Raw genomic sequence first — 70,200 nt, forward strand, 5'->3', positions numbered from 1 at the left:
CTACCTCATAGAGCAACTGTCTGATTGCTTCCTCCTCCAAACTCCCTGGCTAAGGGAACTGTCCATTCTCCAAGGGCATGAAATAAATTCCATTTCCCTTCTTTGAGGAGGCCTGAAGGTTCTCCCTCCTAAGCATCTGTCCTGTCCATTCCTTCCACCAAGCTCTGGCCAAGGTGCTGGTCACTTGCTTGAGCCACTGCAGAAGCCTTGGAATCCTTCCCCAGCCTTCTAGCATGAGCCTCCAACCAGCACCCTACTTTCTCTCTGAAGCACTGCATCAAGCTCTGAGGCCTCCAATGACCAGACTCCCTCAACTTGGCTGATGGTGTGATTGTCAGGGCACAGGGCAGGGGTGGGGTACAACCGCAGGACATCTCTTCCACATTACCTATTTCTATTTTGACGGACATTTCCACAGTGGACATGAATTGCATTTGGCATCAGAAAAAGGTTAACACTTAAAAGCAACCCTAAGACACACACTTGTATAGCACAGACCAGTTCAGAAAGGACACCCAAGAAACTGAACAGTCATGTCACTTCCGGGGAGAACTAGAAAGCTGGGGGTCAGAGGTGGGAAAGAGATTAAGATTTGCACTGTTTGAATTCACAGTGCATGAACTGCACGCATGCTCAGTTGCTTCAGTCATGTCTGACTCTTTGCAACCCTATAAACTGTAGCCTGCCAGACTCCTCTGTCCATGGGATTCTCCAGGCAAGAATACTGGAGTGGGCTGCCATTCCCTTCTCCAGGGTGATCTTCCTGACCCAGGGATTGTACTCCCGTCTCTTAGGTCTCCTGCATTGACAGGCAGGTTCTTTACCACTAGCACCACCTGGGAAGCCCCTTCACCATGGGTTATTTTAAAATAAAAACTTATTTTTAGAGAGAAGGTATAAATTAGGGATTTGGGATTAACAGATAACACAACTATTGTTGTATACAAGGACTGACTGTAAAGCACAGGGAACTATATTCAATATCTTGTAATAATCTTGTTATTGTTCAGTCACTAAGTCATGTCTGACTCTTTTGTGACCCTATGCTCCTTTGTCCATGGGATTTCCCAGGCAGGAATACTGGAGTGGGTTGTCATTTCCTTCTCCAGAGGATCTTCCCAACCCAGGGATCAAAACTACATCTCCTGCTTGATAGGCAGATTCTTTACCACTGAGCCACCAGGGAAGCCCAGTAGCCTATAGTGGAAAAGTATATATAATGGAATCACTTTGCTGTGTTCCTGAAACATGTAAATGAATTATACTTCAACGTTTTTAATTTTAAAAAAAAACTATCTCCTCAGGACACATATGAAAAACCCTTGAATGACTCCAACTAAATAAAGTCCAACTCTCCTTAACCACAGAAAATGGGTTTTGCAATCTGATCCCCTCCACATCACCCATACCAGCCAACCTGGTTCTCAGTCCCACCTATGCCTTGACAGTTCCATCTCTTGACCTGGAGAATGTCTCTACCTATTGGAAACCTCCTCCCCCTCCAAGGCCCAGCTTAAATGGCATCTGCTAGCAGGCTTCTTGGCTTCCCCATGGCTCAGTTGGTAAGGAATCTGCCTGCAATGCACGAAACCCAGGTTTGATCCTTGGGTTGGGAAGATAGCTTCGAGAAGGAAATGGCAATCCACTCCTGTATTCTTGCCTGGAGAATCCCATGGACAGAGGAGCCTGGCAGACTACAGTCCATGGGGTCTCAAGAGTCGGACACAACTTAACGACTAAAGCACAACCAGCAGGCTTCTCAGTTTCAGCACCGCTGGTATTGGGGTCAAGTCTTTGTTGGAGGCCGGGATGTCTTGTAGGATGTCTAGGATCACTCCTGGCCCCGACCCACTACTGCCAGCAGCATTCCAACCCCCTTCCCAGGTTGTGACCACCTCAAATCCCTTTAGACATTGCCAAATAGCCCTTGGGGGGCAAAAATCACCTAGAAAAACTAAGCTCTCCACAGTTCTTACAGCCATTGTGACATTTATCATCCTGGGTTCACAGTGAACTGGATTTTGTTTTTTTTTCTGTCCCCATCCATGACTACAGGGTACCTAGGAGGTGGGGGTGGGGCAGGGACCAGATTTCTACTGAAATCATATTCAAATCCCCATCCTTAGCACTTACTTCTATGACTTCAGGTCAATTACTTGGCCTCTCCAAGCCTACATTTCCTCACCTATAAAAAGGCAATGCTAGTCCCCACCCCAGAAGACTGCATGCTGAGTGCCTGACATGCATGATGGCCAGCCCACAGCAGGGGTGGACAGAGGCTGGCACTTATTAATAAATGGGCTTCCCTGGTGGCTCAGGCAGTAAAGAATCTGCCTGCAATGCAGGAGACCCAGATTCAATCCCTGGGTCAAGAAGATCCCCTGGAGAAGGGAATGGCTACCCACTCCAGCATTCTTGCCCGGAGAATCCCATGGAGAGAGGCTCCAGTCCGTGGGGTCAAAAAAAGTCAGACACAACCAAGCAACTAACACTTCATAACATTAACAAATGCCTTGACATGTTATGGATGCTACAAATCTGCCCAGGGTGTGGCAGGACCACCAGAAGTTCTCTGTTCCCTGATGTTCATATGTACAAGAAGGGTCAGCAAAGGCTTCAGAGGAGAGTGACACCTGGTTTGGATCTTGGGAGATGACACCATGCGCCCCAGGTAGCAGGGCCTGGCTCATATGGAGGGTTTATGAAATGTACAAATGAGACAGAGACCCAAGTCACCCAATCTGCTGACACAGCCAGCCTTCCTCGCTATTAAAACCTCTCCTGCAGACACCCGCCCTGAAACGTGCACACCCGCCTACCCCAGCATCTCCCACTCAGTGGTTTGAATGACCTTTAATAGGAACGCTGTTTCTGTCTGTCCCTCTCTCCAGAGGCATCCAGGACAGGATGACGCAGTGCAGTGTGCAGATACACCACTCCCTGCTCTGCCCCACCCCCAGCAAAGGTCAAGCAGAGGATGGAGCTGTGACATCCATGCACTTCCTGTCTCCCAGGAGGTTTTCCGAGTCACCATCTCCAAGGGACAGCGTTCTGCTCCCATGATAGGAGCCAGGGAGGATGGGGCTGCTGCAGTCCCACGGTCATGTGGGGACTTGAGTCTGACCCAGGTCTCAGTGTCAACCCTGGAGCAGAAGGCCCCAAGGCTGCAGCTCTGCTGGGGAGAAGCTCTGGGGTGTGACTTCTCACCCCTAGAGTCTCTCTGGGCAGCTGGGTCAGCCCCTGTTGTGCTCAAGCACTGCCCCCTGGAAGAAGCAGAAGAAGTGGGACTGGGTTTTTCAGGAAGATGGGTGAGAAAAGACCAGTTGCTACAAAGCAGTGAAAGTGAACAGTTTTTCCCGGGAAGACATCCAGAGCACCAGGAAGGTCCCAGCCAAGAAGCTGTGCTCTGCCTCTGGCCTGCGGCCCCATCTCTCCGAAGGTGGCTCAAAAGCAGTAAGAGGTCAAGAGCCTGGAGGCTGGATCCTCGTTCCCTGGGCCCCGAGGCGCCGGAGGCTGCTGGGCAGTGGTTGTTGACCAAGAGGAAAAGGTCCGTGGTGGCCACTCCCGGCCAGTTAGGGATCGACGAAGGAGACTGCGATGTAGCGAGTGCCTTTGGTGGTGGGGAGCCCCTCGTGGTAGTGTGTGAGTCGCCCGGGGTGCATCAGGGTCCAGCCCTTCCGTGGGGCTCGGATGGAGCAGTTGTAGCGCAGGAACCGACAGCCCCCACCCTGCGAGACAGGAAGTGTCAGTTACCCAACAGGAAGTGCCAGTTCCCCAACGGGACACCGGGCCTTTCCCCCACCCCCACCCCCACCCCCATTCTCCCATCTGAGCCATCACGGCCAAGGGGCCCCTCAGTACAGCCTGCCTGGGGATGCCCTGTGAGTGACAGCCATGAGCTGCCTAAGGGAGACACTCTGCAAAGAGCAGGGAATCAGAAGCACTGGCCTTGGAGGCAGGCACCACTGGGCAGTGACTCTGTGACCAACCTGAACCTCAGTTTGCCCTTCTGGAAAATAGGCGTTAAACTGTACAGGGTTGTGAGAATTAAACGAGAAGATACAAGTAAGAGCTAGCTTAGGGCTGGGTTTCTCAACCTTAGCACTATGGACATGTTGGGTCAGATAATTATTTTTTAACTGTGGCAAATACACATAACATAAACTTTATCATCATAATCATTTTCAAGTATACAATGATAATAAGTACATTTACACTGCTGTACAGTTATCATCACATGAGCCAGGTAATTCTTTCCTATGGGGGAGCTGTCCTGGGTACCCCTGGCCTCTACCCAAGAGATGCCAATAGTACCCTCATAGTTGGGACAACTGAAAATATCTTCAGTTATCGCCAATGTCTGCTGAGAGGGGAACACTGTCCCCTATGAAAACCCCTGATATATTGTAAACTCTCAAAAAAATGATAGGTGTTTTATGGGTGTCCTTCACAATGCCTGCCCAGGGCTGAGTCCCCAGAAGCTTTTATAAATAGTAACTTGGGACTTTCCCTGCAGTCTAGCGGTTAAGACTTTGCTGTCCAACGCAGAGGATGTGAGTTAGATCCCTGGTTAGGGAACTAAGATCCCACATACCTCATGGCCAAAAAAACAAAAACATAGAGTAAAAACAATATTGTAACAAATTCCACAACGACTTTTAAAAGAAAATAGCAGCTTAAGGAGTAAATGGTGAATAAACGGTCATCTCCCTAGCTGATCACACCTAGAGGCCCTTCCTTGGGGCCCTAAGGCCCCCAACTACTCCCTCCGCACCCTCCTGTCTTCCTGGTTTCCCCATCCTCCCCTCTGATCACAAGCCTGTGCCCCACACCTGCTCTGATCTTGTCCTGCCATTCCCAAAGCTGCCCTCTTATTTCAAGAGTGATGAAAACCCTAAACTTTTTATTACTAAAATAGCTATTATTTTCCTTGATTACTTATTATGGATTCACATAAGCAATTACCTGGATGAGCTCATTTAATTCTCACAATTCTACAGCGGGGTCCTCTAGGTTTTCCCATCTAAGATATGAGGGAAATGTTAAGAAACGTACCTGGTTACACGTTACCAGAGCTGGTGAGAGGAAGGCAGGACCCAAGCCCAGCCAGTCTGGCCCCCAGACATCCCGAATCCTTGCTCTGTTGTATCTAAAGCTTTCTCCCCCTAAACAAATTGTGCTCTGAGCCCACCTCTTCCAATAAGCCGTCTCCACGCACCAGGCACCTTCTCTCTAGGGTTCTCTGGCACTGGCATACCCTGACTGGCCACCCTGTGAGCTGCTTACTCCCCAGTCAGCCCCTGCCCCTGGCCCGCCCCTGGCCCAAGGTGCCCCCTGCTCACCTCATAATCCACTCCAACCCGGTTCAGGGCGATGTTGATGGTGAAGGTGGAGGCGTCATGGTGTGGCACCAGCGAGGGCTGCTCATCGGGCTTGTAGCGGACGACAAAGGCCAGGTCGAATTGGGCCTGCGCCAAGGAAGCAGGACAAGAGAACTGGAATTAGAGAGAGGCCCCCAAATGCTGGGAAAGGCAGGGGTGCACAGAAGGGACCCCTCATCCAATCGCTGCAAAGTCGACCAAGACGGCAGATCTGCTTATGCTGTGTTCTCCAGTGCCTGGCACAGACAAGGTTCTCAATTAAAACATGGGATGGAAGGGAAGGAAGAGAAGGAAAAGTAAAGAAAGGGAGGATGTGGAGGGAGGAAGGGAAGAGCAGGAGAAGGAGATGGAGAGTGGGGGTGGGAGGAAGAGAAGAAAGGAAATGAATGTAACCCTCACGACTCTTTCTGGCTGGTGATTCCTTGGGAGCAAGGCCCTGGCACACTCAGAGCAGGTGTTTGGAGAAAACCGGGGTAAACAAGGAGGAGGTGACTGAGTGAAGGAGGGCAAAAGTCAAAAAAGGCAGCCAGACACACGAGGGAAGGAGCTAAAGGAATGGGCATGCAAGCCAGCTAACGGGCTTGTTCGGTGGACTAGCATAGGAGCCTCTGGAGCAGGATTTAAGTACACAGAAAAGGATGCAAAGAAGTGAGTCCCGGCTGGAGGCAGAATGGCCTCCCCTTACCAACTAGATGACTCCCGGGACCCCGCCTCCCGAGGCCCCACCGTCCGGGGGCCTAGCCTCACCCCTGAAGGGAGGAGACGCCACTCCTGGAGACTAAATATTCAGTAGATTCTCCCCCAAGCCGGGAACGCCTTCCTCCCCCGCAAACCCCAACCACTCCATCCCACGCCCTCATCCCGGCTGCACCCCAGGCGTGCCCACCCTGGTGTAGTAGCCCGGGTAGAGTTTCTCCGTCATGGGGGCGATGTACTCCACCAGGAACTTGTGCCACTCCCGCTCAAAGTTGATCTGGTTCATGTGGATGTCGATGGTTGGCACGTTTTCGTAGCCACCCTGGATGCGGTTGTCCTAGATGTGACCAAGGAGAATTTGGTAAGCAGAATTCTAAGATCCAACCCCCCAACACACACCATGAAATTCCAGCTCCCTGGTGTAGTGCCTGTTCAGTTGTTTCAGTCGTGTCTGACTGTGCAACCCCATGGACTGTAGCCTGCCAGGCTCCTCTGTCCATGGGATTTTCCAGGCAAGAATACTGAAGTGGGTTGCATGCCCTCCTCCGAGGGATCTTCCCGACCCAGGGATAGAACCCTTGACGTCTCCTGTGTCTTCAGCATGGCAGGTGGATTCTTTACCCCTGAGCCACCCAGGAAGCCCCCACTGGTGTACATGCTCTGTCTAAATCCCCTCCCTTTGACCTGTGAACCTGATGGGATAAGGTTAGGTTACAGGACAAAAGTGAAGGGATTCAGGAGATGTAATTAATGTAATGTCTACCGCCTTTGGGTTCATCCAAAGGGAGATCATCTCAGGTGGGCCTTCAAGGAGGGTCTGGAAGACAGAGATTTTGTGTCCTGCTGGCCCAGATAAAGCAAGCTGCCTGAAATGATGCCGCTGCAAGGATGTGAGTTCTGTCACATGAGCTTGGAAAAGGACCCCAAGCTTCAGATGGGATCCCAGTCCCGGCTGACACCAGGACTGCAGCCTTGTGAGACGCTGAGCCGGACTCACAACCCACAGAGACTGGGAGATAATAAATGGGCATTGTTTTAAGCTGATAAGCTTTGTGGTGATTTGTTACACGGCACAGAAAACCAACACAGAGGCCACAGGTTAGTTGGGGTACTAGAGCCCCAGTGCTGGCCAGGTCGCTGGAGCACAAGGGTTCATCAGACCCCCCATGTGGGCTATTTGAGTTACTGGGTTCTGGAGATGAGCTCTGGCACCAAGTATATCAATTGGGCAGAACCATGAACCGTGCTTAGTCCAGCTGCTAGCCCAGATGTTAGCTTGTCCCGGCGGCATATAGGCCCAGGGGTTCACGTGCCTTTAAAAATGGTGCCTGAACTTTCTAAGAGGCTTGCAGGTATGAATTCCTCCTTCAGGGAATGCACAGCCTGTCACATGCACCATGCCCTTTGCTTCTTAACACTGGTGTCTGGTGATCTTAACACTGCTGTCACTTCCAAATCCTTCTGCATCCCACATTATCTCATTCCTCCCCCATCTCCATGCCCAATCTGGGGAAGGAAGCAAAATCATTCTAATGACAAACCAGGAACTGGAAACCTAAGCAATTCAAGACGAAGGCAGCTCTAAGTCACCCAGCAGCAATGGCAACTTGAAGACCAACACTCCATCCCATTTCTCACTCCCTCTACTCCTAAGTGTCTGCAGGCACCCCTGCCAATGCCTCCATCTCCAGGAGTTCCAGAGAGGTTGGCTAGCTTGTCAAGAAAAGAGCCCCGAGGGCAGGCATGGGGGAGGGGCAGCACCCTGCCATCGCAGTCAGGCATCTGGACCCCCACCTTGTTATCTCCCAGGGACCACTGGCCGTAGTGCTCCATCTCCTCCACCAGCTCATCACAGGCCGTCTCCGTGAAGATGGGGAACCAGTAGACGTCCGGGCAAGGCTGAGGAGGGCGGAGATTCGGTCACAGGGTCCAGAGAAGCATCACTTCGTCCTCCCGCTGCCCCCATGGCCCTCTGCAGACCCTGCTGCAGGCAAGGTCCCTCATGTGGCCTATGTCCAGTCCCAAACCCCAGTCTGTGAGCCCTCTGTCTCCCCACAAGTGTCCCCAGGGAGCAGGAGGTCAGCAGGCTGCTGAAGGGAGGAGGAAGCAGAGCTCAGAGCTGGCCCTTCTCAGCCAAGGTCACAGAGCTGCCAAAGCCTGGAAAGGAATATGCAAATCCAGGAAGCAGAGGCCACAGGCTCCAGGAGAAGCAGAGAAGGAAGCATCTGTTTCTCACTCTAGGCCCACAGTCCACAGCTGAGACCACAGCTGGGGACATTTTCTTCTCTCCTGCTCTGGCCAGGGAAGATGCCTCAGGCCCCTCCGCCCCGAAGACTCCAGCTACAAAGTGCCAGCAAGATGCAGGGGCACCCCACTGTGCATTCCCTCGCCCCAAGCAGCACCAGAGCATAGGAAGGGGGCTCCTGCTCCTCCCCCAGGTCAGCTGGCCCTGTTGCTCTGCCGTCTGTTCCCCACAGCCGCTGCAGGGTGTAAATCCAGCAGCTTTGTTCGCAGAGGGTGCTGGGGCCTTACCATCTCCACCATCTTCCCCGCCAAGGCCTTGGTGTAGTTCTCGTGGATGTATTTCTCCTTCCAGTCCTGTGGGGAGAGAGGGAGCTCGGGTCCTCGGGCCAGCCTGGGCCAGCTGGGACTCACCTGCATGGGCTGTTCCAGGAGGGAGTTCTGCCCCCCAGGCCCGGTGGGGTGCAGGAGCGGTGGGGGTGAGAGTAAGGGAGCCTGTATGTGCCTATGCCCGCTGGGTCAAGTGAGCTGTTTGGGCACACAAGTATGTCCATGGGAGTCCATGTTTGCATGTGAGTGTACATGTGTGTGCTGTGTGTATAGGTCTGCCTGCAGGTATGTGCCTGTGCCCACATCAGCCACAGGCTTGCAACATCTAGTGATGCTGTCAAGACTTCCTCCTGCTCTGATCAGCACAGCACCCGCAGAGGTGAGGCAGGCTGGGACAGCACACCCATTTTAGAGCTGAGATAACTGAGGCCCCACGGATTCTGGCCAAAAGATAACAGAAGGACTAAACAACCTTCACTGCCACTTCTCAAGAACCAAGAGCAAAATCAGGGTGCTGGGAGCAAAAGCGGCGTACTGAGCATGCCCTCTGCACTCAGCACCAGAGGGCAAAATACCTAAGCTACTGCTCTGGCCGGACCCCTGGACACAACCCAACTCTCACCCTATAGAAGGAACAAGCTCACCCCTCCTCAGGGGTGAGCAAGGGAACCTGATGTTAGTTCTCACTCCCCACTGCTGCAGAGGGGGCCCCAATAAAGCCTTGCCTGAAAAAAAAAAGATAACCGAGGCCACAAAGGTGGACAGGCTTAACTGTCACAGCTGGACCACAAACCTCAGCCTGTAACTCCCGGTCCCTCCTCCACCAGATGGCGCTGCCTCTAGAGACACTCCCTCTCCACACTGGACGCCTGCCTGACAAGCCCTCTGGGGTGGAGGGAGCCAGGGGGGCCCACGGGGTCCCAGCCCAGCTAAGGTCAGGCTCTGGGAGGGAGGTGCCTCAGGTCACAGGATCACAGAGGTCCCTTTTGTTCCCATGCCTGCCCACCCACCCGGGGCCTCACCTCGGGGTTGCTGAACACCTCCCAGAGGTCGTTGTGGAGGTGAGTGGTCTGGTAGCTGTCCAGGGAGAGCAGGTGGCCAAAGGAGTGCCGGTTGGTCAGGAACATGAACACATCCTGGGGAGAAGAGGCCGGATGGAAGAGGGCCTCCCTTCTCCTGCACACCCCACCCCTGTGGTGGGCAAGACTGAGGCCTCCTCTACCCACCATATTTAAATTCACAACCCAGTGTGGGTCACTCCATTTCCCAAGTGCCCAAGGCCTGAGCCAATCAAGGAAGACTTCCTGGAGGACTGAATAGGAGTGAAAGAATGAACACGCAAAAGAAAAGGATGGAGTTCTGATCCTGGAGTGAGTTGTGGGCACAAGGAAAACATCATCCCGCTGTCACATTAAAAAAAATAATAACCACAAAATAGTATCGGGTGGGGCACAGGGAAACAGTAAGGGCGTCTCTTGGGCACATTACTTGGAGTAAAGGTGGAAAGTTCAGTTTTCTTTAGGTTCTGTTGAAATGTACATAAAAGAGATTGTGTAGGGCTTCCCTGGTGGCTCAGTGGTAAAGCATCCACCTGCCAATGCAGGAGATGTGGGTTCAATCGCTGGTCCAGGAAAATCCCACAGGCCATGGAGCAACGAAGCCTGTGCGCCACAACTATTGAGCCTGTGCTCCAGAGCCCGGGAGCCACAAGAAGAGAAGCCATTGCAATGAGAAGACCAGGCACTGCAGCTAGAGAGTGACCCCTGTTCACTGCACCTAGAGGAAAGCCTGCATCGCAATGAAGACCCAGCACAGGCACAAATAAGTAAACAAAAATTTAAAAAAAGAGAAAGACAGTGTGATAACTGGGTCTACTAAAATGATCCTACAGACCCCGAGGGGCAGCCCTCATACCTGGGCCCCCAAGTGCCCCGACCAGGGCCTGGCAGCCTGTAAGCAGTCCTGCTGGGATCTCAGAAGCCACAGGGCCCATGGGAACAAGGTAACTCGTCTTCCCCATCAACGGGGCCTCTTCTGACTGCCCAGCCCAGCTAACCTGCTGCCGGATATTGGCACAGAAGGCCATGTCGGGGTCCAGCTTGCTGTGGTGGAACAGGTCTGTCTCCTGCAACTCAGCCCGCAGGGCGCTTCCCTTGATCAGGTAGATGTTTGAGATGTAGGGTACATTCCAGACACCCCTAAGGGAGAGAGGGGAAGATGGAGGGGGTCACAGGCAATGGTGTAGAGTCAAAGATGGGGGTCAGGGGTCAGACAAGGGGGAAGTCACAGGCTGGGAGGGCAGGATGGTGCTGATTTGATTCCCCTACTCTGGGCACATGGCCCCAGGATAACTGTCAGGAAGTCCTTCTGGTGTCTGACTGCAGTCTTCCTTGCTTCAGTTCAGCAGGAATTTGAGCACAAGAAGGACAGGAATACTGAGGGAGGCGAGGCCAGGCGGAAGACAGAGGAGGGTGTCCCCCCATCCTGCAGGTACTCACACACGCCGCCCCTGAACGATGTCCACGTAGTCCTCAGAGCGGGCGTAGTAGCCATCTGCACTCAGTGCACCCCAGAAGTTCGACCACAGCCTCCCATGGCGGGTCATCAATGGGGTGATAACGTTCCTGGGGAAGGGAGCATCTCAGAGGGAGTCCCTCTGCCCGAGAGGAGACTGGGGCAGGTTCAGGTGTGGGGAAGGGGAGGGAGAGCGCCTTCAACCTGCAAGGACCTCCCTGGAGTAGGGCCTGGGGTGGGGTCTGGCCCATCTGGTGCCAGCTACCTCTGCCCTTCACAGAGCAGCCAGGAAAGGCACAGAGGAGGAGGGGTGGGGGTAGGGTGTGGGACGTCTTGGAGCTTGGAACCAGGAGGTAGAGAACATCCTAGACTAAATCAAGGTAGCCAGGACTTCCCTGGCAGTACAGTGGATGAGAAACCCACCTGCCAATGCAGGAGACACAGGTTCGATCCCTGGTCCAGGAAGGTCCCATATGCTGCAGAGCGACTAACCCTGAGCACCACAACTACTGAGCCTGTGCTCTGGAGCCCACGAGTCACAACTACCGAGGCTGCGGAGTGCAACTACTGAAGCCCATGAGCCTAGAGCCTGTGCTTTGCAACAAGAGAAGCCACTGCAATGAGAAGCCTGTGCACTACAGAAAGAGTGGCCCTCACTCGCCACAACTAGAGAAAGCCCATGTGCACCAACGAAGACCCAGAACAGTTAAAAATAAATTAATAATATATGTGTGTGTGTATAAAGACAAGATAGCCAGGCTGGGAAAAGCCCAGGGTCACAGGTGAGGCCAATGTGGAGGAGGAGACAGGCAGGGGAGGGGCCCCCACCCCAAGCCCAGACTCGGGTCCAGGGCCATCGTGAGCCCTGGCTCTGCGGGCCTGCCTGCCAGCCAGCCGCGGCCAACACACAGCCTCACTTGTTCTGCTCGATCAGCACCCGCAGGGTTCTGGGCTCGGTCAGGGCCACGTCGGCATCCACACTGAAGTAGTAAGTGCAGCCACGGTCCTGCCGGCACAAGTCCCTGTGGGGAGGGAACAGAGGGTCATCGGGGTCAGGGTGCTGGTGCCAGCCTTCCCACCACCCAGGATCCCTGCACCTTCAGTCTCCGCCGCTGCCCATGTCTTTCATCACCAGGTACCAGCCAAGGGTCTTTAGGGAGCTCAGGTCAGCCCTGCTGCAGGCTGGCACCAGCCGCCTCGAGGTCCCTCCCGACTCTGAGACCCAACCCCTGGACTACAAAGCTGTCAAGACAAGGCCCAGAGCCTGGCATCTGGCACCCAGTGCCCTGAAAACCTGGGCACTGGGGAGAGCAGGCCAGACAGGCCCCTATGCTACTCAGTGCTATGGGTAAACCAGCTCTGCCTTTCCAGAGGACAGTCTGGCAACCTACACCAAAAGCTTTAAAAATCTCACACTAAATAAAATCAGTCAGACAGAAAGACAAATATCATATGATATTACTTGTATGTGGAATCTAAAAAAATAATACAAACCAACATATTTACAAGACAGAGATAGACTCACAGACATAGAAAATAAACATATAGTTACTAAAGTGGAAAAGGGGGAAGGGGAGAGATAAATTAGTAGTATGGGATTAACAGATACACAATAATATACAAAAAATAAACAACAAGGATTTACTGTCCAGCACAGTAAATAATAGCACCATAGCACCGAGCCGCGTAAGAACCTGCCTGTGGGCCTGCTCTCCCCAGTGCCAAGGTTTTCAGGGCACTGGGTGCCAGATGCCAGAAAGATAATGACATTCAGTACCTTGTAATAACCTTTAATAGAAAAGAATCCGAAGTTGTACACCTGAAACTAGCACAATATTGTAAATCATTAATAGCTAAAATTTTCTTAAAAATCTATGTTCTTTTTGTTTACTGGCGCCAGGCTCAGCAAACTGGAGCACAGTGCAAATCTAGCTCACTGCCTGGGGTTTTGACCCTTTTCTCTTTTTTTGACTGTGCTAAGCGGCATGTGGGATCTTAGTTCCCTGACCAGGGATCAAACTCATGCCCCTCTGCAGTGGAAGCATGGAGTTTTAACCACTGGACTACTAAGAGAATCCCCAAGAACTTTTTTCAAATTTACTTTATTGACGTATAGTTGATTCACAATGCTAATTTCTGCTATACAGCCAAGTGATTCAGTTGTACACATATATATATATATACATTTTTTTTCATATTCTTTTCTATCATGGTTTATCACAGGATATTGAATATAGTTCCCTGTGCTACACAGTAGGACCTTGTTTTTCCATTCTCTATATAACAGTTTGCATCTGGTAATCCCAAACTCCCAGTCCATCCCTCTCCCACCCTGTGGCAATCACAAATTTTTAAGAACAGTTTCACATTTCTAAATGGGTGGGGAAAACAAAAATCAAAAGAAGTCATGTGAAAATCATATGAACTTCAAATTTCAGTGTTGATAAAGAAAATGTTATTGGAGCACAGCCACGCTCATTCATGCTCTAATAGCCGGGCTGAGTGGTCACAGCAGAGCCCTCAAAGCCAATTTACATAGATTTACTAGCTGGGCCTTTATAAGGAGTTTGCCAATCTCAGATCTGCACTTTCTAATTCTTTTATAGTCCACACAAATTAAACTTGTTTATTTCCATGATAAAGGAAATAAATCACAGGCTGTTTCTCCAATTGTCAGCATTTATCTCCTCTGGCCCTCCAGTCCTTCCTCTGTCTCTCCTTTGCTTCCCGAACCCAAATGACAATGCTCAGCCCTCCCCAGGAGCACTGGGGTTGACTCAATGATTTCCCCATTTGAGAGATGAGAACATCGAGGTCAAGGGAGGGGCAGGACTTGCTGGAGACCACATAGCCTTCTGAACCTCTGTCTCCCCGCCTGGGGCTCCTGATAACACGGCCCCTCCGCCACAACCCTTAACTCACGCGCCCATGTTCCTGGCATCTGCGTTGGCCACCCGCACCTCGGGGCCCACCAGTTTCACAGACTGGTACTCGTCGCCATGCTCTGCCAGGAACTGCTCCACCTGAGCCTTGTGGTGCTGCTCCTGGGGGCAAAGGGATGGAGGGTGAGGATGAAGCTCCATCCCCTGGGACCACAGAGTCTTCTGCTGCCCCAGGCTGCTCCCTCTCATTGCTGGCACATCCCCAGCCACCTGCTCGAACTTGCTCCCTGGAACTCTGCCATCATCAGACCTTCGCCTGGAGTGCCCTTCCTGGCCAACCTCTGACTGTGCGTGCATGCTAAGCACTCCAGTCGTGTTCGACTCTTTGTGACCCACCAAACTGCTCTACCCACAGGATACTCCAAGCAAGAATACTGGAGTGGGCTGCCGTTTCCTCGATACTCGTGAACCAGAGATCGAACCCACATTTCTTATGTCTCCTGCATTGGCAGGCGGGTTCTTTACCACTAGTGCCACCTGGGAAGCCAGCCTCTGACCATCCTCCCCTGACTAGACTAGGTCTGCTGCTACTGCTAAGTCACTTCTACAGGCCTCTTTAAAGCCTCTGTCACCAGGACACGCCCCTTACCCCACAGGCCCCACATCCAGTCAATGATGACCAGTTCTTCTGGTCGAAGGTATGGCCCAGGGTTCTGCTTTGCTATAAAACACTCCAGGTAATGTTCAAACAGCACTTGGAAAAAGTTTATACCTGGAGCCCCTTGCATGGGGAAAAAGGAACAGCAGGGTGTTTAAAAACAAACCCAGGGTTCGGAGCGAAGCCTGGATCTGCTCCAGTGAGCTGCATGACCTTGGACAAGTCACTTCACCTGTCTCAGCTTCAGTTTCCTCCCTTGTAAAATGAGAGGGCAATCCTGTCTCCCCATGGGGTCACTGCAAGGAGTTGACAAGTCAGACAAGAGCACACAGTAGGTCCTTAAAGACCATCTGGGACAATTCTCTTTTTCTACACAAAGTCACAATTTACGCGTGTAAGGTTTGATGACTCCAGGGAAGCTGGGAGCCTCCCAAGGGCAGGGTCTACATCCTCCTCCTGTTTTTAGGAAGGACAGCTGAATGTTTGTGAGACAGACAAACTGAGCGAAGTCGGGGCCCATAGGTCCCTGGAGGTGGCGTGCAGACAGTCAGGGCCGAAAGGTCTCAGAAGAGGGTGACCATAGAGAGGATAGCTAAGACGCTATGGAAGACAAAGAGCCTTGACAGCAGGCAGGACTTAAGAGCATGTTTGGCTTCTCTCAGCCAAAGCTGAGATGTGGGACGTTATCCTGCTGGAATGGAGAGGCTGGCAAGGCAGGGAGCTCAGAATACTTATTCCAGGCCTGGATTCACAAAGTAGCAGGCCTTCAGGTGCCCCTTGACTCCTCAGAATGTATTATACTCAAGGAATGAAAGCCAATTTAACTATCACCAGATCAAATCAGGAAAGACTGGGACTCCCCTGGTGATCCAGTGGTTGACACAGCACTTCCACTACATGGGACACAAGTTTGATCCCTGGTCGGGGAAATAAGATCCCACATGTCCTGCAGCTTGGCCAAAAAAAAAAGAGGGGAGGAATGAAAGACTGACTGGAGCAGGAAGGGAAATAATGATAACAATGTCAGCTAAGAGCACCTACTATGTGCTTCCTATTCATCAGGCACTTGTCTTCATGCTTCAGAGGTCAACTTGTTTAACCCTTGTAGAATCCCATGTGGCCAGCACTAATAGTATCCCTATTGAACAGACCTAATAGATGAGAAAACTGAAGCCCAGAGAGGTTGAATAAGATGCTCAAGGTCACACAGCTAATATAAGCAGCGATATTGGGGTTCAAATCCAGCCAGTCTGACTCCAGAATCAACCCAGTGATTGGGAATACAGCCTACTGCCCACTTCCATCTGGCTCAGATAACCCTGGCTCGATCACTTCCTCAGAGGTCTCAGGGTGTCTTGCAAGGGTGGACCCTTGACCTAAACCACATGGTGAGCCCACCGAGAGCCTGCTACTCACGTGGTTGTGAATGAAAAGCCTCAACCGTTTTTGGGGGTAGTGGAGGCGCAGGAGCCGCTGGAAGAACAGGGACAGGAACGGGGTGGGCTGTTCGATGAACACGCCGACCAGGACGGTGGGCAGAGCTTCATCCTGCAGGGAGAGAGGGCGGCACAAGAGTCCAGCCATGCCCAGCCATGGAGCGGCTGCTGAGCCCTGAGGATGGCCAGAGGGACTAGCAGTCAGAGGCTCTGCAGGACTTAGCAGGAAAGGGGCCTGGGCAGGAGCTCCAAGCAGGGTGTGCAGGGGGCAGGGGACGGGACCAGCAGGGATGCAGCGGGAGGCTGTCCCTGCAGGGGAAAGGTGCAGTGTGAGTCCAGACTCCAGCCAGGACGGGTTGACGGCACACTGTCAGAGAGCCTGGCTGGCATGAGGTCTGAGATGGGCCATGAATGAGGAGTAAGGTTCATGGGATGGGGAGAGGGCTACAAGGGCGCCTGAAGGACCAGGCAGAAGAAACCAGAACTTAGGCTTCCCAGGAAGCCAGAGCCATGTGCAATCTGAGAAGGCTTCCAGGAGGAGGTGCCTGGGTGAGGGCGAGGAGGGAGGTGACCGCTTTACGGCCCACCAGAGATGCAAGAGTCTCTTCCAGAACCCCTCCCCATCGCCCACCCAAGGACAGAGCCCCGAGGCCCAGCAGCCTCACCCCAATGCCTTTGAGGCTGCGCAGGCCCTCGTCACACACGGCGCACCCCGTCTCGAAGGTCCAGAAGCGCGGGATGTAGTTGCCCAAGTAGTTCAGCTGCAGCTGTCAGGAGATGAGGGATATGAGTGAAACCAGACCAGCCCCACTCCTGCCCCAGCCACCACCAAGGAGGGGGACCTGCACCCCAGCCCTCTGCCATCCCAAAGAGGGCAGGAATGTGGCTTTGTTGAGGGCGGGTCTTGGAGAGTATATCTGCCCTTGGAGATGACCAAAGCTGTTCTTAGGGGGGCGGAGGGAGGACACGGACTCTGGTGCTGCTTCATCTGTGACCGCCTGTGTGTGCTAAGTCGCTTCAGTCGTGTCTGACTCTGCAACCCCATGGACTGTAGCCTGCCAGGCTCCTCTGTCCATGGGATTCTCCAGGCAACAATACTGGAGTGGGTTGCCATGCCCTGCCTCCAGGGGATCATCCCAACCCAGGGACTGAACCTGCCGCGTCTCTTACGTCTTCTGCATTGGCAGACGGGTTCTTTACCACTAGTGCCACCTGGAAAGCCCTGTGGACCTCCTGGGAGTGTGTAAAATGCAGATTCCTGGCCCCCACCCCCCGCAGACATTTCAAAATTGCAGTTCTTGTGTGGGTGGAGCTAGTAGTAGAGAGTCCACCTGCCAATGCAGGAGACACAAGAGACGTGGGTTCAATCCCTGGGGGTTGGGAAGATCCTTTGGAGGAGGGCATTGCAACCCACTCTGGTATTTTTTCCTGGAAAATCCCATGGACAGAGAAGCCTGGCAGGATACAGCCCATGGGGCCACAATGAGTGGGACACAACTGAGCAACTGCGCACACATGCACTTGGGTGGCATCAGGAAATCTGCATTTAAACACACTCCCCTTCCCCTCCCGTCCACCTGATTGTGAAGGAGTGGTTGAGGACCACACTTCTAGAAACCAGTTGTGATCCAGGGGCCTGTCCCTCAAGGGCCAGGGGAGGCTGGCCTGCACCCCTGCCCCTCCTGCAGCTCTGGGAGAACAGGGAACATTCTGTCCTGTTCAGGGCTGGCGAGGCCTCACGCCCTGGTGCAAACATGCAATGTTTGTTGAATGTAGGAACAAGCCTGCCCTGGGGTGGCAGAGTACAGATGACTCAAGGCAGCCCCGCCTGGGCCTGGATGGGGACAGTGCCTCCTCTGTGGTCCAGCAGAGACAGACAGGGCATCACTGACCATCCCGGTACGGAGAGGCAGCACCATCCTGAACTCAGATGTGAGGACAGAGGCAGTGAGCATGTCCCAGGTAGGTGGCCCCAAACCCAAGGGGAAGCTTTGGGGTCACAGTGAGAGCACAACCCCGGATTCTGGATCTCTCCCCCCACGACTCTCTCCTGGGGCTGGGGCCCTCCCCTACCTTGGTGGGCCCGTTGCCATGAATCAGGACCGGGAGGGTGTCGTAGGCCAGGTTCCTTGCTCTCACTTGGCCCATTTCAAACTTGAGCACGACCTCATCTGTGGGTCAGAAAACAGAGACCTGTCCAGCATCAGGGCCAGAGGCCAAGTTCTGGGCTCTGACCCAGACAGTCTGCACGTAAGACAGCAGGTAGGACTGCTCGTCTGACAGTTATAAAATGCAGACGGGCTTTTTCCCAGAGGCCTGAGAAGACGCTTGGCAGGGAGGCCTTTTGTGGTGAGTGATCATGTGAGGGGAGCCCCTCTGTGCAAGCCCCTGACCCGCCCAAGAAGAGGTCTGGACCCAGTTTCTTAACCCAGGCTCATGAACTCCCAGAACCCACAGACCAAAGGGTGTGATGTCTCTGCACATCACTTGGATGGGACCCAGAGGTTTTCTCAGACTTTCAAAGGGGTCCATTTACCCCATTAAATCACCAATCAACGATCTGGTCTAATTTCTCTTTTCTAAGGATGGGAAAACAGATGCCCAAGGGTGTGTGCATGTGTCTTGCCTGAGATCATCCAGCAAAATAGTGGCTAAGCAATGTCATCACCAGCCACTGACTTGGGACCAGGCCACAAGCATTTGTGGTTTCAAGGGTTAAATGGCCTCTCTGCTTCCTATGTCATCCATCAACTCCCTGCCCCCAGCTCAGGAAGTCTTCACTTGGGAGGTGGGAGAGCAGGGGAAGGAGGTGATGTAGGCTCACCTCGAAGGACCAGGGACACAGGGCAGGGATGGGGTACCCACTGAGTGCATCACCCAGCTCCTCCTAGTCTGAACCCTGGTGTCCCGCAGGCTCTCTGGACTGACCTCCTGGCCCTCCTTTCTTCATCCCCAAAGAGACACAGCTCTGCCCCCAGAGAACATCCAGGTGGTCTCTGGGGACCTGGGGATGAGATAGGCAAAACCCCAGCACAACAGCTGAGAGGAACCTCCTTGGCTGGAATCCTCATCTCCTTACCACTCCTCTCAGGATCCCCCACCCTGTCGGGGCTGCTCACCCAAGGCTCCATCCAAATTCTGGAAGATTCGGCAACGGTGGTCCAGGGTGATATTGATCTGCTCCTGTAGGAAAGAGGGCATTGGACTGCACCAGGAACAAGCCGTGGCAGTGGACAGGGCTCCATCACCCAGTGTGGGGAGCCAGCCCTCCCACTTCTGCCACCTCCTCTCCCTCCATCCACTTTGCCCTGTCACAGCAGGGCAGCTGGGAGCCCTGGGAAGGCCGGTCAGTGGCCAAGCCCCTGGGATTTACTGCTCTAGCACCTTTATTCACAGAGAACTAGGGGCTCTCTGAACTGGAAGGAATCTAAGGGGACATCTGGTTCAACAACAGCCGTTGTGATAACAGATGCTGGTTCAGCACTTAACTGTGTGCCAATCACTAATCTGAGTATTACATGCACACTCATTCAATCCACAGCACATCCTTGTGAGAAAGTATCACCATCATTGCATTTCACAGATTTAAAAACAAGGCAGAGAGAGGTTGGATAACTTGCTCAAGGTCAACGGGCAGCCTGGCCCTGAGGTCCATGTTCACTACATAACGCTACCTCTTGCAGATGCGACTATGTCTCAAGGAGCCCTAGGTCAGGCCAAGTGACACCCTAGGCTCAGCCTTCATCCCACAGAGAGCAGCTCTATGGATTTAGACCACAGGCTTCTATGAGCAATGTCACTGGAGGCAGAGGGGAAGGAGAAGGAAAGACTGAGCCAACAGATCAATTCATAGTTTCCACTGCACAAGTCCAACTGCTTCACCTCATTACTTCATGGATGATAAAAATCAAGGCCCAGAGAGGGAAAGTGACCTACCCTTTGTCACGCAACACAGCGTAAATAGGGCTTGAGGGGGTGTGCAGGGCAGAATCCAGGAATACTGACCCTCACCCCAAGAGTTCCCTAACTTTCTGCCCAGAGGACACTGGCTGGCTTAGGGGCTACACCTGCTCAGTTCTACCACCTCCACTCCCCTCAAGGATCCCTGCCTTGAGACAGGCTCAGAGGCCTGGCTTGTGAGGCCCGGGTCCAGTCAAGATCTCATCAGTCCCTTAGAACTCCTCCAAGTTGGGTGGGCCAGGGGCAGCTCAGGCGGTCAGTTCCTTTCATAACCATCCTCACCACCTGACACGAGGCTGTAAATTCCTCCTTTCCCCGGTTTGAAGGTTCAGGAGGGCAGAAACACCAACTGTCTTGTTCATTACCTACACCTGACAGTGTCTCACACACAACTCAGTAAATATCTGCTGGGGCTTCCCTGGTAGCTCAGTGGTTAAGAATCTGCCTACCAATGCAGGAGACACAGGTTCGATCCCTGATCCAGGAAGATCCCACATGCCGCGGGGCAAGTAAGCCAGTGCACCACAACTACTGAGCCTGTGCTCTAGAGCCCGGGAGCTGCAACCACTGAGCCCACTTGCCGCAACTACTGAAGCCTGAGTGCCCTTGAGCCCAGACTCTGCAAGAAGAAAAGCCACTGCAAGGAGAAGCCTGAGCACCATAACTGGAGATTGGCCCCCATTCTCTGCAACTAGAGAAAAGCTGGTCCAGCAACAAAGACTCAGGACAGCCAAAAATAAAAAAGTAAATACTATAAATTTTTTAAAAATACCTGCTGAATAAATGAGTGAATCGAAGAATAGGTAAGTGGGGTGTCAATGCCCAACCCAGGGGGTCAGGTCTGGGGGACAGGGGCTGCTCCCAGTGCAGCCCAGCCTGGGGGATCCAGTGTCAAGATCTCGCAGCACTACCCACTGCCACTTACCCTCTTCTCTGGGTCCAGGAAGATCTTGGTGTAAAAGAGCTGGTCGCTGTCGCTGTCCTGGCCTTCCCACTCTGCCACCAGTTTGCTGAGGTTGGGGGCATAACCGATGAAGCCTGGGGGTGGGGGACATATAGACAGACACTCAGCTTCTGGCCTCTGAGTCAGGGGCCTCCTCCCAGCCTTCCCTCTCACCCACCTTTCACTTCTTTATTCATAAGCCCTGCCTCCTCTCAGAAGCCCTCCTGGATTGAGGAGAGGTGCTGTCTATAGGCTGCAAACAGCCTATCTGTTAATGCCACTTGGTGACAAGTTCCCACTGAGCCCAGAGAGAAAAATCACTGTTGTCCATTAAGCTGCACCAGCTCAGGTCCTGGGCAGCACACAGGTGGGGAATGAATGAGTTAGACTGAAGCCCAGGAGTACAGGGCTGGTGGGGCATAGGTTTGGAGCCCCTTTTCGACAGTTATCCAGGAAACTTGAACCAGAGAAGGGCAGAGGCTGAGCCGAGGTCACACAGTGCAGGAGGGGATAGAGGGAAAAACCCACATAGCTCCTTAGCTACTGTGCAGACTGGTGGGAGGGGAAGAGAAAAAGAAGGTGGGCAGCCAGGAAAGGGCCCTACTCCCGAGGACACCTCTATCCCTGGGCCAGGGCCAGGCCATCTGGGCTGCGCTAACTATCTCAGCCAATAGGGAAACAAGGTTGCTGGCGCGGATTCCCCCTTTGTGGCTGGACAGGGGAATCCAGAATAAAATATGGGTTTTATTCTCCATGCAAGGGGAAGTCACTGAGCAATATGTGTGGACTCGCATCTGTGCTGAGAATGGACTGGAAGGGGAGAGGCTAGAGGCTGGCAGAGCAGTCAGGAGACTACTGCCCATGCCAGCAGCCCGGAGAGGCGGTGGCCAGGGGTGTGGACATGAGAGGGCAGACTCCAGAGATCTCTCGGAGTGGGAGTGGTGTGACCCGCTGAAGGTAAGGTGGGTGAGGGGAGGGAGGAATTGGGGGTGACTCCCTGTTTTGTCCTGTGCAGATCAGGGGGGCTATTGAATGAGATAAGCAAGACTGCAGTGGAGCTGATTTAAAGGTTAAAAACTCAGGAGTTCTTCCAAGGACACACTGCATTCAGCAGCTTGCGATAGCCATGTGGGATGTCGAGCCAAGGGGTCCTCCCCAAGGCAGCGGATGGACCTCTCTGGAGCCTGCCCCATCTGCCACATACTGCGCACCCGGGGTCCTCACCTCCAGAACCCAGGAACCTCTTGCCATCGGACACCACCGGGTACTTGGCCTCCAGCCTGCGGTCCGGGTAGATGAGCTCCTCGGCCGAGAAAACCACCTGGCTCCTGGCCTGCCGGAACTTCTTCAGGAGCTCTCGGGGCCCCGAGGCAAACACCACATCGTAGCTGCGGCCAGAGCCAGGAGAAGATGAAGCAGGGTGGGGAGGAGACGGGGTTGGTGGGGGAGCAGGGGCTCAGGACGGCACAGGCAGGAGGAGCCCAGGCTTCCCTGGTGGCTCAGATGGTAAAGAATCTGCCTGCAGTGCAGGAGTCCCAGGTTCGATCCCTGGGTCAGGAAGATCCCCTGGAGAAGGGAATGGCTACCCACTCCAGTATCTTTGCCTGGAAAATCCCATGGACAGAGGAGCCTGGTGGGCTACAGGCCACGGGGTTGCAAAGAGTCGAACACGACTGAGTGTCTAACACTTTCCTCCTCCCACGCCTGCCCTGGGCCACATCTAGTAAATAGATCAGCTCTGTTACCTTTGATCCTGCCCATTAAGTTTCCACCCCCTCCCTGGGCAGAGACATGGTCCCCATAATCTGTGACCATTTCACACTCAAAGCACAGCTCAGTGGGCTTCCCTGGTGGCTCAGTGGGAAGGAATCCACCTGCCAATGCAGGAGACACAGGTTCAATCCCTGGTCCAGGAAGATCCCACATGCCGCAGAGCAACTAAGTCCACGTGCCACAACTATTGAGCCTGTGCTCTAGAGCCCAGGAGCCGAAACTCCTGAGCCCAAAGAGAAAACTGAGCCCCGTACACCACAACTACTGAAGCCCGAGAGCCCTAGAGCCTGTGCTCAGCAACAAGAGAAGCCACCGTAATGAGAAGCCCCGTGAAATGCAACTAGGGAGCAGCCCCGGCTCACCACAACTAGAGAAAAGCCTGCAAACAGCAATGAAGACCCAGTGCATATATAAATCATATGCATTAAAAGAAGCATAGCTCACCATACCTGGGCAGGTCCCCCCACCCATCTTTCCACCAAGAGTGGAAATGGGTCTTTTCTGGGGGGCATAGACCCCTTAGATCTGCAGGCAATCCTAGCTACAGTAATCCCCACCTCATCCCTGATGTCCCGGCAGGGCCTCATTCTAGAATATTCTTCTACCTCTCAGCTGCCTACCTGTCTGTGAAGAGAATGACCAGGTTCTCCTTGTCGGCATGCTTCTCCAGGGCTTTCTTCAGCAGCCGGACCTTCAGCCCTCCGCCTGCTGACATCGCCTCCCCAGGCCAGTCCTCCCCCAGCCCCAGCGCCTGCAGAGACAGGCCCCTTAACATGGGCTTTTGCTAAAGAGAAACTTGGCCAGCTCAATTTCCAGCCCCACCTGGGCATCTGACAGACAGAGCATCTTGACTTCTACCTGTCCAGCACCTCCCCTTGGCTGTCTCTGCCCCCACCCAGGGAGCCCCTTACCTGGATCTTGTAGTTGAAGAACTGAGCTGAGCGCTTAAAGCGTCGGAACCCCTCGGTCTCCTTCGTGGCCACGGTGAGGACCAAAAGGTTGTCTAGGGACAGAGAAGGGAACAGGATGAAGAGAGGTGACGTCAGGAGTGGGTAACTTTGCCTAAAGGGATGTGTCAAATCCCACAGGATGTATCTTCACGTCAACCCATCACAGACAAGGGCCCAGGGCCCAGGGAGGAAGGGGCACGCCTAACACCACTCGGCAAGTTAATGTCAGGGCTGAGACGTGACCTGGGTCTCCGTCCATCTGGAACTGACCAACATGGCATGAAGCGCCCAGAGCAGAGGCGTCTGCACCTCGCATTGTGGGACTGGGTCTCTGGATTTAGGGGCAGAGGCAAGGATTCGCTCTGAATGTTGAACACTAGGAGGACCTCTCTGGCCAATGTCAGACATCAGCCTGGGAAGAACCTCCACTCTCCATGCCTGCACTCAGGGCAGACATTGCTGATTGATCTCAACACATTTTTGTGTTGAGCCTCACTTGGCCTTGGATTCTCCCAACACTGTGAGAACCAAGAAGAGTTGGCCTGCAGTAGACATTCACTTGAAATCCTGGCCTTTGGCCAAGTGGCTATGCTACCTTTAAAAAAAAAAACTTCTAAAAATTTTGTATTAGAGTATAACCAATTATCCTGGAATAGGAAATGGCACCCCATTCCAGTATTCTTGCCTGGAAAATTCCATGGGCAGAGGAGCCTGGCAAGCTACAGGCCATGGGGCCGCAGAAAGTCAGGCGTGACTGAGCACAGAATTGATTAACAATGTTGTGATAGTTTCAGGTGGACAGCAAAGGGACTCAGCCATACATATCCGTTCTCCGCCAGACTCCTCTCCCCCAGGCTGCCGTAGAACACTGAACAGAGTTCCCTGTGCTGTACAGTGGGTCCTTGTTTGTTATCCGTTTTAAATAGAGCAGTGGGTATACGTCCATCCCAAACTCCCTATCCCTTCCTCCCATCCCTACCCCCAGCAACTATAAGTTCTTCTCTAAGTCTGTGAGTCTCTTTCTCACAGATGGAGAAGGAAAAATATTCTATGGCATTCCTTATATGCGGAATCTAAAAAGTGATATAAATGAGCTTACTTATGCTACCTTTCTAACAAGGAACCACTCTGGACTCTGCAGGGTGGCTTTCTCTCTACAACAGCACCTGCTGGAAACACCCATATGCCGTCTCTGGGAGCCCTGGACAAACCATTCCCAGATCATACTCTGAGACTGCATTCTCTGGGAAGTAAAGGCTCTGGGAGTTCCCTGGTGTACTAGTGGTTACGAGTCTGGGCCTTCACTGCTGAGGCCCAGGTTGAATCTCTGGTTGGGAAAAAAAAAACCAACTCTGTAGCTGGCTTGGATAGGCTCCTGGCTCTTTTCCTTACCAACTGTGTGACCCTGGGCAAGTCCTTAACCTTCTGAGCTGCAGTTTCCCCCTTGTAAAACAGGGGTAAGAACAGTACCTGCTTCCCCGGGCTGCTAGACTAATTAAATGAGATCAGGCTCTGGTGGTTCAGACAGTAAAGAATCCACCTACAATACAGGAGACCTGGGTTCAATCCCTGGATTGCAAAGATCCCCTGGAGAAGGGAATGGCTACCCACTCCAGTATTCTTGACTGGAGAATTCTTCATGGACGGAGGAGCCTGGCGGGCCACAGTCCATGGGGACCCAGAGTCAGACATGACTGAGTGACCAACGCTTTCACTTTTTTCACTTTCTGTGCTCAGTCATGAGGACTTTTTCACTTTCACACGCTCAGTCATGTCTGACTCTTTGCAACCCCATGGACTGCAGCCTAGGCCCCTCTGTCCATAGGGATTCTCCAGGCAAGAATACTAGAGTGGGTTACCATGCCCTCTTCCAGGGCATCTTTCCACCCCAGGGATCAAACCCAGGTCTCCCGCATTGAAGGTGGATTCTTTACCGTCTGAGCCACCAGGGAAGCCCATTTCACTTCCAGGCCTGGAAAATCCTTGTTGAAATGCTGGCACACACTAAGAGCTATTCTTGGTGCTGATCACTGAGAGGCAAACGCCTTGCCCTAGCATTCAGGGCCCCTGCCCACTGGCCTTTGACATCCTCATTCCCTCCACCAAGCAGGCCCTGCTCCTCACCTTGCTGGGCACCTCCCTCCTGCCAGGGCTTTCTCTCTCTGCCCTTTCTCTAACCTTCCTCCCGGTCTCAGGGCCAGTGACACTTCTTCCTACCTCCACCTCTGTGAAGCCTTCTTGGATTTCTCTTGACCTCTCTCCTGCCCTCAGAGGCAGGCCTCCATCATTTGCAGCACTCATCATTGATTCATTGGGTGAGTCTTGTTTCTCTGGGGTCCAGGATTTAGCACTTCTATGGCCACTCCAAGTGGCCAGGCCAGCACAGGTAGGTCAGGCCCTCCCACTCTGACCTCCCCAAGAAGTCAGGAGGAGCCTGGGCTAAAAGAACAAAGGGGCAAAGCCGGCTGAGCCCCCTGCTCTGGGACCAGGTTGCTGGTCCCAGAGCAGGGGGTTGGCGCCAGGCAGCCTGGCCAAGATTGGCAAGAATCCACTGAGGGTGGATCCAGAGACCTGGGGCCGAAACGGGTGGATTCACCAGGCAGGTGTGGAGAGGGGAGGCCTCACCATCTGATCCTGGGGTCCAGGGAAGAGGGGTATGGCTCACACTCAGGGGAAGGACTCCCCTCAACTCCTCTCTGGATGGTTAATTCTGCCCCCAGGCAAGGAGAGCCAAAGCCTCAGCTCTGAGGCCTTCTGGTCGACAGCAGGGACTGCTGGGGACAGGAAGAGTGTCACATTTCATGGATGGAAAAAGCCAGTGTGTGCATCTATGTGAGATGCTGGATTCTCTACTGGCAAGGGCTCCTGAAGTCAGGTGGCAGGAGGCGGGGCCGGGGGAAGACTCAGACACAGTAACCTGCCCAAGGCAGCACGATGATGTGGACGCAGACATCTGGCTCTAAAGGCCCCTCTCTTAATTCTGCATGCCCTGCTCAGGCCTGGATTGTGGCCAGGCGTCTGTCTCCATCTAAAGAGACGGTCCAGCCAGGCCCTCCCCGTATGCCCCCTTCCACCTGCCCAGCCTGTCTCTGCTCAGTTTTCCTCGTCAGGGTCTTGCAAGGGGACCTTACAAATCCTATATTCCTTGGGCAACACAATGTCCACTCTCCTGGCCACAATCGCCCAGTACAGGAGGTCCCAAACCTGCCTGCATAGTAGCATCACAAAGGAGGTTGTGAAGTCCACACTCCTGGGTCCCAGGACCAGCAATCTGAGATGGAGCCAGGAGGCTGGATTGGATTCTTCCTCCACTTCCCTGGTGATATCTGATGTCAGCCACGTTTAGAAACCTCTGGTCCCACCCATCCCCTGGTCTTCTGACTCTAGGCTCCAATGTGGGCCTGGGAGGCTGATGTTGTTCAGTCGCTCAGTCGTGTCCGACTCTCTGTGACCACATGGACTGCAGCATGCCAGGATTCTCTCTCCTTTACTATTTCCCAGAGTTTGCTCAAACTTTTGTCCATTGAATCAGTGATGCCATCCAACCATCTCATCCTCTGTTGTTCCCTTCTCCTCTTGCCTTCAATCTTTCCCAGCATCAAGGTCTTTTCTAATGAGTCGGCTCTTCACATCAGGTAGCCAAGTATAGGAGTTTTAGCCTCAGCATCAGTCCTTCCAATGAATATTTAGGGTTGATTTCCTTTAGGATTGACTGGATAGGACCACCCATCCCCTGGTCCTCTGACTCTAGGCTCCCGTGCAGGGGCTTGGGAAGTGGTTCACAGCAAGAGAACTCAAGGCAGGCTCCTGCCCTAGGGACCCTGGCACCAGCTCTCAACATCCCCATGAAACTGCCTTGATGAATCCAACCGGCACCCTATTCTTTTGTCCTGCCTGCAAAACTCGCTCCTTCTCCAGACCACCTCCAGGAAGCCCTCCTCAATCTCATCCCCTTATCCATCAGTCCTCAGCTGGAGCAGTCTCAGTGTGCCCAGCAAGTGCAGTACCAGTACAAACCTGCTCGTCCTCCCTTTGTCATGCTGAGCCCAATGTGTCTATTTCCTTGGTGCCCCACCCACTCCCCAAGGCTGGGACTGAGTGTGACTTGGGCCTGATGTGCAGAGTGTGGCCTTCGGAGCCCTGTGGGGAGTGACTAGTAGGCACCAGCACCAGCTGAGCCTTGACTCGATGCCATGCACTGCCTGAGGTGTGTGACGTCTGTTATCAAACTTAACCATCAACATCTTAAGCAGGGACTTCGCTGGTGGTCCAGTGGTTAAGAATCCTCCTGCCAATGCTGGGGACACAGGTTTGATCCTGGTCTGGGAAGATCTCACATGCTGCAAGGCAACTAAGCCTGTGCGCGAGAACTACTGAGCCTGCACTCCAGGGCCTGTGCTCCACGAGAGAAGCCACCGCAAGGAGAAGCCCACTCGCCGCAACTAGAGAAAAGCCTACAGGCAGCCATGAAGACCCAGCACAGCCAATTAAATAATTTCTTAAAAAACCATCCTATGTGATAGGTGATATTTCTACTCTCCTTCTATAGGTGAAGAAACTGAGGCACAGAGAAGCTTCATAACCTGCCCAAGGTCACAGAACCTTGAAGTATAGGACAGGAATGAGCTGGAATCCCACACGTCCATGCCCTTCACCTCCCTGTCCAAGATCCTGGAATGCTGGGAATCCCAGCTGCCAGCTGAATCCAGCCTTTCCGGCAGCCTTCTCTCAGGCCTCCCCAGTGTGGGCACCCAGCTCCAGTCACGCGGTAAGGTCTCTTCCCAACTCATCACGCAGCCAGAGCTCTGGGCAGCCCACAGGGTAACAACATGGAGGATTCGCCTTCCATGAACACCAGGGACCCGCCCACCTGCTTGCTGTCTGGTCCAGCCAGCTGCCACAGGCTGAGGCCAAGACCCACGTGAGGCCGGCCATCCAAGGCTCTTGGTCCCCTTGACCTGCTGCTCCAAGTCCAGCAGTGGTTTCCCTGGAGAGATGATGACCCATGATCCAGGGTCAGCAGAGATAAACCAGACAGCAGAGCAGAGTGGCAAACTGCGAAAGACAGATTGCTGGGAGAGTAACTTAGCCTCCCTGCGCCTCTGTTTTCCTATCTGCAAAATGGGAGTAGTAACAATAGTATCAGGGAATTCCTTGGCAGTCTAGCAATGGTTAGAACTCTTCGCTTTCACTGCTGACGGTCCAAGTTCAATCCCTGGTCACAGAACTAAGATCTTGCAAGTGGTACAGTGCAGCCAGAAAAAGAAAAAAACACCTTCCTCCAGAGACTCTTGTGAGGATTGAATGAGCTTGGCTGGGGAGTCCCAGGAGTTTTTGTCATAGGGAACCTCCCCTAACAGAGGGAGCTGTGCTGGGGGGACCAGGATGGAGGGGAGCTGCTTTTCTGAGAGCAAGAATGACCAGAAAGACTGAGCCAGGGGCTTGCAGGAGTGCAGACATCTCTCTGGGATCCTAAGAGAAGGCTGAAGATTCAGGCCAGTTCAGCTGTGCTCCGTGGTATGCCAACTCCTTGCCCCAAGCAATGCCAGCCCAGGCAAGGGGGCAGACGGTCTGTGTGTCTTAGATTTCAAGGCGTGGTCAGGACACGCCTGGTCTGCTCCCTAGGGAGGTGGAAATGAATGAAAACTCCTCCCCCATCCCCAACGCCCACCTGAGGCTGGAACGGAAGCAGAGCCGGGAGATGGGGATTCCCAGGGCCAGAGCCAATCCTGCCTCTCCCCAGGGGTCTGGCCTCCCACTCACACCATTAGGTCTCCTCAGACTCCCCCCTCCCAACACACACACACACCAACCAGCTGGGTCTGCCTCCTTCTCCATTTCCCACTGTTCCACAGCAGGGCTTGAAGCTCCCACCCAAGCCTAGCTGGTAATTCTGGAGCCTTAGATCTCAGCTACTTAGGGGATCGGGCTGGTCCTCCCTTCTCCGTGGCCAGATGAAGGCCTGCAGGGAAAGGCGTGAACCTGGGGAGAAGGGAGAGGGAAAAAAGGCAGAAAGGACAGGGCTGCCTTTGGGGACTCTCCCGGTCCCTCAGCTCTGTGCAAATTTGCTTGTTTGGATCCTGCTTTATTGAAGGCCTTTTTTGGTCCCCCCATCAGTCTGGGGGCTCCCCCAGGAGGGGCCAATTTCTCTTCCCTCAGGCACAGAAGGGCGCAGAGGGCTCTGTCTCCCCCGCCAGATTGGGTGTCCACTGTGGTGAGGAGCTCTGTGTCTTCCCCCCTCAGACTGGGAGCACCTTGAAAGTGAGAACCATCCATCTTTCCCTCCCTGTGTCGAATCCTTGGGTGTTCGAAGGGTGGACAAGCTCTTGAGAGAATCTCCACCCTACCACCCAAGCCCAAAACAGCAAGTTCCTGGCCCCACTTCAGGCCTCGCTGGACCCCCGAGGGACATCTGGCCCAGTGCCTGCGCCTGCCCCATGGAACTTTCCTCTGCAGCTGCACCATCCTGGCCACCTGGTGCTGGGCTGGGTGTCCCCGCCCAGCCAGGGGAAGGAAGGAGCTGGCCTCGACGGGAGGCCAGTATGCAGCTTGAGCAAGGCCTAAAGAAAAAACTTCCATCCTCTGCTGTCATCTTAGCCAGCAGACTGAGGGGTCTCAACCAGCTGGGTCTGGGAGAGCTGGAGAGACTCTTCAAAGCAGCATATCCCGACAAGGACACCCCTCTAGCCAAAGGTAGAGGTCAGCAGGAACGAGCAGAAGGTCTGAGTTGCAGTCAGTGATGCCACCTCCAACCAGCTGTGGCAACCTGAGACCAGGGGTCTAACCTTTTAGGGAATTCAGTCTTCCCAACTGCAAAATGGGCCCAATGATTACTTACGCTATCAAAAAGGTCTGAATGGAGCAAGGGAAGCACAGGGCAGCCACTTGAGAGCGGCCTGATACTAGCCACTTGTCTGGGGACCTGCTTATCTACCAGGAGCTTTACCTGGATTATCTCAGCAACACCTAGAATCCTGCACACTCTGTGGAGGCTGCCTTGCACCTACTCTTCCCCCTCTCATCTCCTCCTGGGGATCAGGGGCACCTGCAGCCTTGTCCTCAATTTGGTCTCTCCAACTCACCCCCGCCCCGGGCTTCATCATAGGTGGTTGGGGTTTCCCTCCTGGGGTGGTCTGAACTGGAGGGAGCCTACATCAGTAGAAGCAGAAGGAAGAGACTCAGGGGGAAAAAAGGCCAGCAATTAGACCCTGGCCACAGGCCCTTTGCACATACCACCAGCCCAGCCCTGTGCTTAGCACCACCCTCACCAGATTTTTTGATGGGTCTTTCTGTCCTGCTGGGTACTCCAGAAAGTAGCACTGGGCCCAAGAAAGAAAATGCCTTGATGGCCTGGGCATTGAGCTGAACTCTCACCAACGGGGCTCAACTCATGGAATCCCTGTTCAAGCTCTGGGACTGAGGTGTGTCCACTCCTGTTTTGCAGGCTAGAACACCAAGCTTCATGGAGATGAAGCAGTTGCTTCATCATGGGAGACATGCGGCCCTGGGTAGAACCTGACACAAAGGAAGTATTCAAGAAATGGTGGTTCCCACCCCTTCTCCTTGCCCAAGTCTGCTAAACTACCATCCTGTGTTTGCAGGTTCTCTAAGAGGGTGGACCAAGAACAGGGATGATTGGAGGCTGTGGCCAGTCTGGCTCTGCTTCGCTGGGCTTGCCTCCACAGCCTTCAGCGTCCTCCTAGGGGCTCTCAGATGCTCACTGGGCAGGCGGTCCAGGTAGAGCTGAGGAGGAGCGTAGCACCCACTTGGGATGGTGGGACACCTTGAAATCCAATCTGCCTTGGGGATGTAGGAGCACGAGACCCAGAATCCCAGATCTGAGACCTACCACTCCAAGGCTGGACCTCCCTGGGCAGTCACTGCACCTGTCTGGGCCCCATTCTCCTCATGTGCCACCCAGAGAGAGTTAAGACCCACCTGGCAGGGGCAGACCAGACCACAGAGGACAGAGGCAAGTACCAACGGTTCTGATATTTGAGCCACCCCTTCCACCCCCGACCCTGCCCAGGGGCCCCTCACTGCATGGTTGTGAGTCCTAGGTGTGAATCCAGGTTCCAAAGTCCACAAGCAGAATGACCTTGGGCAAGTGACTCAACTCTAGAGCCTCAGTTTACCCAGCTGGAAAATGGGAATAATAGAAGGATGGGCTTCAGCTTGGCATCAGCTTAACTGATGTCTGAGCCGTGGCCAGTGCTCCATACGTGGTAGCTACTGTTCTTATTTTTATGAGTGCTATTATTATTTGACCCTCGGGTACTGAACGGGACTTCGGCCATTCTTCCCCTCCAGCGGCATGAAAGTGGGAACCGCAACCCTAAGAGGAGAAGTGACTTGTCCAAGTCACCAGCGAGTCAGAGGACCAGCAGCCTGAACCCAAAAACCCTCGGAAGCCCACGACTTCCCTACAGACCGCTCCTAACGGAGGCAGCCCCTAGACCAGCCCTCCTGCCCCCATCCTCCCGCTCCAGCCCCTAATGCCTTCCTCCCGCACCACCCCCCAGCCCCCGCCCGGAGCCCTCACCCTCCGGCTTGGCGTCACCCTTCGTTTCAGCTAGGAGCAGCCAGCCCAGCGGGGCCAGGAGCAGCAGGAGCCGCATGGTTGGGGTCTGGGAACGTCCGGCCGGTCCAGTGGCGCTCGCAGGCTGGAAACTTCGCGATGGGGTAGGCGATCCCGCTGCCACGCACTGGGCCCGCCCCGGGGGCGGTGTCGCGCCGCGCGGCCTGGGGGCAGGGTTTCCTGCAGACTAACCCTTACCCGCTGCCTCTCCGAGTCCAGGCAGCTCCCTGCGGCCTGTTCCCGCGCCTCCCGGGTCCTTCCGCCGCCGTCCTGCTCCTTCTCTTCTCCCGGGGCTTCATTCCGACCGGGAAGAGGAGGCGAGACGGGGCGAGGCAACAGTTTCTATACCCAGGACACTGCGCCAAGCCTTGATGGTAACGATCAATATAAGCCTCGGTTTCCACGCTTGAAAAGTGGGGTTTACGATGGCCTCTATGCATTGGATCTTGCACGAGTTAGTGACATTGTTATCAGCGGGGCACTTAGAACAGCTCCGTGATAAGCTCTCAGTACATCTCAGCCCTTCAGATTTCATTAGTCCTTGTTCAAAGCAAAAGTGGGTGTGAGGGTCTGAGCCTGGAGTAGGCGAGGCCGACAGGAATGTGTTCAGAGGCACCCACATCCTTGCGAACCCTCCTGGCTGCTGGACGGACTTGTAGAAAGCGCATCACCGACCCACAATAAGAGCTCACTTGACTCTGCCTGTTCGTCTCTGGGAGGTAAAGGGAACCTCTGAACCTAGGATGGTCTTGTCCCTGAGGTCATTGTTGAATGAATGAATGAATGAATGAAATTGTTTAGGGTCTTTCACAGAAGTGAGTGCTTCAAGCATGTGGGACTGCTTCAGCATGAGGAATACACCACTGATACAATGTCATGAGGGGCAAGCAGTATATACACTATGGCCCCACTCAGCAAAAATATATCCTTACAGATATGATGCTAAAAGAAAATGGCAGCCAAACGTTTACTGTCGTAATTTCCAGCTTTAGGAAATGTGTATGTTAGCAGCAGGAACATGTGTATGTTATTCCCAGGCAGTTCTTATTTTCTTTTTTATATTTTTTATTGTTTTTAGAATCATTTTACAATGAATATATACTATTTGTACAATCCAAACAAAGTCAACAGATTATTTATTTATGTATGTATGTATTTGACCACGTCAGGTCTTAGCTGCAGCACATGGGATCTTCAATGATCATCCTTGAAGCACACACTTTAGTTTCAGCATGTGCACTCTCTTTGTGGCCTGTGGGATCTAGTTCCCCAACCAGGAATCGAACCTGGGCGCCTTCATTGGGAGCTCTGTCTTAGCGACTGGACTACCAGGGAATCCCACATGTTCTTTTAGAAAGTAGGTACAGTCCCTGGGAAACTGGGAGATCATCTCATTGTACAGAGATTCACTCGTGGTAAAGATGATAAAAGTGAGGGCCAGGAGCCCCCGCAGCAAGCTCAAGGTCAAAAGGCAAGTGAAGGGAGGCATGCGTGCCAACCAGGTCCTCTGCCAGCCAAACAGGACCTGGGACCCATGGCGGGGAGTTTCTGCAGCTGGGGACAGGACTTGATGCCAGGATCCACCGGATGTTTTTTGAATTCAGGAGGATGCAGGCTGAAATTCCAGCTCCTTCGAGGAGGAAATGGAAGGATAAGCAGAGGGGAAGAGAAGGAGCATGTGTTGACTGGCTCAGTTTTCAAAGCTCTGGCTCATGCCCCGTTCCCCAGAGCCCTGCCACTTGGGCAGCAGTATTGCCCCTGTTTGTGAAATGAGGAAACCAGAGCTCAGAGAAGTGGAACAACTGGCTCAAAGTCACACAGCTGACGTGGGATCACAGAAAGGGAGGCAACTTTTCTTTAACTTCCCTTTTGCTTGGGCCCAAGAAGAATCTCGATGATGGTGATGTACTCTGGACAGAAAAAAATCCTAGGGCAGTGGGGTTCCCAGAGTTATTGCAAATCAGTAGGGGAAATCAATCTTGGAGGCTGGTGGCCTCCCTTGGAGAAAGGGTCGCCCTGGTGAAGCCTATCCCACTTCCCCAATTTCGATATCCATTCTTCTCTCCCCCCAACCCCCTTCACTAAATTGCTGAAACTTGAACTCGGTCCAAGCTTCATCGGAAAGGAAGGCCTGTCTCTTTAAGCAGCCAGGGGTGGCAGCAGCCCAGATGTTACTCCCCGTACGTGCTGCACGTGTTGTGCACATTTAAAGGAACAGGACTCTGCTTTTCTGGGAAGGTACAGAAAGGATAGCTGAGCTAGAGGGTGGTGGTCTGGTGCCACAAGAGGCTTTTCTCCCTTTCATTCTCTGCTTTTATCCATTTTTATCATTTCTTTTGTTGACCCAAGGAGGTGTGATAGTCTCAGTGAACAGCTACATTCTCTGCGTTACCAGCTGATTCTCAGCCTCTGCCCCCTTTACAGCCATCAGCTGGTCCCACTGGTACCTACTCCTTTTAATAATAATAATAATAAATAGTAATAGAATTTCCAAGCTGTTGCTTTAAATGAAAAAAGGAACATGCAAGTAATATGCTAAGTCCCACTGGCTTCCACTCCCTTTAATAATAATAATAGAATTTCCAAGCTGTTTTCTTAAATGAAAAAAGTAATATGCAAGTGTATATCATATGCTATAATTTCTGTGAAGGAAAAAATATAGATCTCTGTCTATATATTTGTTATTGAATAGAGTTTCTGGAAGGAAATGGCAACCCACTCCAGTGTTCTTGCCTGGAGAATCTCAGGGACGGGGCAGCCTGATGGGCCGCCGTCTATGGGGTCGCACAGAGTCAGACACGGCTGAAGCGACTTAGCAGCAGCAGCAGAGTTTCTGGAAAAGTATCCAAGGAACAAGAAGCAATGGTTCCACCTAGGAAGAGGAACTAACTAGCTGGAGCTCCCGGAAAGAGGAAGACTTAATGTCCACGCTTCACCCTTTTGTATATTTTGAATTTTGTATCATGTACGTGTGTTTTCTGTTTCCTAGCCAAAAAAAAAAAAATAAATAATGAGTGTTATTTTTTGAGCCAGTGAGTGTGTGTGTGTATTAGTCAATCAGTTGTGTCTGACTCTTTGCAACCCTGTGAACTGTAGCCCTTCCAGCCTCCTCTGTCCATGGGATTCTCTAGGCAAGAATATTGGAGTGAGTTGCCATGCCACTCTCAGAGGATCTTCCCCGATCCAGGGATCATACCCGCGTCTCCTGCATCACAGGCAGATTCTTTACTGCTGAGCCACTGGGGAACATATTTTAAGCCAGGCAATATTCTAACTGTTTAACTTGTTTGTCCAGCTTAAGTCTCAGACCAATCCAGCATTGTCTTATGATCCCGATTTTATGGATGGAGAAACCGAGGCCCGAGGAAGTTAGTTGACTTGCTAGCAAGGGGCAAGGCCAAGATTCAAAACCCAGGTAGCCTCATGCCAGGGTCCTCACTCTTTTTTTTTTTAATTTACTTTTGACCGCGCTGGGTCTTTGTTGCTGCATGCTGGCTTTCTCTAGTTGAGGCAAGAGGGAGCTACTCTTTGTTGTGGTCCATGGGCTTCTCATTGCAGTGACTTCTTTTGTTGTGGAGCATGGGCTCCAGAGCCTTGGACTTCAGTAGTTGTGACTCACTGGCTTCATTGCTCCGAAGTATGTAGGATCTTCTGGACCAGGGGTTGAACCCATCTTTCCTGCACTGGCCAGTAAATTCTTAACCACTGGACCATCAGGGAAGTCCAAGGTCCTTTCTCCTGACCTTCTTTGTTGTGGCTATATTGCTGACCCTGTGATTCCTTTCCGTGGGGTGTTTAAAAGTGATAAGAAGTTAAGAGAGAGGGGGGGCTTCCCAGGTTGCTCAGTGGTAAAGAATTCACCTGCCAATGCAGGAGATGGGGATTCCATCCCTGAGTGGGGAAGATTCTCTGGAGGAAATGGCAACCCACTGCAGTATTCTTGCCTCGGAAACCACATGGATAGAGGAGCCTGGCAGGCTACAGTCCATGGGGTCGCAAAGAGTCGAGTTGGATATGACTTATCGACTAAACAACAATAATGACAACACGGGAGTTAAGAGCACCAACAATGACCCTTCTTTTTGATGTAGAAATCTACTTCCAGGAATTGCTCCCCCAGAAACAATCTCAAAAGTAGACCAACCTATATGTCTATCACACAGATGTTTCTAATAGCAAAAACAATTACATGGGTTTACATGTACTGTGTACTTGCACCTTGCTTGCTTTGCTTGTATTAACTCATTCATTCCTCAGAAATCTGAAAGGCAGTTTCTCTGGTCATCCCCATTTTACAGGTGTGATCAAGCTTGGTTTAGTCCTTTGCTCTCATTTCACTGTCCCTCCCAAGTATTTCTGCCTTGCTGAGTTGGTTGGATGGATTCTAACTGTAGGTTCCAGATTACTGCACATTCATGAAGCTGTCCTGTGGGGCTTGTGAAATCCTTGTGGGAGTTAAGAATTCTGTGTGTATGTTTTAATAATGATCTTAAAAAAATAAAAAGGTGAGCATACTTAAGGATCACCTGGAGAGTCGCCTTCTCTTAGGGTGCTGGCCCTGGAACTCAGCAAACACATCTGTGTCTGCACACAGCTCACAAGGAGCCACCTCAAATGACCATATAATTTTCAACAACTGGGAAGCACACTGTCTGACTTTCGAATGTCCTGAAACTAAAACGGAAACAATCGTCCCATTGTCTGCTCCTGTGCTCAGATTGAATTTTTTCCCCCAGAAACAAAATTTCTCTTCTGCATTGATAATTCACAATTGAAAAGCATTTTCAAAGCATGAAGCTTTAATGTTTTATGTTATTTAATAAGTTAAAACTCACAGCTGACATCAAGAAGATGACTTAGGGGCCCTTCCTGGTGGTCCAGTGGTTAAGAATTCCCTGGCGGCTCAGACAGTAATGCAGTGCAGGAGACCAGGGTTCCATCCTTGGATCGGGAAGATCCCCTAGAGAAGAGAATGGGAACCCACTCCAGTATTCTTGCCTGAAGAATTCCCCAGAGAGGCCTAATGGGCTACAGTTATGGACTCACAAAGAATCATACAGGACTGAGCCACTATCACTTTCATTTTCTTTTCCAATGGAGGGGACGTGGGTTCGATCCCTGGTCTGGGAAAATTCCACATGCCTTAGGCAGTTAAGCCCTCTAGAGAGGCCGCATGCTGACACGTGCCAAATAAATAAATAATTGGAAGTTACTTATCTAAAAGAAAAAGAAGATGACTTGGTATGGTAGAGAAATGGAGTGTTGTGGAACTGGTTTGTGTCCCATATACTGTACATGCAGCCAGACTGGTCTGGAAAAGTGTCAACAAAATATATCCTAGGAAATCTGATTGACAATGGTTACTTTCTTTTCTTTTTCTTTCTTTTTTTTGGGGGGGGTACTATTCTGCACTGTTGTTAAGTATTTTTGCAGTTAGGATCATTTTTACAGAAAAAAGTTTTTAAATTATTAAAAAAAAATCTTAGGGCTGTTGAATCCATCAGTAGCAGATGGGGCCCAACACGTGTTAGGTTTGGCTAGCGCAGTGGCTTTTTTTTTTTTTTTTTCCATGAGCTGGAAGCTTCCAGTCTTCCACAGAACCCTATCGGGCTCTTTCTGGACTCTTTCTCGGACTTGGCAGAACTGAAGAACCCGTGGCCCATCCCCCGGCGGCGCCCGCCCCTTCCTCGCTGTGGCCCCGCCTCCTGTAGGGCCCGCTCTCTCCCCTTCCTCCACCCGCCTCTTTTCCATTTGTCGCAAAAGATTCGGCGGCGCTTGACGGCCGGTGTTGTTTGACGGCCGAAGGGAACCGAGGAGAGGAAGCTGCTGTGGTGGCTGCCGCGGCGCCTGCGACTGGGGCCGTGGTGGGCGCTGCGGTCCGGGCCCTGGAGTGAGGCGCGGGCGGCCGGGCCAGTGGGCTGGGCGGCGGGCCCGGCGGCCGCCCCCGCGCCGCGCCCGCGCCTGGCGGCCCGATGTGGCTGCAGCAGCGGCTTAAGGGGCTGCCGGGACTGCTGTCGAGCAGCTGGGCCCGCCGCCTACTCTGCCTGCTCGGCCTCCTGGTGCTGCTTTTCTGGTTCGCGGGCTCTGGGGCGCGGCGGGCGGCGGGCGGCCTGCAGCTGCTGCCCTGGCCCCACGGCGAGCCGGGCGCTGCCGAGCCCTCTGCCTGTCTGGAGGCGGCCACCCACGCCTGGCGCAGCCTGCGGGAGCGGGGCGAGGCTGTGCCCCTGGGCCCTGGAGTGCCGTCTCTGGTGGCCAACGGCTTTCTGGCCCTGGACGTGGTCGCCAACCGGCTGTGGGTGACCCTTGGGGAGCGGGAGCCCGCCGTGGCGCCGGACTTCGTGCCCTTCGTGCAGCTGCGGCCGCTGAGCGCGCTCCCTGAAGCTGGGGAGTCAGTGTTGCTTCTGCGGGAAGGGCTGCTGCGGCGAGTACGTTGCTTGCAGCTGGGGACCTCGGGTCCCGGCCCTGCGGCCGCCGGCCCGGGCCCCGCCTCGGCCTCTGGCCTGCTTACGGGATCCGGCCGAGACTGCGTGCTGCTGCAGGAGGACTTTCTCGCTCACCGTGGCCGACCCCACGTCTATCTGCAGCGCATCCAGCTCAACAACCCCACGGATCGCGTGGCCGCGCTGCAGACTGTGGGGCCCACTGCCGGCCCGGCCCCCAGGGCCTTCACCAGCACCCTGGAGAAGGTCGGAGACCATCAGTTCCTCCTCTACTCTGGCCGGTCCCCGCCTGTTCCCACGGGGCTGGTGCACCTGGTGGTGGTGGCCGCCAAGAAGTTAGTGGACCGTCTCCAGGTGGCTCCCAGGACGCAGCTGGATGAGACTGTGCTGTGGGTGGTGCACGTTTCCGGCCCTCTTAACCCCCAGGTGCTCAAAAGCAAAGCAGCCAAGGAGCTCAAGGTGCTCCAGGACTTGGCCCGGAAGGAAATGCTGGAGCTCTTGGAGATGCCAGCAGCTGAGCTGCTCCAAGATCACCAGCGCCTCTGGGCTCAGCTCTTCAGTCCAGGTGAGGTCCGGCTTTGTCCGCCCTCCACTCCTTGTAGCAGGGTGAGCACAGCCCACCCTGGGGATGCCCCTGCAAAGTCAGCAGAGCTGACATTGCAGGAGGGTCCTGGGGTGGCTCATACTTGGGCTTGGCATTGGGTCTGGGGCTGACTCTTTTGCTCCACCACTTACTATCTGCGTGACCTTGAACCAGTCGCTGACTCTCTCTTGGCCTGTATTCAAAAATAATAGTAATGCCTACCTCAGAAGACATTTAGCAGAGTCTTATGAGAGAAGTGTGTAAAGGGCAGGTGTTATTGTTATTTGTACTTGTAGATGAAGCCTGGTTTGAGCAGAGTGGTTTGGGGGTTGGGGGGAGGATCAGTTGGTAAAGGATAAATGAAGAGCCTGGCCTGTCCCCAGATTCTTTCCTCAGTTCCCCATAGTTTCAGCTGGTGACAGGCGTGGGCTTCTTTTTTAAAAAAAAAAATTACTTATTTTTTGGCTGAGCCAGGTCCTTATTGCAGCATGCAGTTTTCTCCAGTTGTGGCTTGTGGGCTCCAGAGCCCATGGGCTTAGTTGCTACGTGGCATGTGGAATCTTAGTTCCCCAACCAGGGATCAGACTCTTGTACCCTGCATTGGAAGGTGGATTCTTAACTGCCGGACCACCAGGGAAGTCCCTGGTGCACATTTTTAAGGGTCCACAGGCTGCTGTCTCAGGGTATAGACAGTAAGCGGGGGCGGGGCTGCAGTAGTGTGGAGACCAGGTGAGAGGAGGGTGGCTGGGACCACAGCTGTGACTGGAGGCCGAGGTGGATGACTCTGATACTTTAAGAGCTGTAGCCACTGGGGCTTTCAGTGGACTGGCAGTGGAGAGTGAGAACGTGAGGGTGACTCCTGAGTTTATGGGGAGGGTTCCAGTAGGTGTCTGGAGATGATTTAAGGAAGGATTAGTCGGGGACTGAATTCAAACCTTGTCAGGTTTAAAATGCCTGTCAGACATCCAGGTAGAGACACCACATGTGCGGTTAGCTGTCTGAGGCTAGTGTTCATACAAATCTGGGAGCTTTTCTGATAAGATGTTGTTTGAGGCTATGAGCCCAGGAGAGAGAAGCAGCCCACAACTGGCCAGGGCATAGGTGACCGTTCTGGAGACAGGGGACTGGCCTTTTGACTTAACGTCATAGGCTTGGCTAAGTCGGTGTTCTTCTGGGCTCTGGCAGGAGCCCCACTGGCAGGTTTCAGGCCCTCAGGGCTCCACGTGGTCCTGTGAGGAAGCCAGGCAGGTTAATGTTCCCCTGAGCCTAGGGATACTGGAACTGCTGTTTTTATCTCTAAGGACAAAAACTTCATGTCTCTGCTGCTGTTTTTGTTATTGTTGCTGTTAATATTTATTTGGCTACACCCGGTCTTAGTTGCCGTACTTAGAATCTTTGATCTTTGTTGTAGCATGCAGGTTCTTTATTTGCAGCACACTGAGTTGCAGCATATGGGAACTAGTTCCCCAACCAGGGATCAAACCCTTGTTCCCTGCATTGGGAACACGGAGTCTTAGCCACTGGACCACCAGGGGAGTCCCCGACTCTGCTGCTCTTGATCTTTGTTTCATAACCTCAGCCTCCCAGCTGTGTTGGTCCTCCTTAACATGCAACCTCTGTGGCATGACAGGTGTGGAAATGAAGAAGATCACTGATGCCCACACTCCGTCTGGCCTGACCGTGAACCTGACGCTGTACTACATGCTGTCCTGCTCCCCAGCCCCGCTGCTCAGCCCCGACCTGAGCCATAGGGAGCGGGACCAGATGGAGTCGACGCTCAACTATGAAGATCACTGCTTCAGTGGCCACGCCACCATGCACGCTGAGAACCTCTGGCCAGGCCGCCTGTCCTCCGTCCAGCAGATCTTGCAGCTCTGGGACCTGTGGAGGCTGACCCTGCAGAAGCGCGGCTGCAAGGGGCTGGTGCGGGCGGGCGCCCCCGGCATCCTTCAGGGCATGGTGCTCAGCTTCGGCGGCCTGCAGTTCACCGAGAACCACCTCCAGTTCCAAGCCGACCCTGACGTGCTGCACAACAGCTACGCCCTCCACGGCATCCGCTACAAGAACGACCACATCAACCTGGCCGTGCTTGCGGACGCTGAGGGCAAGCCGTACCTGCACGTGTCTGTAGAGTCCCGAGGCCAGCTCGTCAAGATCTACGCCTGCGAAGCGGGCTGCCTGGACGAGCCTGTGGAGCTGACCTCGGCGCCCCAGGGCCACACCTTCTCAGTCATGGTGACGCAGCCCATCACGCCGCTGCTCTACATCTCCACCGACCGCACGCACCTCCAAGACCTGCGGCACACGCTGCACCTCAAGGCCATCCTGGCCCACGACGAGCACATGGCCCAGCAGGACCCGGGGCTGCCCTTCCTCTTCTGGTTCAGCGTGGCCTCCCTCATCACCCTCTTCCACCTTTTCCTCTTCAAGCTCATCTACAATGAGTACTGTGGGCCTGGCGCCAAGCCCTTCTTCAGGAATAAGGTAGAAAGCCCCTGTGTCTCCAGCACCCAGGGCGCCAGCCTTGTATTCTGTCCCAAGTCTAGGACAGGGTGAGGCTGGGGGAGTGGAGGGGGTATCCTTTTTTTTTTTTAATTTATTTTTAATTGGAGGGTAATTGCTTTACAACATTGGGTTGGTTTCTGCCATACAGCAACATAAATCAGCCATAGGTATACATATGTCCCCTCCCTCTTGATCCTCCCTCCCGTGAAGTGTCTTTTTAAGCTAGTGTCCTCTGTCCTCATCACAGAGGGGAGCAGGTATGCTTTGAGAGGACATTTAAAAGTACCTTCTTAGAGGAGCCCATTGGAAGGGCAGCTGTGGAATCCAGGCATGCGTAGATATGTCTGCTGGCCTCCCAGGGATGTGGGCAGTCCTGTCACCCCATCCTAAATCTCAACAGTTAAAAATACGTGCCACAAACTCCTAGATGGACCTGAAGCCTCTACCTAAACCGCTGATGAGACCCTAACCCTCACCCCCACCCGAGAGCCTGTTTACCGAGTTCAGAGGTCAGTCCCTTGCGGTGAGCCAGCCTCAGGCAGTCGTCTCATCAGCCAGGACAAGATCATTTCCCTCCTGTTTCCTGAAACATCATTGCTCCCAGGAAGCCATGGTTTGGGCCATGGTGGCTGTCGGACTCTCATCGAAACATATCTTGGAGTTCAGGATGGGTGTCCCGGGGGGAGGCCGCCTGCCATTCCTCTCATTAGATTGTAGTGGAGTGGAGGGTAGGTGGAGGGTACATTTAACTCCAGGTCTGTGCTCCCAGTGGCTTCTGGTTCAGAGAAGGAAGTAGCACTTGACCTAAAGGGGTGGGAGGAGGGTCAGAGGCAGGTCTGAACTTGTCAAGCGTGAGGAACATAGAAGTCAGATCAAAGGCAAATGTGCACATGGCCTTCCCGGGTGTCTGTTACGGGCTGCATTGCATTGCGAGGGTCTGGCAGCCTCAGTGAAGCAGGTGGGCGGGCTGCTTCTCCCTGCTGGGTGGTGGACTTCTCTGCTGTTAATCTGGCCTAGTCCCATCCACCCATGGTTCCTACCTGATCAGGGGGACAGGCCAGGCAGTCTTCTCAGATCTTGCCCAGTGACTTCTCACCCCTGAAGCCAGGCCTGGCCAGAGCAGAGCCTGTGAACTCGCTGCACCCGCCTAAGGAGACGCCCAGGCCCCGAGTCCAGGATGCCTGTAGCCTGTCTCTGGGCTGGGCGCCATCATCCCAGCCGGCTGTGAGCCAGGGTGGGATGCCAGCAGGGTGTTCCCATCACCTGCTTCCCTCGAGATTGCTGTAGCTGTCCCCTGGGGTTGGCATGCGCAGTAACGTCCTGTCTTGTTGGTTGAACAGGAAGATCCCAGTGTCTGAATGACGTCAGTCCTGCTTTCAGTCGCCACTTGCACAAGATGCCCAGCACTGAAAGTCCTGCTGCTGCGAACAAGGGATCCTGTGAAAGCACCCAGCCTTTTGTGCCTTGTTGGGGGACACCAGTGACTCAGAAGTGCGTGTGGATGTTCAGGAGTTTGCATCGGGGAGGGGAGGGGAGGGGCCGATGGACTTTTTGTAAGCTTTTGATTCAATAAAATGAAATTGTACGGAAAATACTTGAAATTGAACTCACTCCTTCCACTTTCCCCCTTTCTTCTATCCCAGGAAATAGACCCTCTTTTGAAAAGACTTGTCTAGGAAAAAATGTGTTCTTTTCCTAATTTAATGTGCTCTTTTCTTGAATGAGTTTTTATTAATAATTTATTGTTGAGATTTGTCAGATGGCTTTTGCATCCACTCTTGGGTAGTGAATCTTGGCGGTGATTTCCGGGAGGTCTGGAGCCCCATGGGCTGCCTGCGTGGAGGGGGCGGGTCTCTGTCACCCTCAGGTTTGCACATCGTGTCCTTACCATGAGCCTGTGGAGACCGTGGTTTTGTACCTCTGGGCCTTAGGGGAGGTGTTTAACTTTCCAGTGACTGTTGATTGTTGGGTTTTGGAATACCAAAGCTTTTTTTTTTGTCGTTCTGTTTTTAAATAAATCTCTTTCAAACTTCCATGAGCGGTTTGTGTGTGGTTAAAACCTCTGGAGACGTCAGACCTTCCTCAGTCACCAGACTTGGGGAGAATCCGCAGCACAAGGCCCTGCTGTGGTGGCAGTGCTCTTTTCCCACGTCCTCTCCCCTTCAGAAGAGCCCCTCAGAGCATGTGGATGTGGCCTCTGCCACCCTCCTCAGGGTTTGCTGCCTGTCCTGGCAGAGGGGCTGCTCGAGGAGCATCACCGAGGTCCCTTCCTGCTGTGGTGCCGCACCCCCAGCCTGCCCTGAAGAGCCTAGAGTTGCCTGCCCTGGTCTTGCTGCCCATAGGACTGCCGCTGCTATTCACTCAGTCGTGTCCGACTGCAGCTCCATGGACTGTAGCCTACCAGGCTCCTCTGTGGGATTTCCCAGGCAAGAATACTGGAGCAGGTTACCATTTCCTACTCCAGGGGATCTTTCCGACCCAGGGATCAAACCCAAGTCTCCTGCATTGGGAGGTGGGTTCTTTACCGCTGAGCCACCTGGCACGCAGGCCTCCTGCCAGTTCTGGAAGCTAAGGTCTGAATCCTTTGTAGGGAGAATGGAGCAAAGGGGCCGTGCTGAGCATGGCAGTCCACCTTGGGGACCATCACCCTGTTTCCTAGGTGTGTGTTTTGAGCAGCTTGACTCCGCTGGTTTCGGTGCCAGGGTCCCAAAGGTCTGGCCCCCAGCAGGCAGCTGGGAGAGGAAAAAAAAAAACAAGTGCCTCAGGTTCTTCTACGAGTGAAAGTGAAGTCACTCAGTTGTGTCCAACTCTTTGCGACCCCATGGACTGTAGGCCACCAGGCTCCCGCGTCCATGGGATTTCCCAAGCAAGAATACTGGAGTGGGTTGCCATTGAGTAGCCCTGGTTTACCAGGTGCTTCAGTCCTGAGTACCATCCTCTCCTGCTCTCAGGGTGCAGAGCATTGAATGCCTCCCGACTCCAGCCAGGGGACCCTTGGCTGGCGGGGGGCGAGGTAGACTGCAGTTCACAGAGTGATGTGGCCTCTAGTCACTGCATTCAACTGGAAGCCACTTGGCCACAGAAGCAGTGCTTCATGGCTCCCATTCCTCCTGTTTAACTTGCAGCAAGGCACGGTGTGGGCTCCTGTACATGTCAAAATGAGCCTACGTACCTGTGCCTGGAAAAAACTGACCTAGCAAGTTTAATTTCAGTAGACAAGTATCTGTGATTTATAGGTCTCATTGAAGTGAAGACGTGTGTTAGGTATTTTACATCAACACAGCCTCATGTGGGGAGGAGGTTGCTGAGGGTTAAGGTGCTAATTTAGGAGATAAGGAAATGACCTCTGAATAGTTTGCTCAGGACTTCCCTGGTGGTCCAGTGGTTAAGAATCCACCTGCCAGGGCTTTTCTGGTGGCTCAGTGGGAAACAATGTGCTGGCCAATGCAGGAGCCAGGGGTTTGATTCCCAGTCCAGGAAGATCTCACATGCTGTGGAGCAGCTAAGCCTGTGCGCCACAACTACTGAAGCCTGTGTGCCCTAGAGCCCGTGTTCTGCAATGAGAAACCACCGTGATGAGACGCCCCCACTCGCTGCAACTAGAGAAAAGCCCGCGCAGCATCAAAGACCCAGAGCAGCCAAAATAATACAATTTAAAAAGAAGCTACCTGCCAACGTAGGGGACATGGGTTCGATCCCTGGTCTGGGAAGTTTCCACATGCCACAGGGCAACTAAACCCCTGTGCCACAACTACTGGGTCTGCGCTCTAGAGCCCAAGCTCCACAACAAAAGACCGCAACTAGAGAAAGACCCAGTACAGCAACGAAGACCTAGCCCAGCACAACCAAAAGTAAATAAAATTTAAAAATATAATTTGCTCAAGGCCGCACAGCTCAAGCAGGGATGTAAGCTGGGGCTCGCTGTTGGCCCAGCCTCTCTCAGCCCCTACACTCCATCTCTCCCTTCGAATTCCTCTGATGGCTCCTGTGGGATGGAGTGGGGTAATGCATTTTTTGCCATGAGCCTCTACAGTGCCTCCAGTTTGGCCTCAGTTGGGAGCAGGCCATCTATAACCCTAGTGGGTCTGCCTCCCATGGTCCAGTAACACACCAGAGCTTTCTTCTTGGGCTGGACACACAGAGTTCAGTTCAGTTGCTCAGTTGTGTCCGACTCTGTGACTCCATGGACTGCAGCATGCCAGGCTTCCCTGTCCATCACCAACTCCAGAGCTTGCCCAAACTCATGTCCATCGAATCGGTGATGCCATCCAAAGAGGCCAGGTCAAGTTGCTTTTCAGGGGCAGACACTTGGTATGGAAAATGTAGTCACATACTATCCAGCACTTCCCAGCAGCTAAAAGTTTGGCTTCGAAAGGTATTAACTCCCTGAAGACCGACAGGCTCCTCAGCATCTCATGCCCCAGCTCGCATCCTCGAAGGCTACTTTTCACTCCTGCCATGGCTGCAGCCACCAGCTCTTTCCTGGGTGGGTTCCTGGCAGCAGCTGGCCTCAGCTTCTCTCTGACCTCAGGAAGCTGTTGTGCACTCAGCATGTGTGTAGCCTCGAAGCAGGCCAAGGCTAACACTGCTCAGGGCAGCCCTTCTCCCATGGGAGTTGGAGCCAGTGCTTCCTCCACCCTCCCCTAGGTGGACAATTCTGAGACCTCCTAAACTGCTTCTCAGATGGGATCAGGCCCCTGCTGCCCACTGCTGCTGCTAAGTTGCTTCAGTCGTGTCCGACTCCGTGTGACCCCATAGACGGCAGCCCACCAGGCTCCCCCATCCCTGGGATTCTCCACGCAAGAACACTGGAGTGGGTTGCCATTTCCTTCTGCAATGCATGAAAGTGAAAAGTGAAAGTGAAGTCGCTCAGTTGTGTCTGACTCTTAGCGACCCCATGGACTGCAGCCTTCCAGGCTCCTCCATCCATGGGATTTTCCAGGCAAGAGTACTGGAGTGGGGTGCCATTGCCTTCTCCACAGTGGTGGGGAATTCAGGAAGACGCCCTTGATTTGCTTTTGCTTCCCCGTTTTACCCCCTCCCAGTCTCCCTCTGCTGTCCCCTGGGAGCTCTTCCTAGATCAGCTGCCTTCACATGAGTTTTGCTTCAGTAAGACACTGATCATGAGGTCCATGATTAGCATCCGTGATTAGCTCTGGACAATTTTTCCAAGAGGAAGTTGAATTCCCCTGTGAGTGCTATTATGGACTGAGTGTCGGGGATCCCCAAATTCATATGTTGAAACCTAACCCCCCATGTGATGAAGTTTGGAGGAGGAGCCTTTGGGAGATGAGTAGGTAATGAGGGTGGAGCCCTCATGAACAGGATTAGTGCCCTTATAATAGAGACCCAGAGAGCTCTCCAGTCCTCTTCCTGCTGAGAGAGGGTGCAGAGAGAAGACAACTGTCTCCAGCCCAGAAGAGGGCTCTCATCAGATCCTGATCATGCTGGCACCCTGATCTCAGACTTTCAGCCCCCAAACCTGTGAGAAATAGGTTTCTGTTGTTTATGAACCACCCAGTCTGTGGTATTCTGCCACAGGAGCCCAAATGGACTAAGACAGGCATATTCTTCCAGTGGGGGAATGCAACTTTTCAAGGTGATAATAAGCCAATACAAACATTCATAGGGTCTTAGATTAAAAAAATCTTTAGAGTTATTTTTGCTTAAGAGTCTGTAACCTGGCTTCAAGGGACCTGTGAATCCCTAGAACTGCAAAATGTATGTATGTATATATATATACACATATATATGTATATATTTTCTTTTTTTTCACGAGGAGAGTTCCTGTAGCTTCCCTCAGATTCTTGAAAGGATTCCTGACCTTTAAAATAAGCCTTTAAGGACAAATACTCTGCACTTTGGGGTCTTGTTTTCAGCTCCCCACCAACCCCAAGAAGCAGCAGTGGTCTGACCTGCCATCTCCTTAGGGGTCTGGTGATTTGGCTGATCACCCCACTTGCTGAGGGCACTGGCCACCTTGCAAAAAGGAGGCTTATCTCAGCAGGCAGGTGGTGGTTGCACAAACAGCCTGACCATGAACAAGCTACCTAGTCTCACAATCCTGCTTCCTGAAGCCTCTCCTTTGGACTTTGACCAATGGAAGCTTCAAATAAATCATTCGACTCAGTAAATGTTCATGATGATTCTTTTAGCAGGCCATGTATATATCTGGCCCTTGGGTGTAAAAGGAGGAATGGTTACCTTTGACAAACATCTGCATGCTGGGCACTTCCCCACTAGTTCAAGGTCCACTAAGGCAGTGGCTATACCTGTCTTTCACTCTGGATGGACCAAAGCCTAGCACAGTGCCTGGCACAGGGTGGGTGTTTAAAGAATACTTGTTGAATTACATTTGTATGCCTTATGTCATTCAATCCTGGTGTTTCAATTAAGACTTTGGGGTTGCGAGTGATAGAAAACTTAATTCTAACTGGCTTAAACCAAAAGACAAGTACTGGTTCCTTAACAGTGTAGTTCAGGAGGACTTCAGGAATGGCTTGAGGCAGGAATCAAATAATTTCAGTAGGATCCATCTCTTAGTTCTACTTCCTGTAATTGGCTTCCATCCTCAGATGGGCCACCCTTGTGGAAACAAAATGGCCACAGTTATGGCCATTTGCCCTCTTAAAGAGGCCAGCAGAGTCCGAGTCCCAGCATTCCTACCCAAAGTGCTGAGGTTCACCTCCGATTGGACAGCCCATGCCTGAGCCAATTACCATGACCGGGGTGCAAGAGATATGTTAACTAGGTTAGACCATTCAGGCCACCTCAGAGCTAGGCACTGGGTCAATCTCAAACCACTGCACGGAGAATAATGCGTATGTACATGCTTGTGTGTTAAGTTGCTTTGGTCGTGTCCGATTCCGCAACTCTGTGGACTGTAGCCTGCCAGGCTCCTCTGCCCATGGGATTCTCCAGGCAAGAATACTGCAGCGGGTTGCCGTGCCCTACTCCAGGGGATCTTCCCGACCCAGGGATGGAACCTGTGTCTCTTACGTCTCCTGCATTGGCAGGTGAGTTCTTTACCACCAGTGGCACCTGGGAAGCCCACAGAAAAGGAATGGCTCACTAAAAGAAATTTGGAGTTTTCTTGTCAGGAAGGAGGGGAAATAGATGCCTGGCAGCAAAGCACAGGCCTCTGGTTACCCTGGAAGGCAAATTTTATTCCCATTTTACAGATGAGGAAAGTGAGGCCCCAAGTTGAGAAGGCACTAGGCCAAAGTCACATAATTGTGGAGTCTGGGATGTGTCCCAGGTCTGCCAGCTCCAAAACTAGAGGCTCCTACCAGTTGGCCAAGTCACAGTGGATGTATTTTGGAAATAACTGCTTACGTATTTGCTCAAAGCTGCACCAATTTCTTCTATGCAGGGATGCTTTGTTTTCTAATCCAAAAGTCTCTCTGGGCAGGACTTTAGGTTCAACTGTACTTGCCTCCAGCCAGTATTCTTGCCTGGAGAAAACCATGGACAGAGTAGCCTGGCGGCCTACAGTCCATGGGGTCGCAAAGAGTCGGACACAACTGAGTGACTGAGCACGCACACACTCACATCCAATCCTGTTTATCTGCTCTCAGTCCCTGTATTTGACCAAATCCCCTTAGCAATCTTGTTGATTGGAAAGAGGTCAGGTACAGACCCTGAGCTGGTGGAATGGACAACCTAAAGGGGAGATGGATAAGAAAGTGGACAATTATACTGTGATTGGGGCTATGAAGTATAGGGCTGGCACATCTAACCGCCGCTAGAGGCTCAGGGATGTCTTCCTGAAGGATGATGGGTGTTTGCTAGGTGAAGCCGTGTCAGAGGACCATCCAGGCAGTGGGCAGGGCATGGGTAAGCATACAGAAATTGGGAAGTTTAGGGAGGCAAGTGAACAGTAATACATCAGTTTGTCTGGAGTACACAATCCATGAAGGGAAGAAAGTAGTGATAAGTTTAGAGGGTTCGGGTTTATGGGTTCACTTCAGTTCAGTTGAGTTGCTCAGTAGTGTCTGACTCTTTGTGACCCCATGGATGCAACATGCCAGGCCTCCCTGTCCATCACCAACTCCCGGAGTTTACTCAAACTCATGTCCATCGAGTCGGTGATACCATCCAACCATCTCATCCTCTGTCATCCCCTTCTCCTCCCGCCTTCAATCTTTCCCAGCATCAGAGTCTTTTCCAATGAGTCAGTTTTTTGCGTCAGGTGGCCAAAGTATTGGAGTTTCAGCTTCAGCATCAGTCCTTCCAATGAATATTCAGGACTGATTTCCTTTAGGATGGACTGGTGGGATCTCCTTGCAGTCCAAGGGACTCTCAAGAGTCTTCAACACCACAGTTCATAAGTTTCAATTCTTTGGCACTCAGCTTTCTTTATAGTCCAACTCTCACATCCATACATGACTACTGGAAAAACCATAGCTTTGACCAGACAGACCTTTGTTGTTGGTCATAGCTTTTCTTCCAAGGAACAAGCATCTTTTAATTTCATGGCTGCAATCACCATCTGCAGTGATTTTGGAGCCCAAGAAAACAAAGTCTGTCACTGTTTCCACTGTTTCCCCATCTATTTGCCATGAAGTGATGGGACCAGATGCCATGATCTTTGTTTTCTGAATGTTAAGTTTTAAGCCAGCTTTTTCACTCTCCTCTTTCACTTTCATCAAGTGGCTCTTTAGTTCCTCTTCGCTTTCTGCCGTAAGGGTGGTGTCATCTGCATATCTGAGGTTTTTGATATTTCTCCTAGCAATTTTGATTCCAGCTTGTACTTCATCCAGCCCAGCTTTTCTCATGATGTACCCTGCGTATAAGTTAAATAAGCAGGGTGACAATATACAGCCTTGACGTACTCCTTTCCCAATTTGGAACCGGTCTGTTGTTCCATGTCCAGTTCTAACTATTGCTTCCTGACCTGCATACATATTTCTCAGGAGGCAGGTCAGGTGGTCTGGTATTCCCATCTCTTTCAGAATTTTTCACAGTTTGTTGTGGTCCACACAGTCAAAGGTTTTGACATGTTGGCAATGTGATCTCTGGTTCTTCTGCCTTTTCTAAATCCAGTTTGAACATCTGGAAGTTCACATTTCACATACTGTTGAAGCCTGGCTTGGAGAATTTTGAGCATTACTTTGCTAGCGTGTGAGATGAGTACAATTGTGCGGTAGTTTGAGCATTCTTTGGCATTGCCTTTCTTTGGGATTGGAATGAAAACTGACCTTTTCCAGTCCTGTGGCCACTGCTGAGTGTTCCAAATTTGCTGGCATATTGAGTGCAGCACTTTCACAGCATCATCTTTCAGGATTTGAAATAGCTCAACTGGAATTCCATCACCTCTACTAGCTTTGTTCATAGTGATGCTTCCTAAGGCCCACTTGACTTTGCATTCCAGGATGTCTGGATATGGTGAGTAATCACACCATCGTGGTTACCTGGGTCTTGAAGATATTTTTTGTACAGTTCTTCTGTGTATTCTTGCCACCTCTTCTTAATATCTTCTGCTTCTATTAGGTCCATACCATTTATGTCCTTCATTGTGCCCATCTTTGCATGAAATGTTCCCTTAGTATCTCTAATTTTCTTGAAGAGCTCTCTAGTCTTTCCCATTCTATTGTTTTCCTCTATTTCTTTGCACTGATCACTGAGGAAGGTTTTCTTATCTCTCCTTGCTATTCTTTGGGACTCTGCATTCAAATGGGTATCTCTTTCCTTTTCTCCTTTGCCTTTTGCTTCTCTTCTTTTCACAGCTATTTGTAAGGCCTCCTCAGACAAACATTTTGCCTTTTTGCATTTCTTTTTCTTGGGGATGGTCTTGATCCCTGACAAAACGTGGTCCACTGGAGAAGGCAATGGCAAACCACGTCAGTATTCTTGCCTTGAGAACCCCATTAACAGTATGAAAAAGCAAAAAGATATGACATTGAAACATGAACTCCCCAGGTTGGAAGGTGCCCAATGTGCTACTGGTGATCAGTGGAGAACCCCAGAAAGAATGAAGAGACGGAGCCAAAGCAAAAACGATGCCCAGTTGTGGATGTGACTGGTGATGGAAGTAAAGTCCAATGCTGTAAAGAGCAATATTGCATAGAAACCTGGAATGTTAGGTCCATGAATCAAGGCAAATTAGGAGTGGTCAAACAGGAGATGGCAAGAGTGAACATCGACATTTTAGGAATCAGTGAACTAAAATGGACTGGAACGGGTGAATTTAACTCAGATGACCATTATACCTACTACTGTAGGCAAGAATCCCTTAGAAGAAATGGAGTAGCCATCATAGTCAACAAAAGAGTCTGAAATGCAGTACTTGGATGCAATCTCAAAAACGATAGAGTGATCTCTGTTCGTTCCCAAGGCAAACCATTCAATATTACAGTAATCCAAGTCTATGCCCCAACCACTAATGCTGAAGAAGCTGAACAGTTCTATGAAGCCCTACAAGACCTTCTAGAACTAACACCCAAAAAAGATGTCCTTTTCATTATAGGGGGCTGGAATGCAAAAGTATGAAGTCAAGAAATACCTGGAGTAACAGGCAAATTTGGAGTACAGAATGAATCAGGGCAAAGGCTAATAGAGTTTTGCTAAGAGACCGCACTGGTCATAGCAAACACCCTCTTCCAACAACACAAGAGAAGACTCTACACATGGACATCACCAGATGGTCAACACTGATATCAGACTGATTATATTCTTTGCAACCAAAGATAGAGAAGCTCTATATAGTCAGCTAAAACAAGACTGGGAGCTGACTGTGGCTTAGATCATGAACTCCTTATTGCCAAATTCAGACTTAAATCGAAGAAAGTGGGGAAAACCACTAGACTATTCAAAAGACAGAAAGTAAGAAAGTGAAGTCACTCAGTCGTGTCTAACTCTTTGTGACCCCATGGACTGCAGCCTACTAGGCTCCTCCGTCCATGGGATTTTCCAGGCAAGAGTACTGGAGTGGGGTGCTATTTCCTTCTCCAGGGGATCTTCCCAACCCAGGGATCGAACCTGGGTAGGCAGATGCTTTATCGCCTGAGCCACCAGGGAAGCTCTAGACCATTCAGGTATGACATAAATCAAACCCCTTATGCTTATACAGTGGAAGTGAGAAATAGATTCAAAGGATTAGATCTGATAGAGTGCCGGAAGAACTATGGATGGAGATTTGCGACATTGTACAGGAGGCAGAGGAGGGAGGGTTCACCTCACCGCCCCGTAAAAAGCAAGGGGGTAGATGGGCTCTGGCCCTAATCCATGGCAATGATAACTTTACAGGCAGTAATTCCTCCCATGGATAGATCACTTTCTCTCACCTGGTTACCATCATAACTTTATCCAGTCTTCACAGCTTCCCCCAAAACCAAGGAGGACAGTTCACGACCCTGTTTTACAAAAGTAGAAACAGACACAGTGAAAGAGACTTGCCAGAAGTCACTGAAACCTTGCAGCGTTGACACACTCACCCACTGGCAGGTTAATTATCACCTCTGCTAGTATGGGAAGGGGAGTGCTGGAAATCAGAGCTCCCAGTTGCCTGCAAGCACCAGAGGAATCAACATGAGTGCTGGTGGCCAGGGCAGGGTGGGATGGGGTGGGGCTGAGTGGGGGAAAACTCCTGAGAGATGACCAAACAGACGAGAGTGAGTGGGTGAGTTCAGGAGAGAAAAGCTGTGGCTTCTCTCAAAGGAAAACTTTGAGAAAAAGCAACTAAGCAGCATTTTTGGGGGTGGGCACTGGGTGTGGGAAAAGTAGCGAGTGGGCTGGGAGTTAGGGGACCTGTGTTCCATCTCCAGGTCTGTCATTATCATTGTGTAACTTTCAACAAGTGAGTTAAGTATATACACTTTAGGTTCCCACCTGTAAAATGGGTCTAATAAACCTTCCAGCTTTGGAAGACGGTTAGGAATTCCCATGAAATAAATGACTATGTGAAAGTGTTTTGATAAATTAGCAACCTTCTCCATACCAAAGTGGGAATCGTTTGTATAGTGTACCTGGAGACAAGGGAATGTAAATCAGGGCTTCTAAACATGGGCTCCAGGGATAGCATTCAGGAGATCTGCAAAGCTGGATTGAAAAAAAAATATTTTCACTAAGTTCTAACTGAAATTCAGCCTTTCCTTCCATGATTAACTTTGGCATTTGCATCATTGTCAGTAATCACAGACACATTCATGACACGCCCAGGGGTGGCAAGCATCTTGAAATATTGTTCATGTTCATTATGGACATTGAAATTATGGTAGTCATGAGATTTGCCTCTAGATTTCAGTATTTCATCTATTAATACAGAGGCACATGTGTTACCAATCACAAATTTGTTTTAAAAAATCTATTCAAACCTTTAAAATTATGAATCATGTTTAACATACACATAAGTAGACCTAATAGAATAAAGAAACTCTGTGTGCCCTGGTGGCTCAGTGGTAAAGAATCTGCCTGCAGTGCAGGAGACCGGGGTTCGATCCCTGGGTTGGGAAGATCCCTTGGAGGAGGACATGGCAACCCACTCGAGTACTCCTGCCTGGAGAGTCCCCATGGACAGAGGAGCCTGGCAAGCTACAGTCCATAGGTTCCCCCAGGGTTGGACACGACTGAAGTGACTAAGCAGCTGTGTGCCCATCGTCAAGTCCAACAACCATCAACTGCTTCTCTCCCACTCACATTATTACCTTTTTCATAAATAATATTTTTGTGGGGCACATTTTTTGCAGTCCTATAATTTTGAAGCAAACCCAAGATATAATAATTTCATTTCATCTGTAGATATTTCTGTATGTACTTCTAAGGAGGTTACAACAAAAACCGTAACCACAATATGATAATCATATCCAAAATCCTCCAATAATTCCTTAAAATCATCAAAGACCCACTAAGATTAAAAAACAAAGACATCTCACAAATATAATAAATTTTGAAAATACTGTTTGTTTTAACCAGGATCCCATTAAGTTCTGCACAGTGAGACAGGTTGCTTTTAACTCTCTTTTAACATATAAGTTTCCCTTTCTTCTCTCTCTGTTCTTGCAGTTTATTCGTTGAAGAAATCTGGTGGTTTGCTCCAAACAGCTCCTTGCAGTCAGGACTTTGCTGGTTGCATCCATCCCCCCCTGCCCAGTGCTGCAGAAAAGCTCCACTGTGCTCTGCTCTTCTGTTAATTGGTAGTCAGATCTAGTCTTGATCAGATTCAACTTCAATTTTTCCTGGCAAGATTACTTAATGGGAGCAGAACGCTCTTTCACCTGGGGGCATAGAATATCTAGTTCTCTCTTTCTCTGACCTTAGCAGCTGATTGTCTAGATCTGTCTGGGCATGGCTGACTCCAGCCATGAGCCAGGAAACATAGCATCTTGAAGAGGTTCCCAAGAACCAGACGGCCATTTCTCCAAGGAGACAGCTTTCAATCGAGAATGGTGTTTGTAGAATGTAATCTGGGTGCTAGAAGCGCTCATTACAACAGGGTTTTTTGTTTGTTTGTTTGTTTTGCCAAAGTTGAACAAGCAAGTTAAAATCCCCGTGTTAGGTAGACACCCAGCCTTTGGAGCCCAAGAAATCACTGGCCACCAGCATTTAGTTCTACTTAAACAGATTTGGTTGTGAGAGGAGCAGTTTGTCTAAGGGAGAGGAAAGTAAGTTACCCTCCCCAGTGGAGCAGGGCTAGACTGTGGGCAGTTCCCTTAGGCTCCCTGTGCTTGGTGTCCTGGTTCTCTACAAAAGAATATCAAAAGGCCCTGGGAAGGGGTAATCCCCACAACCCTGTTTCAGCCTCAGAGAGGCTCCCTGCACATGACCACAGGGAGGAGCCTGGAAAGCAAAGGAATGGAGCCCAAGGAATGAACTTAGGGATGGATTCTCTCCCTCCTTTACTGGGGCAGACACGGCTGGTTTTCTTCTCCAGTATTCACTCTCTAAGATGATACCACTCTAATGGCAGAAAGTAGAGGAATTAAAGAGCCTCTTGATGAGACTGAAAGAGGAGAAAGAGTTAAAGAGCTGGCTTAAAACTCGACATTTAAAAAAACTAAGGTCGTGGCATCCTGTCTCATCACTTTATGGCAAATAAAAGGGGGGAAAGCAGAAGCAGCGACAGACTATTTTCTTGGGCTCCAAAATCACTGCAGATGGTGATTGCAGCCATGAAATTAAAAGACGCTTGTTCCTTGGAAGAAAGCTATGACCAACCTAGACAGCATATTAAAAAGCAGAGACATTACTTTTCAACAAAGGTCTGTCTGGTCAAAGCTCTGGTTTTTCCAGTAGTCATATATGGATGTGAGAGTTGGACCATAAAGAAGGCTGATCCCCAAAGAACTGATGCTTTCAAATTGCAGTGGTAAAGACTCTTGAGAGTCCCTTGGATTGCAGTGGCATCAAACCAGTCAATTCTATAGGAAATCATCTCTAAATATTCATTGGAAGGACTGTTGCTGAAGCTCCAATATTTTGGCCACCAGATGCAAAGAGCTGACTCATTGGAAAAACACCTTGATGCTGGGAAAGACTGAGGGCAGGAGGAGAAAGGGGAACAGAGGACGACATGGTTTAACAGTACCACCAACTCAATCTGAGTTGAGTCATGAATCTGAGCAAATTCCTGGGAGATAGTGAAAGACATGGAGAAGGCAATGGCACCCTACTCCAGTACTCTTGCCTGGAAAATCCCATGGACAGAGGAGCCTTGTAGGCTGCAGTCCATGGGGTCGCGAACAGTTGAACACGACTGAGCGACTTCACTTTCACTTTTCACTTTCATGCATTGGAGAAGGAAATGGCACTCCAGTGTTCTTGCCTGGAGAATCCCAGGGACGGGGGAGCCTGGTGGGCTGCCGTCGATGGGGTCACACAGAGTCGGACACGACTGAAGCGACTTAGCAGCAGTAGTGAAAGACAGGGAAGCGTGGCATCCTGCAGTCATGCGGGAAGGGTGTCACAGAGTCACACCATTTAGCGACTGAACATTCCCTCTCTTTCTCCTGTGCGCATGCTAGGCCGACTGGGTCATGTCGGACTCTTTGGGACCCTATGGACTTGTAGCCCACCAGGTTGCTCTGTTCATGGGATTCTCCACGCAAGACTACTGGAATGGGTTACCAAGCCCTTCTTCGGGGGATTTTCGTGACCCAGGTATCCAACACGTGCCTCTTAAGTCTCCTGCATTTGCCGGTGTGTTTATTACCGCCAGCGCAAATCTCATGGCTGCCTAGGGGAAAGACTACGTTTCCCAGCCTACCTTGCAGCTAAGCTGTGAACAGGAAGCTCAGTTCTGGCCAATGAGATAGGTTAAAGAACTTACTTCCTGCCGTGTTTTGTTAAATCTATTATAAGCACCATCAAAAAATTCTTTTTTGACGCCTAAATTTAAACAAATAGGTTTAAAATTTCGTCTCCCAGTTTTCAAACGAAACTATCTCATCATTAAAAACCCACAAATATACTACAGGAAAAGCAATGAGTTTACAGTTTTTAAATTTTAACTTTAAACGCACCCATATCTGTCTGTCCAGTATTCTTGCCGGGAAACTCCCATGGACGGAGTGTCTGGTAGGCTGCAGTCCATGGGGTCGCTAAGAGTCGGACACGACTGAGAGAACTTCATTTTCACTTTTCTCTTTCATGCATTGGAGAAGGAAATGGCAACCCACTCCAGTGTATTGCCTGTAGCAATCTCAGGGACGGCAGAGCTTGGTGGGTTACCGTTTATGTGACTATACAGAGTCGGACACAACTAAAGCGACTTACCAGCAGTACTATATCGGTCTGGGGATGGCTGGAGAAGCATCACCGGCTGAATAATATAACTGTCCTGCCTACGTAATTTTCTTGGTTCATTTTCCACGCCATAGTCTATAGCCAAAACTAAACAATAAAAAGTTCAGTCTATTCTTCTAACACCATAAGTAGCCTTGCAAAAGCAAGGCCTCAAAAAATTGAGTAAAAACTCAGAATTGTTCCTCTCCACGGAAATCTTTAGTAAAAGGCGAAAGATTTATACGATCTGAAGAGAAACCAGAGTATGCCTGATGTTCGGGGCACGCATTGCTCAGGTAACTGTTACTCCTAACACAATAAGAGTGATTATTTAACTTCCAGAGCCATTCGCATCTTTCTTTTCTCAGACAATTCTATGAAAGTATTCTCACTTCTTGGGGAAAATAGTTCAAAGAAAAAGAAGAATATAGCCATTTTTAGATCGAAAAATTGTCCTAGGTGCAGTGCATTGTGGGTATGCAAATATGACTCTCAGTCGTCACGCCCCTGTTTCCGGAAATTCCTTAAATAGTTCATTCCTCTGGTGCGGGACAGAGACCACCACCAGAGGGCAGAGCCGAGGCGAGACTTAGAAGGTTAGAGACCTGAGCCTGATTCAGCTACAAAAAGACTGTTTTAGGTGTGAAGCGGGGGTGGGGTGGGGCATGCGCGTTCAGTCGTGTTCCACTCTACGACCCCGTGGATTGTACCCCGCCAGGCTTCTCTGTCCATAGAATATTTTCTGTTTATCATTTTTGCCAAGCAAAAGTATTTTAAAAATGGACCCAAATGATCAAATATAGAAAATCATACCTGGGGAAAAAGTGTACTTTATACAATGAAAGTAAAATCTGAAATCACATGAACAGCTAGCAATAGGCAATTAACTAAATTGTGGTAGGTCAATAAAATGCACCATTCTGAAGCCACTAAAATGGTTTTCTCCAAAGAATATATATGAATATGTTTACCATTTTTTTTTTCGGTTAAAAAGAAAGATATTAAAGTATATTCCAGTTAGGTAGAAAAAAGATGTGTGTGTGTATGAATGGCTTGAGAATAAACATTAAAATGTTAATAATAAACAATTTATTCCCAGCGATAAGTAAGCTGCTGCTGCTGCTGCTAAGTCGCTTCAGTCGTGTCCGACTCTGTGAGACTCCATAGATGGCAGCCCACCAGGCTCCCCCGTCCCTGGGATTCTCCAGGCAAGAGCACTGGAATGGTTTGCCATTTCCTTCTCCAATGCATGAAAGTGAAAAGTGAAAGTGAAGTCGCTCAGTCGTGTCCGACTCTTCGCGCCCCCATGGACTGCAGCCTACAAGGCTCCTCCATCCATGGGATTTTCCAGGCAAGAGTACTGGAGTGGGTTGCCATTGCCTTCTCCGGTGATAAGTAAGAGTTGTTTTAATTAATTTTATTTTATTTTTGGCTGCGCTGAATCTTCATTGCTGCTCATGGGCTTTCCCTAGTTGCAGCGAGTGGGAGGCTGCCCTTCCTTGTAGTGCTTGGGCTTCTCGCTGTGGTGTCTTCTCTTGTTACGGAACACAAGCTTTAGGCTCAGGGGCTTCAGTACTTGCAGCACGTGGGGGCTCAGTAGTTGCAACTCTGGGGCTCTAGAGTTTGGTCCTCCCTGGTGGCTCAGACCGTAAAGAATCTGCCTACAATGCGGCAGACCTGAGTTCGATCCTTGGGGTGGGAAGATCCCCTGAAGGAGGGCATGACAACCCACTCCAGTATTCTTGCCTGGAGAATCTCCATGGACAGAAGAGTCTGGCCGACTACAGTCCATGGGCTTGCAAAGAGTCAGAGGCGACTAAGCACAGCACAGCACAAGAGCGCAGGCTCAGTAGTGTAACCCAAGGGCTTAGCTGCCCTCTCGGCAAGTGAAATCTCAGACCAGGGATGGGACTGTCCCCTGCATTGGCAGGTGGATTCTTTACCACTGGACCACCAGGGAAGTCCAAGTTATTTTTATAATCAGGAAAAAAACCTGGTTAAGGGTGGGAAATCTGCAGAGTTCAAGTCTCTGGCCTGAACCTTGTGCTGTCGCTGTGGGGAGGGGAGAGGGGGCCGCTTCTTCTGCAGCTCCACCTGTGCTTCTCTTAGTCTGACTCTGACCCTGGGCATCCAGGGAAAGGCGGCTTCCTCCCACTTCACTGCTTCCCCACTCCCTGCCCACCCCAGCTCCCACGTACTAACCCAGTTCACTTTCCATCACCCACACCGACAGAGCGGGCAGAACAAAAACCTCAAGGAATTTAAACCGCTTTGCCTTGGCTTGGGAGTACATGCTGTAACCCTGTAGTAGTTTCGTTTCCTATTTATATTTGGTTTACCCAGAGATAAGAGAATTCCTCTTCATTTCTCAGAAGATGGCTTAAGAGAGGGAGGGTCTAGTATTAGAAATTTGCTGCTGGGAGACTTCCCCAGTGGTTAAAAATCTGGAATCAGCAGGAGACGTGGGAGACACGGGTTTGATCCCTGGTCAGTGGAGCGAAGATCTCACGTGTCTCAGGGCTCTGCAACCACTGATCCATGTGCCACAGCTAGAGAGAAGCCCGCGTGCTGCAACGATCTTGAGGGCAACGACCTAAGACCCGATTCAGTAAAATAAGTAAATATTAGGGAAAAAAAAGAAATTTGCTGCTGGTAACTTCCTACCCTCAGACCAAGAGAGGATGAGTCGACACTCGGATGACCACGTGAGTGTTAATCATCCTGAGTTCTTTTAACTCTTTTAATCCTTAAACTAACCCTATGAGTTTGGTACCATTAGTACATCCTCACTTTACAAATGAGGAAACCGGCTCACAGTGGTGAAAGCCCACAGGTGGTAAGTAGCAGAGCTGGATGTGAATCCAGGAGACTCCCAGAGTCCATCCCCTAACCATGACACTGCCCTCTCTCAATTGTAATCTACAGACTCCCATTTATTGAGCCGCTCCCACGGCGCATATCCTTTCCTTTCTTCTCACAACTTCATGGGATAAATGCTACCATCATTAGGGATTTGCAGATGAGGAAATGTCACTTGGTCAGGGCCATCACGTTGGATATAGTCCTGGACCTGTGACCTTTGCTGACTCTCATGTGGGCTCCTGACTTTTCCATACATCCTTGCCCTCCCTGGAAAATACTATAAAATCATTAGCTTCTCCTTCTTCCACTCCTGGCTCCCTGGCCTCACTGAAGTATCCAGCAGCCCATCCCTGGGCATCTCAGTGATGTTTTCCATCCTCAGGTGCCTCCTGTTCATCCCTGGAGCCAGTCAGATGTGGATTCTGGCCAGCTGCGTAGCTTCTCCAGTGACCTTGGTGGGGGCTGTCATCTTGAAACTGAGGACTTGAAGAATAGCCTGGGCCAAAGGCAGCCATGGACCGGGCCACTGGGGACTTGGTCCTGCAGGCCTGTTCTCTGAGCTTTGGTGATCTGCTTCCTCCAAGCAGAGCAGGTCCTCTGCTGCTGGGACCTCCTGGGCGATGCTGCGCTCTGGTTCTGGGCAGGTTGATGCCCAGAGGATGGAGGCCCTCTGTCAGGTGAAGTTGGGAGGGTGTGAGCCCACCATGTCTGGGGTGGGGGAAAATCAGACTTAGTCTGTGAGCAACAAGTGGTTATGGCAGCAGGGACTGTCTCCCTGCCCCCCCTGCACCGCCCCCGCCCCCGCCACCCACTGCCAATGTGCCCTTGGCTCCTGACAGCTCCTGAGCCCAACTTGCCTTTCTCAGGCATCATTCCTGAGCTGCTTAAGCTCCTGGAAGACCCTGAAGGAATCCCTCACAGCTCTGGCTTGGTTGCTGTGGTGACCCTAATGTTCCTACTCTAGGCCTGGCAGCTGCTTCCAAGGTGGGGAGGAACCCAGGTACCACAGTACCAACCACTTTGGCTATACTTTGGCAGTTTCTGAGCAACTTCAGGCTTCCTGGAGGGCAAAAGCCAACCCTTCTCTCCCCTGGCCCTGGTCTAGGGGCAGCCTTGCCTTCTTACTGTCAGCCTGAAAGCCAGCATGCTACTGGTGGCCAGCCTCCTTGGCCCCTTCACTCCAGATGGCTGGTGGCTATCTGTGTGGCTGAACTACAGTCACTCCATTTTGTCAGCTCCACCTTATTAATAGAACCACAGACCCATTTCTGCAAGACTGATCTTTCACTTACTCAGGAGGAATGCATCTAGGTCAGATAAGCTCCTCACCAACTTTAATCCTTGTCTTTATCTGGTAGGAAACTGGAAGAATGCCTTTTACGGATGCAGATGGTTAATGGCCCTTAAGGAATAATGGTCACATGATCCCCCGCGGAGGAGGGGGGGGTGGGGTGGGCGGGGGTGGGCAGGGAGGAATCTTTCCTGGGTCCTCCCTATGCAGACATGTTTCTATTTTTAGATGTTTATTTTTATTTATTTTAGACGTGGTTCTCTTTTTAGCTTTGGCCTCTTCTAATCCCCCTGTACCCCTTTTGTTGGTGCAAAGTGTAGCTACAAATGCCTCCAGGTAATCTCCTGCCTGGGTGTCAGTTACCTACAATAAACGTCATAATTGCACTTCATGGAGTTGCCTGCTCTGTTTTTCAGTCTCAGAGCTCCTCTTCAGTTCAGAGGATGTTATTCAACACCCCCTCTGTGGTGGGCCTACTTTTTCTTCTACTTGTGTCGCTTCTAGATTTTCTCATAAATTCTCTCTTCCAGATGGTCTGCTCCATTTAAATGGCTTTCCAACGCTTTCTTCATCTCTGATGCTTTCTAATGCATGCTTTATCTCATTTATTGAGCTCTTCAACTCCAGCATTTCTGTTTGGTTCTCTTACAGCATTTCAGTCTCTCTCTTTTCTTTTTACTTTTTCGGCTGCACCACACTACTGGTGGGATTTTAGTTCCCCAATCAGGGATTGAACTTCTCACCTGCCGTGGAAGGGTAGTCTTAACCACTGGACTGCCAAGGAACTCCCATAAAGCTTTTTTTTAAAAATATCACTCTAACAATTGCACAGATTAGAAAATAGAGGGCTTTCTTTTGTTTTACTGGAGAAGAAAATGGCGACCCACTGCAGTATTCTTGCCTGGAGAATCCCATGGATGGAGGAGCCTGGTAGGCTACAGTCCAAGGGGTTGCAAAGAGTCGGACACGACTGAGCGACTTCACTTTCTTTCTTTTGTTTTACAGTAGGTGGCGCTATCGGAGAAGGCAATGGCAACCCAATCCCGTACTCTTGCCTGGAAAATCCCATGGACGGAGGAGCCTGGTGGGCTGCAGTCCATGGGGTCGCTAAGAGTCGGACACGACTGAGCGACTTCCCTTTCACTTCTCATTTTCATGCATTGGAGAAGGAAATGGCACCCCACTCCAGTGTTCTTGCTTGGAGAATCCCAGGGCTGGGGGAGCCTGGTGGGCTGCCGTCTATGGGGTCACAGAGTCGGACACGACTGAAGCGACTTAGTAGCAGCAGCAGGTGGCGCTATAGCACTTTTATTTTATTTTTTTTAGTTTTGTTAGCTGCTCTCCCTCGGGCTTCCCTGGTTGCTCAGCTGGTAAAGAATCTGCCCGCAATGCGGGAGACGTGGTTTCGATTCCTGGGTTGTGAAGATGCCCTGGCGAAGGGAAAGGCTACCCACTCCAGTATTCTGGCCTGGAGAATTCCATGGCCTGTATAGTCCATGGGGTCGCAAAGAATCAGACACGACTGAGCGACTTTCACTCACTTCACTCTCTCAGATTATATTTGAGAGTCAGCACTTTCCATCCTCCACTGCCTCTGTATCCAGTGCCATCATTATCACTGCTTGTGCCTCTAGAGGCTACTGGTGCCTTGCTGCTGCTGGTGTCACTGGCATCACTGGGACACGGGATGGTGGGCACTGAGTCAGGCTCCACTGCATTTGAAAGGGGAAGGATGGGGGGGAACCCAGATTGTGGGTGCGTATACCTCGTCATGCATATGTCTAGGGCTTCCCTGGTGGCTCAAAATCTGCCTGCAATACAAGATCTGCCTGTAATGGAGGAGACCTGGGTTCGATCCCTGGGTCAGGAAGATCATCTGGAGACGGAAATGGCTACCCACTGCAGTATTCTTGCCTGGAGAATTTCATGGACAAAGGAGCCCGAGGTCACAAAGAGTCAGACATCACTGAGTGGCTCACACACACACACACACACACACACACACCTTGTCATATAGTCAGGTTTAAGCTTCACCTCTAGGGGTGGGGGCAGGGGACCAGAGTTGTGGATGCCTCTACAGCTGGAGGTATGCCACGGGAGTTGCCATATAGGGCCGGGAGGCAGGAGTTGTGTATACCACCTCCCCCCACCCCCTGCTGCTCCTGGATTCTCTGGGGCTGCAGATTCAGCCATCCCAACTGGGAGTCTGGGATGGCAGGTGCCACCTCTACTGTTCCCCTAGTTCCACCTCCTCTGTGTGCTCCAGTCCATCCCTGTTAGATGTACAAATGTGTGGAAATCTCAGGTGAGTTGGGCAGAGACATCTCTGCTGAGCTGTGAATGTTTTACTTGTTGTACATTGAAGGCGAGAGACAAAGAGTGCATCTCACTCCATCATGATGCTGATGCCACTTCTATCTTGGTCTTATTTTATACAAAGAATAAATTCTACGAATCATAGCAAGTCCTTCCTATTTTCCCACCTTTGGTCAACTGGTAGTTTTGTCAATTTTTTTTAGCATGAGATGGAATACTTTAATGATAGAGTTAATTTTTTTCCCCAGGGGTTATTTCACTTGGCCCTTGATAGTAACCTTTGGAAAGCCCTGGAATATTGACAATATGGTTGCTGAGAATGGCTTTTAATTATTTTGATTGCTTGGTTAAAGGACTCAATGAGCATTTGCTGAATTGAAACGGAGCTTCTCTCAGCAGTGGCAGCCACAGCCTCCCTGAAGACCGGAGTACCAAAACAACAGGAGAAGGACTTCAGAAATGGTCCCAGCTCTCCAGACAAGAAATGGGATGAGCCTGGACCAGGAATTACAAGCCTTCACAGACTTAGAGGCAATGAATGTCACCTGGGGTAAATGGGCCCTCTCTGAGAGTCACACTCACAGTTTAGGTCCAAATGCTGTGCACGCAATATGTCAGCAAAGTTAGAAAACTCGGCAGTGGCCACAGGACTGGAAAAGGTCACTTTTCATTCCAATCCCAAAGAAAGGCAGTGCCAAAGAATGCTCAAACTACCGCACAATTGTACTCATCTCACATGCTAGCAAAGTAATGCTCAAAATTCTCCAAGCCAGGCTTTAGCAATATGTGAACCGTGAACTTCCAGATGTTCAAGCTGGTTTTAGAAAAGGTAGAAGAAACAGAGATCAAACTGCCAACATCTGCTGGATCATTGAAAAAGCAAAAGAGTTCCAGAAAAACATCTATTTCTGCTTTATTGACTATGCCAAAACATTTGACTGTGTGGATCACAATAAGCTGTGGAAAATTCTGAAAGAGATGGGAATACCAAACCACCTGACCTGCCTCTTGAGAAATCTGTATACAGGTCAGGAAGCAACAGTTAGAACTGGACATGGAACAGCAGGCTGGTTCCAAATAGGAAAAGGAGTACGTCAAGTCTGTATATTGTCACCCTGCTTATTTAACTTATATGCAGAGTACATCATGAGAAACACTGGGCTGGAGGAAGCACAAGCTGGAATCAAGATTGCCGGGAGAAATATCAGTAACTTCAGATATGCAGATAACACCACCCTTATGGCAGAAAGTGAAGAAGAACTAAAGAGCCTCTAGATGAAAGTGAAAGAGGAGAGTGGAAAAGTTGGCTTAAAGCTCAACATTCAGAAAACTAAGATCATGGCATCCGGTCCCATCACTTCATGGCAAATAGATGGGGAAACAGTGGAAACAGTGGCTGACTTTATTTTTCTGGGCTCCAAAATCACGGCAGATGGTGATTGCAGCCATGAAATTAAAAGACACTTGTTCCTTGGAAGGAAAGTTATGACCAAACTAGACAGCATATTTAAAAGCAGAGACATTACTTTGCCCACAAAGGTCCGTCTAGTCAAGGCTATGGTTTTTCCTGTGGTCATGTATGGATGTGAGAGTTGGACTATAAAGAAAGCTGAGCGTCGAAGAATTGATGCTTTTGAACTGTGGTGTTGGAGAAGACTCTTGAGAGTCCCTTGGACTGCAAGGAGATCCAACAAGTCCATTCTAAAGGAAATCAGTCCTGGGTGTTTACTGGAAGGACTGATGCTGAAGCTGAAACTCCAATACTTATGGACAGGAGGCCTGGTGTGCTGTGGTTCATGGGGTCGCAAAGAGTTTGACATGACTGAGTGACTGAACTGAACTGAACTGATCAAGGCTATGAAGAAAGAGGGACCCAGTGTTGCGATTTCTCATTTTTCCAGAGAAGCTATAAATTTAGAATTTGATTTAAAATTTCCAGCACTTAAAAAAATTGAGAATTAATTCAAAACTAAGAAGTAAGACCAGATACATCTGTAGTCAGCATTTAATCAGTGGGCTGCCAGCAGCATACCCAGTGGCATAACTAACTGAATGATAATAATGACATTAGCTAGCATTTATGTGCACTTGCTCTAAGCTAGGTGCTGAGAAATGCTTTATGATCCTTTAATCCCCCTGCCAACCTTATGAGGCAGATGGAGAGAGGTTGTTCAATATATTTAATATCAGACAATATAAAATAGAAATGACAAATTTGAATCTAGTCAGGTCTAGAATCTTACAGGTCTGAGGTCCAGTCTACAAGAAGCTTAGAGGATACAGGAACAAATTAAATTTGGAGGGAGAAATACCTACCACGAGGGAAAAATTCAGACAAATTCATGATGAGGACATTCCTTAGGACAATGATCCAGTCCTTCAAAAATTACACACACACACACACACACACACACACAGTGTTGGGAAGCAAAGCTGTTCAGATTAAAAGGGACAAAAGAAACCCCATAATGACAAAATGCAATATGAGGATCCTTTTTGGATCTTGATTTGAACTGCTGTTGCTAAGTCGTTTCAGTCGTGTCTGACTCTGTGTGACCCCATAGACGGCAGCCCACCAGGCTCCCCCGTCCCTGGGATTCTCCAGGCAAGAACACTGGAGTGGGTTGCCATTTCCTTCTCCAATGCATGAAAGTGAAGTCGCTCAGTCATGTCCGACTCCCAGTGACCCCATGGACTGCAGCCTACCAGGCTCCTCCACCCATGCAATTTTCCAGGCAAGAGTACTGAAGTGGGTTGCCATTGCCTTCTCCGTGATTTGAGCTAGTTAATGGTAAAAAGTCATTTTGGAGATAACTGGGGACTTATCAAAAAAAAAAAAAAAAAAAAAAGAACCTAGAAGACACTTTAAAGTGTTGAAAGAAAAAAAGTTGTGAATGCAAAATTCTGTATCCAGCTAAGATATCCTTCAACTATGGGGGTGAAATAAAGACTATTTCAGACACACAAGAAAAGAGTTGAGAAAAATCTTTCTCCAGCAGAACTGCATGACAAGATGTGCTAAAGGAAGTACTTCAAACTGAAAGGAATGACTTGGACACTGATGTTCGTGGAAGAATGCACCAGAAAAGGCAGACATAGGGCCAAACAGAAAACTATCTTTCATGACCTTAGTTTGTTAAAAAGGCAATTGTTTAAAAACAAAACTAGTGATTTTGTTTTTGGGAGTTTGTAACATATTTAGAAGTGAAATATATACAACTGAGAGCATGAAGGAAGAGGTTAAATGGAATTATACTGTTTTAAAGTATTTACTTTTTACCTGAAGTACTAAAATATTAATTCTAGATACACTCTGGGAAATCAATAATGCATAATAGATTCACTAGAGCAATATAAAAAGGTATAGCTAAAAAACAGTAAAAGAAATAAAGTGGAATATAAAATTATTCAATTAGCCTAAAAGAAGTCAAGGAAAGAGTAACAAAGAAGTAGACTAAATAGAAAACAAATAGTAAGATGCTATACTTAAACCCAACCATATCAGCGATCACATTAAATTTAAATGAATGAAATCTTCCAAGGAAAGGCCAGAGGTTATCCAATAGGATGAAGACAATAAAACTCAGCTTGTTGCTGCTGTAAGTAATACATTTTAAATGTAAGGACTCAGATAGTTGAAATTAAAAGGATGGAAAATTATGCATTAGTAGGTATTATAAGGAGAAGGCAATGGCACCCCACTCCAGTACTCTTGCCTGGAAAATCCTATGGACAGAGGAGCCTGTAAGGCTGCAGTCCATGGGGTCGCTGAGGGTCGGATACGACTGAGTGGCTTCAGTTTCACTTTTCACTTTCATGCATTGCAGAAGGAAATGGCAACCCACTCCAATGTTCTTGCCTGGAGAATCCCAGGGACGAGGGAGCCTGGTGGGCTGCCGTCTATGGGGTCACACAGAGTTGGACACGACTGAAGTGACTTAGCAGGTATTATAAAGTTTGTATGATTGTAGTAATATGAAGCAATGTATATTTTAGGGCATGGAATGTTATCAGAGATAAGTGAGATATTTCATAGTGATAAAAGTGTCAATTTATTAGGAAGGCATAACAATCCTAAATGATTATTTAATAATAGACTTTCAAAGTGCAAAGAAGCAAAAACTGACAGAATTAAAAGAAGAACACTAAAACCTTAGAGAATATGTTGTCTGACCCCAAGAGAATTAAATTTGAATCTAGAAAAGCCCTAAATATTTGATAATTAAACAATATCCTTCTAAATAACCCATGGTCCAAAGAAGAAATCAAGAGGGAAATTAGGAATTATTTAGCAGTCTCAATGCTAATAAAATTAACACATCAAATGTGGGATGAAGGGCTTCCCTGGTGGCTCAGTGGTAAAGAATCTACCTGCCAATGCAGGAGACATAGGTTTGATCGCTGGCCCAGGAAGATCCCACAGGCCATGGAGCAACTAAGCCCATGAGCCACAGATACTAGGCCTGTGTTCTAGACCCTGGGAGTTGTAATATAACCACCGCATCCTGCACGCCTAGAGCCCTTGCTTTTCAACAAGAGAAGCCACTGCAATGAGAAGTCTGCACACCACGACTCCAGAGGAGCCCCTGCTCACCACAACTAGAGAAAGCCTGTGCAGCAGTGAGGACCCAGCACAGTCAATAAATAAATAATAATTAATAAAAAACAATGTAACAACTATATGGCAGAGTCACCAGTCAGAACTGACACTGGCTGTGCCAGCTAGGGAATAAGGAGACCTGGGTAGGTGCTGTTACAACCTCTATACCACAGGCAGAGAATGTGGGGCTCAGAGAAGTCAGGTAACTGGTCAAGATCACCGTGCTGGTTGGTGAGGACCAGGACTGGCAGTCTGGCTCGAGAGGCTGCCTCCTGACCATGCCATCATGCTTCCTCCTTTGTGGCTTGGACAGCAGAAAGCGGTCAGCAGGACTGGGTCATGGGGCCCTCCATCTAGACAGAGACTAGTGTGGATACCTTTGAGTATGAACCTTCCTTCTTCACTGGTCACAGCCACGGTCAATGAGACCCGGTGTGTAGTGTGTAGGCGCATGATTTGACACAAAGGACACACTTGAGAGATGTTAGCTGTGGGGAACAGCCTGGATCTCTTCCTTTTCCTCCCTGGGGCTTAGCTGCTTGCTTCTCCCGGGTTCCTGGGGCCAATCACCCCAGCCTCCTGCTCAGTGAATGCTGTAGACACTCAGGCTGGGAGAAGAAAGATAGGGGAGGTTTATGGTGGCAGCGGCCACAGGCTCATTAATGGTCATGACTGTTGTGAAAATTTCAGGCTGATCAGAAGTAGAGTTGACATGAGTCTCCAGCTGGCCTCTCCAATCATCTCTTTGGACTTAAACAGCCAGGGCATTGTGCAGAAAATTGCCTAAAATTGCCTTGTTTCCATGATACAGCAATTATCTAGCCTTCCTCCTAGCCTGGCCCTCAGCAGCTGACATGCCTCCATCCAGCCATCTGTACTTGCAACGTCAGGTGTATTTTGAGCGCCAGATGCAGCTTTCTAAGTTTCTGGCGGGAGGAACCCATACACATTTATAGAATCAAGTATAGGACTAATCTCCTGAGAAGCAGTCTTGCCCTGCTCCCTGCTGTCCATCATACCTCCCCAACCCCAGTTTCCTCAGTGGCCAGGGATGACCTGTTCTGGGGATGCAGGGTCCACTAGAGATGCTGCTACTGTATCTCCAGCAGGTGGCGCTGAAGGCTCTCTGTTCACCTGCTCATTTGGTCCTCAGTTTGGGAAGGAGCAGGCCCTCCAGGTGGTAGGAACACAGAGCAGTGGCTCTGTCCAAGGCCCGCCGACTAGGGAAACTCACAAGAGATTTTAGGGACTTCCCTGGTGGTCCAGTGGCTAAGACTCCATGCCCCCAGTGCAGGAGGCCCAGGTTTGATCCCTGGTCAGGAAACAAGTTCCCACATGCCACGATTAAAAGATCCCATGTGCCGCAACACGGCCAAATAAATTAATAAAATAAATATAAAACGAGATAGATCTTAGTTCTTTTGTGGGAGTTCCTAGACAGTTCAGAAGGCCCCATCTCTCTTCTGGCCTGGGATCAGCTGCACAGTAGTCAAAACCAATCTCACTCTGTCTTCCCTGAGAGTCATGCCTGGTGCCTTGAA

The 70,200-nt window shown here is 50.7% G+C and overlaps 2 protein-coding genes and 1 non-coding gene across 3 annotated transcripts; 1 reads left to right on the forward strand and 2 right to left on the reverse strand.

Annotated features, from left to right (window-relative positions):
- Nucleotides 1–2,609: 2,609 nt before the first annotated feature.
- PLOD1 (procollagen-lysine,2-oxoglutarate 5-dioxygenase 1) lies at nucleotides 2,610–32,456 on the reverse strand. The gene is made up of 19 exons (XM_052653435.1): nucleotides 32,307–32,456; nucleotides 23,726–23,817; nucleotides 23,435–23,565; nucleotides 22,266–22,429; nucleotides 21,024–21,136; nucleotides 19,258–19,321; nucleotides 18,212–18,309; nucleotides 16,804–16,905; nucleotides 16,119–16,250; nucleotides 14,085–14,206; nucleotides 12,080–12,184; nucleotides 11,147–11,272; nucleotides 10,705–10,846; nucleotides 9,671–9,784; nucleotides 8,610–8,675; nucleotides 7,872–7,976; nucleotides 6,268–6,414; nucleotides 5,343–5,468; nucleotides 2,610–3,728 (listed from the first exon to the last, which is right to left on the reverse strand). The coding sequence occupies exons 1-19, from the start codon at nucleotides 32,380–32,382 to the stop codon at nucleotides 3,573–3,575; spliced, it is 2,181 nt and encodes a 726-aa protein (XP_052509395.1). The 5' UTR covers nucleotides 32,383–32,456; the 3' UTR covers nucleotides 2,610–3,572.
- A 5,858-nt stretch (nucleotides 32,457–38,314) lies between these two features.
- KIAA2013 (KIAA2013 ortholog) lies at nucleotides 38,315–43,903 on the forward strand. The gene is made up of 3 exons (XM_052653885.1): nucleotides 38,315–39,347; nucleotides 40,996–41,849; nucleotides 43,211–43,903. The coding sequence occupies exons 1-3, from the start codon at nucleotides 38,315–38,317 to the stop codon at nucleotides 43,226–43,228; spliced, it is 1,905 nt and encodes a 634-aa protein (XP_052509845.1). The 3' UTR covers nucleotides 43,229–43,903.
- A 13,838-nt stretch (nucleotides 43,904–57,741) lies between these two features.
- LOC128061910 (U5 spliceosomal RNA) lies at nucleotides 57,742–57,857 on the reverse strand. The gene has a single exon (XR_008200761.1). It is a non-coding gene; the product is annotated as a U5 spliceosomal RNA (small nuclear RNA).
- Between the last annotated feature and the right edge of the window lie 12,343 nt (nucleotides 57,858–70,200).

Source organism: Budorcas taxicolor, chromosome 16 (genome assembly GCF_023091745.1).
Source record: "Budorcas taxicolor isolate Tak-1 chromosome 16, Takin1.1, whole genome shotgun sequence".
Classification (NCBI taxonomy): domain Eukaryota; kingdom Metazoa; phylum Chordata; class Mammalia; order Artiodactyla; family Bovidae; genus Budorcas; species Budorcas taxicolor.

Coding starts and splice junctions, on each gene's coding strand:
- PLOD1 (XM_052653435.1), bottom strand. CDS start 32,382: ATGCGGCTCCTGCTGCTCCTGGCCCCGCTGGGCTGGCTGCTCCTAGCT. Junction 22,430..23,434: donor GTCATTCTCTTCACAGACAG/GTAGGCAGCTGA, acceptor CTCTGGCCGCAG/CTACGATGTGGTGTTTGCCT. Junction 7,977..8,609: donor CGGGGAAGATGGTGGAGATG/GTAAGGCCCCAG, acceptor CGCCCTCCTCAG/CCTTGCCCGGACGTCTACTG.
- KIAA2013 (XM_052653885.1), top strand. CDS start 38,315: ATGTGGCTGCAGCAGCGGCTTAAGGGGCTGCCGGGACTGCTGTCGAGC. Junction 39,348..40,995: donor GGCTCAGCTCTTCAGTCCAG/GTGAGGTCCGGC, acceptor GTGGCATGACAG/GTGTGGAAATGAAGAAGATC.